This window comes from Electrona antarctica (assembly GCF_951216825.1).
Source record: "Electrona antarctica genome assembly, chromosome: 1".
Taxonomy (NCBI): domain Eukaryota; kingdom Metazoa; phylum Chordata; class Actinopteri; order Myctophiformes; family Myctophidae; genus Electrona; species Electrona antarctica.
This window is the reverse complement of record NC_136806.1, coordinates 5,682,057-5,754,145: the sequence shown is the minus strand read 5'-3', so window position 1 is coordinate 5,754,145 and position 72,089 is coordinate 5,682,057. Positions and strand designations below refer to the sequence as shown.

The 72,089-nt window shown below is 43.1% G+C and overlaps 3 protein-coding genes across 4 annotated transcripts; 1 reads left to right on the top strand and 2 right to left on the bottom strand.

Annotated features, from left to right (window-relative positions):
• Positions 1-28,596: 28,596 nt before the first annotated feature.
• On the bottom strand, positions 28,597-34,812 carry selenop2 (selenoprotein P2; the record flags this gene model as incomplete). Its single annotated transcript, XM_079507278.1, has 5 exons — positions 28,597-28,836; positions 28,880-29,071; positions 29,384-29,492; positions 30,758-30,970; positions 34,583-34,812. The coding sequence occupies 5 exons, from the start codon at positions 34,810-34,812 to the stop codon at positions 28,597-28,599; spliced, it is 984 nt and encodes a 327-aa protein (XP_079363404.1).
• A 12,446-nt stretch (positions 34,813-47,258) lies between these two features.
• LOC306927505 (uncharacterized protein) lies at positions 47,259-51,789 on the bottom strand (the record flags this gene model as incomplete). The annotated part of the gene is made up of 5 exons (XM_079507269.1): positions 51,257-51,789; positions 50,878-50,965; positions 49,979-50,159; positions 49,520-49,698; positions 47,259-47,693 (listed from the first exon to the last, which is right to left on the bottom strand). Exons 1-5 carry the CDS (start codon positions 51,316-51,318, stop codon positions 47,259-47,261), a joined length of 945 nt encoding a protein of 314 aa, XP_079363395.1. The 5' UTR covers positions 51,319-51,789.
• A 107-nt stretch (positions 51,790-51,896) lies between these two features.
• On the top strand, positions 51,897-61,720 carry toe1 (target of EGR1, exonuclease). Of its 2 annotated transcripts, none has more exons than XM_079506505.1 (11): positions 51,897-51,998; positions 52,197-52,368; positions 52,896-52,936; positions 54,750-54,846; positions 56,316-56,474; positions 56,565-56,678; positions 57,056-57,204; positions 58,184-58,349; positions 58,926-59,168; positions 60,117-60,309; positions 61,075-61,720. In XM_079506505.1, the coding sequence occupies exons 2-11, from the start codon at positions 52,246-52,248 to the stop codon at positions 61,464-61,466; spliced, it is 1,677 nt and encodes a 558-aa protein (XP_079362631.1). In that variant the 5' UTR covers positions 51,897-51,998; positions 52,197-52,245; the 3' UTR covers positions 61,467-61,720. The 2 variants fall into 2 exon arrangements, with proteins under 2 accessions (XP_079362631.1, XP_079362632.1); XM_079506506.1 differs by having other exon boundaries at positions 51,921-51,939.
• The last annotated feature ends 10,369 nt before the right edge of the window (positions 61,721-72,089 follow it).

Sequence of the window (72,089 nt, the reverse complement as noted above, 5' to 3'; positions counted from 1 at the left end):
CTTTGGCGGGGAGTAACAACTACAAATAAAGGTAAGAAAGCCTTCTAGCATGGAATTCTCCTTTAAAGATGATCCTATTCAACAAATGACATTACTGGAGAACTTTGTACTTTATTTTATAACTATGACATATTGTACACACATTCTTGTATGGATCTGTTTAACTCACTCTTCAGTAAAAGAATACTCAAATGACTAATGTTTTTGTGTCATGTGTTTGTGTGTGCATGCACTGCCCTCTGCTGGATCACACACAACATTTCTTCACAGACTTATAGCTTGTTGCGTAGACAGCACTAGAATTGCATTTTTATGTAGTCATAGCACTTTATAGTACACATGTATAATGTATAATATAGTATAGTATGTATATTTCTCCCCTTTCAGCCATTTCTTTGTGATTCGTTCAGCTTGCAGACATTATTTTGATCAGATGAAGGTGTTTGGGATATGCTTACCACTTGAGGAAACCATATTTCTTTGGATTTGTCTTGGATGAGAAGTTAGATGATCTTAAATTAAAATGCTGTGCAACACTTGCCTGATTTGTGTATATTCATCTTTAATTGATTCATCTCACCGCTGCTCATGACGGGAAATGCAGTGGAATTATTCCCAAACACAACCGCCTTCAGCCAGGTTTTGTCCCACCACCCATTTAATGCTCAGAAAATGAAACGACACAACCAGAAATAAGTTCAGTGGAAAAACACAGAAGCATGTGAAAGCAGTGTGAAGTTGAACCGTACAAGCTGCTCATCGCCCGCTCAGGGCCCTGTCAGCTCTGTGCCGCACGTTACAACGACTGGCGGCTCCGTTCTGTCTCTCTCCACACACATCCGTCCACAGGACTCCTGCGGTCAGGGTTAACCCTGCGGACTTCATCAACAGGAGAGGACAGGAGGACAGAACCGCTCGGTGTGTAAAACCAAACAGTCTGAACTGGCCTCTGTAAAAAGTAAAAGCATTACATTACATTACATTACAGTCATTTAGCAGACGCTTTTATCCAAAGCGACTTACAATAAGTGTATTCAACATAGGTAGGGAACAAAAACTACTAATCACCAGAAGTTTTTAGTGCATTTTCTGCAAAAACAAGCAACCAAGAGTATACCTAGCGCTAAGGTAAAAGTGCAATATATCAGCTACCTATTTCCTTAACCAGATGAGACAAAATAGCTAAATCAAATGAGCATGAGCTAAAACAATTAAGTGTATCGACTAAACAAGATCCAATAAACAATACAACAATAGAAAACAAGCGTTCGTACAACTAGTTAACAACAAGTAGGTCAGGCAGAGAGGAAGGGTAGTGTTTCCTGAAGAGGTGGGTTTTCAACCTGCGGCGAAATATGGGCAGTGACTCTGCTGTCCTAACATCAGTGGGGAGTTCATTCCACCACTGTGGGGCCAGAACAGAAAAGAGTCGTGACCGTGTGGATCGGCCAGAAGGACCCTTGAGTGACGAGGCAATCAGTCGCCCCGAGGTGGCAGACCGAAGTGGTCGGGCAGGGGTGTAGGCATCGACCATAGCCCGGAGATAGGAAGGAGCTGTTCCTTTCACTGCCCTATAGGCTAACACCAGGGTTTTGAACTGGATGCGGGCCGCTACGGGGAGCCAGTGTAGAGAACGGAGAAGGATGGTTGTGTGGGAGAACTTGGGGCGGTTGAACACCAGACGAGCCGCAGCTTTCTGAACAAGCTCCAGAGGTCTGATGGCAGATGCCGGAGCACCAGCAAGGAGGGAGTTGCAGTAGTCCAGGCGGGAGATGACGAGAGCCTGGATGAGCACCTGGGCTGCCTTCTCCGTGAGGAAGGGGCGAATCCTCCTGATGTTGTAGAGGAGGAATCTGCAGGACCTTGTCACTGATGCGATGTTTGCCGAGAACGTCAGTTGATCGTCCAGGGTCACACCCAGATTTTTCGCAGTCCGAGTTGAGGTCACCACAGCATTATCAATGGTGATGGCCATGTCTCGGTGCGGACAGCCCTTCCCCGGGAGGAACATCAGCTCGGTCTTGTCCAGGTTGAGCTTCAGGTGGTTTGTCGACATCCACGCCGAGATGTCAGCCAGACAAGCAGCAATGCGTGCCTCCACTTGGGTATCAGAGGGGGGGAATGAGAGGATCAGCTGGGTGTCATCGGCATAGCAGTGGTAGGAAAAGCCATGGGAGTGGATGACAGCACCCAGAGATGTAGTGTAGAGAGAGAAAAGAAGAGGACCCAGAACCGAGCCTTGGGGAACCCCAGTTGTGAGCCTGTGTGGTTCTGACACAGACCCTCTCAGCATCACCTGGTAGGAGCGACCCGTCAGGTAGGATGCAAACAGGGAGAGTGCAGAGCCTGAGACACCCATCCCCTCGAGGGTGGAGAGGAGGATCTGATGGTTCACCGTGTCGAACGCTGCAGACAGGTCCAGGAGTATCAGGACGGAGGAGAGAGAGTTCGCTCTAGCGGCATGGAGCGACTCCGTCACTGCCAGCAGGGCAGTCTCTGTCGAGTGACCCACTTTGAAACCAGACTGGTTGGAGTCCAGGAGGTTGTTCTGGTGGAGATAGGAGGACAGTTGTTTAAAGACAGCACGTTCGAGAGTTTTAGATAGGAAGGATAGAAGGGAAACCGGTCTGTAGTTCTTGATCTCAGAGGGGTCAAGTGTCGGTTTCTTCAGGAGGGGGGTGACTCTGGCAGTCTTGAAAGTAGAGGGAAAGTAGCCAGATGTCAGAGAGGTGTTAATAAGGTGGGTTAAGAAGGGAAGAAGTTCAGGTGCAATAGACTGCAACAGAGTGGATGGGACCGGGTCCAGAGAGCATGAGGTGGGGCGACTAGAGGTAACAAGGAGAAGGACCTCGTTAGGGGAGAGGGGAGAGAAGTGGGATAGAGAGGGGATGGGGGGGGGAAGAGGAGTAGATGAAGGTAGAGAGGGGGGGGTGGCAGGCAGACGGGTGTGGGCAGTGCGCAGGGCACCAGCCGGGGGAGGAGGGAAGGAGGATCGGATATCGTTCACCTTCTTGTCAAAGAAGTTGGCGAAATCGTCAGGGAGGAGGGACGAGGAGGGAGGAGGGGGTGGTGGTTGTAGGAGAGAGGAGAAAGTTTCAAAGAGTTTTTTAGGGTTGGAAGCAGAAGCCTGAATTTTAGTGCAGAAAAAAGCAGCTTTAGCAGCTGATAGAGAGGAGGAAAAAGTAGAAATGAGAGATTGGAAGGTGAGAAGGTCCTCCGGGAGGTTGCCCTTTCTCCATTTGCGCTCAGCCGCTCTCAGGCTCCGTCTCTCAGTCCGCACTGAGTCCGACAACCAGGGGGCAGGTGGAGTTTGGCGTGCAGGCCTGGTGGTGAGGGGACAGAGATGGTCGAGAGAAGAGGATAGAGTAGAGAAAAGAAGATCTGTGGCGGTATCAGGGGATAGAAGAGCAAAGGATTCAGGGGCAGGGAGAGCAGAGAGAACAGAAGAGGAAAGATCAGTGGAGGAAAGTGAGCGAAGATTGTGACGTGAGGAAATCATGTGGGTAGGGAGGGGCTGTGAGGGGGGAGAGGAGAGAGAGAGAGAGTAGGACATGAAGTAGTGATCAGAGAGTTTCTTACCCTTTTCACTGGAAAGAGGAGTGACAGACAGGTTAGCAATAGAGCAGCCTCTGGTGAAGATCAGGTCCAGTTGGTTGCCCGCCTCATGGGTAGGAGGAGATGGGGAAAGAACTAGGTCAAAGGCGGCGAGAAACGAAAGTAGTGGGTCAAGCTGCTTCTCAGTCGGGAGGTTGAAGTCACCCAGAAGGATGAATCCAGAGCCATCGACAGGGAAGTGGGAGACTAGATGGTCCAGCTCCTCCAGGAAGCCACCAGCAGGGCCCGGTGGGCGATAAACAGCTGCAATGGTGAGCTTGACTGGATGAGAAACAGTGACCACATGAAATTCAAATGAGGTAGGAGAGAATAGTGACAGTGAAACAGGAGAGTATTTCCATTTTCTGGAAATGAGCAGACCAACCCCACCACCTGTCCGCACGGCTCTGGGAGTGTGAGAGAAAGAGTACACATCTGACAGAGCCGCGGGCGTAGCTGTGTTTTCTGGTCTGATCCAGGTCTCAGTCAGAGCAAGGAAGTCAAGGGAGAGCAAGGACGCGTAGGCTGAGATGAAAGCAGATTTGCCTTCCACCACAGCTGAGTGGCAATTCCAAAGCCCTCCCGTTACCACTTGCTCGACGTGAGTAGAAAGAGTAGGATAGATGAGATTAGTTGTGTCGCGACATCTGGGTGGAACCCAGTGTTTGTGCGACCGCCAGGAAGAAGAGAGGACAGGAATAGGAAGAAAACACATTGTAGATCACTAAACATATACCACAGTACACTACTATATCTATCACACTACTATATATGTCACTAATCAATGCTACAGCTTATCGTTCAGTGACGAAGTCGGACTTTGACAAAGTCGCCTGTCGCCTTTGTTCGCCTGGCCTTCGTTTGCTGGCCGCCGCTTAACAGCTGACGCTTTCACCTGGTGGTATAAGGCCACTCCAACTGATTGCTAATCGTCTGCCAGGAGTGCTGGCTAAAGCACTCACTTCACACTTCACAAGGAAATCAAGTGGCCTATACTACTTATCAAGTGGCCTATCACAGGGTGAAACTAGTTACACTAGTCCAAAGTGTCCAAAGCCTACTGCTTGAACACAACAATACAACTATAAAATACTGACTACCACACAAGCTAATAATATAATACTAATACAAAAGTACTTAGAGTAACACTAACAGCAGTTTGCTAAAATACAAAAGAATGCTACTTACTCAACTAGACAGGGGCCAGGAGCTCCGTTCACTTCAAATGTTGGTTTACATGTTTGTCAAATGTCTGTCATTACATGTTTCCATGAAATGAGGAGGATACAAGCCTACAGTTCTTGTATTGAACTGTAGGCCTACTTCCCTGTGCTTGTCTTTGCAAACACTGTTAATAAAATATTCAATCAATCAAGCCTTGCGTACGTTTAGTCATAATAAGATTAATTTGATTGATTGAAATTTGTATTTCACAGTATGCAGAATGGGTACATTTCAAACAAAAGCACAAGTCAATACAAAAACTTTGAGGACGAAACCACGAAAAGCACCAAGACTTGTTTACATCAGGGTCCTCCATTTTCAATTCATCAGAACTAAGAAAGACCAATTCAGCCATGAACGTAGAGTGTAGTAAACTATGACACACTATGGTCATTATAATTCCTTATGGTTGTCATTTGTCATCATCACAGAGCAACCTCTGGGAATCCATGAAAGCTGACATTAAAGGACCACTTTTCAACTTATCTTTGTGTAATTGGTCCTCGCTAATGTTCATGATAAAATAGCACAATTTCCTTCTACTCAGTCCGTACGTGTCTCATAGGAGGGCTGTGGGCAGTTCTGAAACCCGTCCACCAGTGACATCATCATCGTTGGGCAGATTATTTAAATTTTTTTATTAACCACTTCAACCCTATACATTTCGGCCATTTGAAAATAGCCGATCTACCATTTGAAAATAGCCGAAAATAGCCGATCTACACAATGCGCCGCGTTGCGACGCATTGTGAGCTTGTAGATCAGCTAATTTCAATAGATTTTGTACACATTCTGAACTTGTGAAATGGGACATTCTGCAATATGAGTACTTTTACTTCTAGTACTATAAGTACATTTTGATGGCGATACCTTTGTACTTTTACTCAAGTACATTTTCAATTCCGTACTTTTACTTGTAACGAAGTAGTTCTAAATTGCAGTATTGGTACTTTTACTTAAGTGAAACAATTGAGTAGCCTACTTTTTCCACCACTGTGAATGAGGTGTGATGATCGTACCTGCATGGTGCTGACGGTGGTGTTGTGGTGGTGGGCTCTATGCTCTGCTCTGCATTCAGTGCTCTGGTGCTGACGGTGGTGTTGTGGTGGTGGGCTCTATGCTCTGTGTTCAAGTCATCTCAGTGTGACCTCTGCTCTGGTGCTGACGGTGCTGTTGTGGTGGTGGGCTCTATGCTCTGTGTTCAAGTCATCTCAGTGTGACCTCTGCTCTGGTGCTGACGGTGCTGTTGTGGTGGTGGGCTCTATGCTCTGTGTTCAAGTCATCTCAGTGTGACCTCTGCTCTGGTGCTGACGGTGCTGTTGTGGTGGTGGGCTCTATGCTCTGTGTTCAAGTCATCTCAGCGTGCCCTCTGCTCTGCTCAGCCTGACGACTTGCAGTCATTACATCACTGCTGATCCTACTGTCACGCACTGAGGTAATCCACCTGCATGGACCTGTGTGTGTGTGTGTGTCACGACATAATATGTCCATATTATGGTCTTATACAAAACTTACATTACCGTAAGTAATGACAATACAGTGTAGCTCAACAACACATCCCAATACCATTCCAGCTACTGTAATTAGAGAACATATTGCACCAATAAGATTAAACTAAAGATGTGTTGAATTGTTGTAAAGGCCATTTCCATATCCATACCCTGCTTATGTGCAAATGAGAGTCTGTCTCCTGCATATTGTTATTCAACGTTTTAGTTGTGAATTAAGCTACTTTACTATTTCTCACAAACGTCTCAAGTCAGATCATGGCGCATGGACTGAGAAATGCAATTGACCCTTTGTCAAGTCCCGCCCGTGGTTCTGCCCCTCTTCGCACCCATTGGTTGCCGTTTGGTGGTTGGACAAAAATCCTCTCTCTCCATCCACTACCATTGAAATAACAGTTTCTTCAGTTGCTTCGTATTGATATTCTGTGCATTCAGTTCTTATTTTAAACTTTGTGTCAGTAAAAAGGAACATCCCAGGTGCAGCATGGTGACTGCAGGGCATATCATATTTGTTTTTAGTTTTTTACAAAAATGACGTTTTAGCAAATTCCACGTAAACTAGGCAGAACCAAGGGGTCGAACAAGGCAGAAAGAGCCCGCTGGTTGGTCAGTCAGGGACCAATCAGAAGGCTGACAAAGGGTGAGTTGCGGCAATTACACCAAATGCCCTTAATTGTCTTCTCACCAACACACAATTGTTAAAGGGTCATGATACAGTGACCAAGCCGTCACTACTTATACATGTACAAGATTGTGTGTGTGTGTGTGTGTGTGTGTGTGTGTGTGTGTGTGTGTGTGTGTGTGTGTGTGTGTGTGTGTGTGTGTGTGTGTGTGTGTGTGTGTGTACTAAGCCGAATTATAAAACAGCAAAAGGAAAACTATCTGAAACACAAGAAGCAACACAAAAGCAGAGTAAACTAGAATGCTATCTGGCCATAAACAGAGAATACACTGTCTGTGGCAGGATACCTGAGCACCGTGACCGACCCAAGACACAAAGACATATCTTAACTAGGTACGGTACAGACCCAGTGACTCAGCGAGAACAGTCTTGTGATCGAGAGAGGCCGTCAGGCAGACCTGTCTCCCGAGAGAAGACAGATTATGCACCCACTGCACACAAGTGCAAGGAAACTATACTTCCACTGTACCAAGACATCAGAGACACATCGTTTTTTAAATTTTTGTTCAATGATCATGCAAACATCATCATTCAAAACACAGAATTACAGAATCATCATTTTCCTTTTTTTAACTAAAAAAAAGAACACAAAAAAAGAGACACATACTTCTCACAATGACGAGCCATTGAAACACTTTCAGGGCCATTCAAGTCACTAGAAATGTAATTTGTAGGCCTATAGGATTGCTCCAGAACAATAGCAGCATCTTATTATTCTTTTTGTTATAAATGTTATGTTCTCTAGTGGTTCTCTAGTGTTTATTAATTACCTTCCAGGTTGTCTACAACTAAAATGTACAACACATGAACAACCTCGGAGACAAAGCTCATCTAATATACAGCTAATCTACAGGTCAAATTACAGTGAAACAAATAATACGGTTAAAAATTAAATTGCATATTGAGACTTGTTTATTTCTATCTGCATCAAAATGTAGGTGGACATGTTCCACAAAGACAATACAACAATAGTATCATTTGGAGAAAAAAAAAGTAGGGTCAGATGTAATGAAGCAGAAATAAAGAATATACAGTAGAGGCAATGGGGGGAAAATGCTAAATGGCAGAAGTAAATCTACTATAATAATAATAATAATAATAATAATGCTCTAACACACTCCAATAAAAGTCGCCAGCATAATGGATCTGAAAACTCTTGATTCAGTGAATAAGAATTACAACTAAAAAGAAAAGGTCATTTAAACAGTATGTTAACTTGCAATGAATCAACAGAATAATTAAAAAAAAAAAATACCATAAACTGAATGAAGCTCTTACCATCCTGTTCACACTAAACAGATGCATTGTTCATGTGTGTACCCTCATGACATATTGGGTTTGTTGAAGTAGTAAAACTCTTTCCACACTGACCACAAGGGAACAGTTTAAACCAGTGTGTACAACCTTGTGAACTTCTAAATGATTTGATTGACAGAAGGCTTTTCTACACACATCACAGTGTGAATTCTCTGGTGTGTTTTAAGGCTGGACATGTGAGTGAAGTGTTGTCCACACTGATCACATCCATACGGTTTCTCTCCAGTGTGAATTATCTGGTGTGTTTTAAGGTGGGGCAATTGAGAGAAGTGTTGTCCACACTGATCACATCCATATGGTTTATCTCCTGTGTGAATTCTCTGGTGATTTTTAAGGCTGGACATTCTAGAGAAGTGTTGTCCACACTGATCACATCCATAGGGTTTCTCTCCTGTGTGAATTCTCTGGTGTGTTTTAAGGCTGGACATTTGAGAGAAGTGTTGTCCACACTGATCACATCCATAGGGTTTCTCTCCTGTGTGAATTCTCTGGTGTGAATTAAGATTGGCTAATTGAGCGAAGTGTTGTCCACACTGATCACACCCAAATGGTTTCTCTCCTGTGTGAATTCGCTGGTGATTTTTAAGGTTGGCCAATCGAGAGAAGTGTTGTCCACACTGATCACATCCATAGGGTTTCTCTCCAGTGTGAATTCTCAGGTGTGTTTTAAGTTTGGACATTTCAGAGAAGTGTTTTCCACACTGATCACACCCAAATGGTTTCTCACCAGTGTGAATTCTCTGGTGTATTTTAAGGGTGTACATTACCGAGAAATGTTCTCCACACTGATCACATCCATATGGTTTCTCTCCTGTGTGAATTATCTGGTGTGTTTTAAGGTGGGACATTTGAGAGAAGTGTTGTCCACACTGATAACATCCATAGGGTTTCTCTCCAGTGTGAATTCTCTGGTGTCCTTTAAGGTTGTTCATGTGAGAGAAATGTTGTCCACACTGATCACATCTATAGGGTTTCTCTCCAGTGTGAACTTTCTGGTGTGAATTAAGATGGGCCAATCGAGTGAAGTGTTGTCCACACTGATCACATCGATATGGTTTCTCTCCAGTGTGAATTCTCTGGTGTGTTTTAAGGCTGGACATTCTAGAGAAGTGTTGTCCACAATGATCACATCCATAGGGTTTCTCTCCAGTGTGAATTCTCTGGTGTGAATTAAGGCTGGACATTTGAGAGAAACGTTGGCCACACTGATCACACCCAAATGGTTTCTCTCCAGTGTGAATTCTCTGGTGTGTTTTAAGGTTGGATATGGTAGGGAAGTGTTTTCCACACTGATCACATCCATAGGGTTTCTCTCCAGTGTGAATTCTCTGGTGTGTTTTAAGGTTGGACATGTCAGAGAAGTGTTGTCCACACTGATCACATCCATAGGGTTTCTCTCCTGTGTGAATTCTCTGGTGTACTTTAAGGTTGTTCATGTGAGAGAAATGTTGTCCACACTGATCACATCCATAGGGTTTCTCTCCAGTGTGAATTGTCTGGTGTGAATTAAGATGGGTCAATCGAGTGAAGTGTTGTCCACAATTATCACATCCATAAGGTTTCTCTCCAGTGTGAATTCTCTGGTGTGAATTAAGGCTGGACATTTGAGAGAAATGTTGGCCACACCGATCACACCCAAATGGTTTCTCTCCAGTGTGAATTTGCTGGTGCTTTTTAAGGCTGGACATTTGAGAGAAGTGTTGTCCACACTGATCACATCCATAGGGTTTCTCTCCTGTGTGAATTCTCTGGTGTACTTTAAGGTTGTTCATGTGAGAGAAATGTTGTCCACACTGATCACATCCATAGGGTTTCTCTCCTGTGTGAATTCGCTGGTGTGTTTTAAGGCTGGCCAATCGAGAGAAGTGTTCTCCACACTGATCACATCCATAGGGTTTCTCTCCAGTGTGAATTCGCTGGTGTGTTTTAAGGCTGGACATTTCAGAGAAGTGTTGTCCACACTGATCACATCCATAGGGTTTCTCTCCTGTGTGAATTCTCTGGTGTACTTTAAGGTTGTTCATGTGAGAGAAATGTTGTCCACACTGATCACATCCATAGGGTTTCTCTCCTGTGTGAATTCTCTGGTGTACTTTAAGGTTGTTCATGTGAGAGAAATGTTGTCCACACTGATCACATCCATATGGTTTCTCTCCTGTGTGAATTCTCTGGTGTGCTTTAAGGTTGGATATGGTAGGGAAGTGTTTTCCACACTGATCACAGCAGTGGTGTTTTTTATTTGCCAAACTTCTGTGTTTATTCATCTCTGGTAGTAGAGGGAAGTCAGACTGATGACGTGACACTGGATTGGAAACATACAAAGGAAAGATTGTTTATAGGTAGAGACAGCACTTGATAAAATGACAAAAATCCCTGACAAATCCCTGTCATGTAGCGAACTACTGTAACAATAACCTTAAAAAACATAATACATTGCATGACTACAAATCTAGACTAGATATTAACACTTTGCGAGCTGTCATCTAGTGTTCATGTCTATGTACTTCACATCAACTGTATATGAGCCCCGCTTCCGTGTGTCACACGCAGAGACGAAACGAAAGCACATTGTAGTCTTAGCAGCTGGCGATGTTGTTTATCTTTAAAGCACATTGTAGTCTTAGCAGCTGGCCATGTTGTTTATCTTTAAAGCACATTGTAGTCTTAAGGCCTATTCATAGTCTGGATTTTCGGTGGTGAGGTGACCACCGCTCCGGTGGTGAGCTGACCACTGAAATAACGTTGGACACTTATAAGAAATGCAAAAATGCTTTCACTCAATCTGTAAGGAATGCAAAAAAGAAATATTTCTCAGACAAATTCATCCATGCATCTAATGACACTAAGTCCACGTGGAGTGTCATTAATCAATTGCTACAACGCAAAAAACAACAATTAATTGTTCCAGTTGAGGTACTAGGAAATGAAGGTTCTCCTCTCAATCAGGGAGAGATTGCAAATGGTTTAAATGATTTCTTTGTCAATATTGGCCTCTCGCTGGCAGCAAACATAAATGATTCTGATGAAATACCAGCTAGTCTGATTAAGGGTCAGTTTTCTCCACTCATTAACACATTGTCTTAAACTTAAAGAATTCTGCTGAAGGGCATGACGGGTTCAGAAGTAGTTTCATCAAAGAAATAATTGATTTTATTATTCAACCTTTAACTCATATTTTTGGTTTATCTTTACAATCTGGTGTCGTTCCGCATGAACTCAAAATAGCAAAAGTTGTGCCGCTACATAAATCAGGAGATTCAAATAATTTTAGCAATTATCGTCCTATATCAATTCTTCCCTGCTTTTCAAAGATTTTGGAAAAACTTATCTATTCCAGAATTTCAGCCCACTTACTTCAGAACAACATCCTCTATTGCCACCAATATGGATTTCGCAAGAAATACTCAACTGAACAAGCTCTGTTACAGCTTGCAAACAATATCTCTTCTGCTCTAGAAGATGAGAAATTTGTTCTTGGGGTTTTCTTGGATTTAACCAAAGCTTTCGATACTGTAAATCATAAAATTCTTGTTTCTAAACTTAATAGATATGGCCTTCAGGATGTTGCTCTCAAGTGGTTTTCTAATTATCTAGAAGACAGAGACCAATATGTATGTATCAATGGTTGCATATCTGCAAAGTTGAAAATCTCAGTTGGGGTGCCACAGGGCTCCATACTTGGTCCTTTATTATTTTTGATTTATATTAATGATTTAACCATGAACTGCAATAAGTTTCTTCCTATTTTATTTGCAGATGATACCAATCTCATTGCCTCACACAGGGATTTAAATACTCTCGTTAAATATGTTAATGATGAATTGTTGGATGTTTTCAAATGGTTTCAATTGAATAAGCTTACTCTCAATATAAAAAAATGCAACTTCATGATTTTTAGCAATATTAACAAAACATTTCCCAAAGAAAAACCTAAAATTGTAATCAATGGCTCTGAAATTTACCAGGTTCCACATACTAAATTCTTGGGTGTCATTATAGACGAACATTTAAATTGGAAACAACATATTGATTCTGTATGTATGAAGTCTATGAAGATGCTTGGTATATTGAGAAAAATCTGCCCTTTTGTTCTTCCTTCATGTCACTTAACACTCTATTATAGCTTAATTTTCCCTCATATTAATTACTGTAATATTGTCTGGGCTGCTACATATTCAACACATCTCTCTAAATTACTGATCATTCAAAAAAGGTTTCTGAGAATGATTTCACATTCAAATCGGTATGAGCCGTCTGCCCCGCTCTTTATCAAATATTCACTATTACCCATTGACAAAGTAAACGTTTTTCAGACCTGTTTATTTATGTTTAAATTCAAAAAATGCATACAAGACATTCCCTCTTCTTTTCACAATTTTTTCCGTGTTACTTCTGACATTCACTCCTACCCCACAAGGCAAAGAGATGATTTTGAATTACCTTTTTGTCGTACTTCAAAACATCAATCTTTCATCAAATTTAGAGGCCCTCATCTTTGGAATTCCCTAGATGCTTCACTTAAATTCTCATTATCCCTGTCAATATTCAAAAAACATCTAAAGAAATATCTTATGTCTTCCTCTCTGTAGATTACATGATTTACTTTTATGTGTTATATTTTCTTTTGTATGTTTGTTGTTTGTTTTGTTTATTTCCCTTTTTTGTGCAGTCTGTTGTTTTTTATTTCTTTATTGCACATCTGCCCCCCTTTGCCAAACCTCTTAGACTTTTGTATTGTTCTTAATTGAACTTTTAATCTGTTTTAAATCAATTGACCTCATACAGGAAAGGATTCCAAATAAGCCAGCTGGCTTCTTCCTTTCCTTGCATTGTATTTTTGTTTTTTGATATGTATTGTCTATCTTTTGTACTACATGCTAAATAAATAAACCTAAAACCTAAAAAACCTAAACGTTGAGCGGTGGTGAGTAAAAACAGAGAGAGGGGCTGGAGCGGTGGCGGTGGTTTGCTCGTCACCGCGGCTCGTGACGTCATGTTGTAGTTCGGTGGTCACCTAACCACCGAAAAAATGTATGAGCCTTTAGCAGCTGGCCATGTTGTTTATCTTTTGCCAGAAACAATATGTCGGCCGCCATGCGATCAAAAATCACTATTCACATCTGAACGCCGGACGGATTTGACAAAAAGACGGACCTTGTCCGTCTTTTTGAGTATTTTTCAGAGAAAACAGGCAGAGAATTAATCACAGTAAGTGGATTCCATTTACTAGAATCATTTGCATTCCATAGTTGATATTAGTTGTTGCTCTGATGCAAAACAAAAATTACCTACAGCAAAGCTACAGGTCAAATTGCAATGAAACACAATGTAAGATTCAGAATAAAATGTAGAATAAAATGACAACTGAGAATATTGAGGGGGAAAAAATCACACCCGTGTGAAGTGAGGGGCACTAATATATTAAAGTCTAACTCATGTTGATTAGGTGATGTAATGGTGATGTAAAACAATTATTAAATTCTCTTTATTGTTAATGGCATTTAATGTGTTAGGGACAAGATGACATGCATTTTACCTTCATTGTCAATGGCGTTTTTTTAAACAAATATTGAACTAAAAACAAACATTAAACCAGTGTATAGGAACGGCCCCTCAAAAACAGAACAGGGGTAGTGAAAACATACTAAGGTCTTTGGGATCCTCCTGTTCAGCAGACATTATCCCTGGTGGGGCAGAACGAGTTAATCTTCAACTGAAGTCTGGAGTCCACAGTCCGATCTGATCAGAAATGATTGACATCCTGGAGTTGTGGAGAAATTACACAAACCAAGTCTTCTTATACTAAACAGTCTGGGGTGAAGACAATGATTGCTTTGAAGTCTTTACTCTCTTCAACCAATAACAATCTAACATAGTTTGCTCCACCCCTCCCTCTTCCCCAGACATTCTCCATGCAACCTTCTAGAAATAAAGTGGTGACAAAAGAATCAATCTTTGAAATACATGTTTTGTTCTCTGTACCCAATAAATAAATGTTTGTATGGGTATACACTTTGGAACATAGCCTATAATAGCATTAACGTGTTGTTGTTACTCATTGTTAGATCCTGTGTCATAAATGGCATGGTAGGCAATTGAACATGAATCTAAAATAAAACAGCAAACTATGCATCATTACTTATATTCTTAAAGATGAAATATGTAGTATTAACTCACAGACAAAGCTTCTCCAAGGCTCAAAACAGGTGGATGGCAAGCGATTAAATATTCTGGAGCATACTGTGTGTTTTCTCAAAACAAAAGCTGACCAGGAACCTTAAGGAAGGTCTGTCTTGTAACATGTGATCACAACTACCAATAAGAACACAGGGAACCTAGTAGAACACATCTCAAAGCAACCACTAGATGATGCTAAATACTCCTTTTCCTTCAAGTGGCATGACAGTGGAGCTGACTATCATCACCTGGATATGAAGATCACGACACTGGCCTCATCAAACCCTGGATAGCCATACCGTCCATCAAGCATGGGCAACTGGAGGCCCGGGGGCCACATGCGGCCCCCACCATGACGTAATGCGGCCCGCAGGTTAATATCTGAACATTGATATATTATAGATTTCAGCTAATTACTAGTATTAAAGTGTTATTGTCTTTTTCATGTCCAATGTATTTGTATTTCGTTCATAAAGTTAACATAACTATAACTACATTCATTTGAAATTAAATTAAAAAAAACTATTCAGGATTTCAATTCAAATATAGCAAAAAATTGCCGATCTACAAGCTCAAAACGCGTCGCACAGCGATGCATTTTGAGCTTGTAGATCGGCTATTTGTGCTACGACAGTAATATGCAATGTGGCCCTCTGGAGTGAGTGTGGAAATATAGTGGCCCTCTCCATCGTCAAAGTTGCCCACCCCTGCCGTACATGGAAAAGACTAGCCTCGGAAACCCAGGAAAAGACTGGATCATCACCTACTGCATATATGGAGCCAGCCGGCGGCCAGCAACTCTACATCTGACCTCACTGACACCAGATTCATAGTTTAACTCCTGCTTCTCAACTGTGCCATAGGGCGACCGAGGTCGCTTCTCGCCCTCAGCACGTCTACTGGTATTAATAAGCTAAACCTCCAAAGTACTGTCAAATTATTGTAGTAGAGTAAAAAGAAAAAATCGGACAGACGGGTAGTAAGTGAAGTATAATTCATTATAAAAATAATAATACTTTCCTCAACTGGGGACATATGGCTTATAGTTTGTGCTTCATCATCTGTATGATCAATACAGTACTGTAAAAAATCAAGTCCACACCCCCTAAAAACAAAACAAAAACAAAAAAATCAGGTGTTACTTACAGCCCCGGCCTAGGGGAACTGAGGCCCCAGCCTAGGGGAACTGAGGCCCCATCCTAGGGGAGCTGAGGCCCCAGCCTAGGGGGAACTGAGGCCCCAGCCTAGGGGAACTGAGGCCCCATCCTAGGGGAACTGAGGCCCCATCCTAGGGGAACTGAGGCCCCAGCCTAGGGGAACTGAGGCCCCAGCCTAGGGGAACTGAGGCCCCAGCCTAGGGGGAACTGAGACCCCAGCCTAGGGGAACTGAGGCCCCAGCCTAGGGGAACTGAGGCCCCAGCCTGGGGGAACTGAGGCCCCATCCTAGGGGAGCTGAGGCCCCAGCCTAGGGGGAACTGAGGCCCCAGCCTAGGGGAGCTGAGGCCCCAGCCTAGGGGAACTGAGGCCCCATCCTAGGGGAACTGAGGCCCCATCCTAGGGGACCTGAGGCCCCATCCTAGGGGAACTGAGGCCCCAGCCTAGGGGGAACTGAGGCCCCATCCTAGGGGAACTGAGGCCCCAGCCTAGGGGGAACTGAGGCCCCAGCCTAGGGGAACTGAGACCCCAGCCTAGGGGAACTGAGGCCCCAGCCTAGGGGAACTGAGGCCCCAGCCTAGGGGAACTGAGGCCCCAGCCTAGGGGAACTGAGACCCCAGCCTAGGGGAACTGAGGCCCCAGCCTAGGGGAACTGAGGCCCCAGCCTAGGGGGAACTGAGGCCCCAGCCTAGGGGAACTGAGGCCCCATCCTAGGGGAACTGAGACCCCATCCTAGGGGAACTGAGGCCCCAGCCTAGGGGAACTGAGGCCCCATCCTAGGGGAACTGAGGCCCCATCCTAGGGGAGCTGAGGCCCCATCCTAGGGGAACTGAGGCCCCAGCCTAGGGGAACTGAGGCCCCATCCTAGGGGAACTGAGGCCCCAGCCTAGGGGAACTGAGGCCCCATCCTAGGGGAACTGAGGCCCCAGCCTAGGGGAGCTGAGACCCCATCCTAGGAGAACTGGATCATCAAAACATATGCAAAAGGAAGTCCAAGTGAATAAACACCCACCCTTAACAAATCCCGGCTTTTAAAATCACCTCAGTTTTTACAATGCTGGCAGTTCGGGAGTGAAGAGAGGATCGAGCCTGTGATGCTGATAAGAACTGGCCTTTTTATCCTCCTCCACACGACACCAGCCTGAGACCACTCACACACCTGCCACACATAGCCTCTCAAACCAGGGTAAAGGTGGTTACACAGAATCCTGCTCTCAATATGCCATAGAGTCAGAGTCTAGACCAGGGGTGGGCAACTTTGACGATGGAGAGGGCCACTATATTTCCACACTCACTCCAGAGGGCCACATTGCATATTACTGTCGTAGCAAAAATATTTTTTGCTATATTTGAATTGAAATCCTGAATAGTTTTTTTGTATTTAATTTCAAATGAATTTAGTTATAGTTATGTTAACTTTATGGACGAAATACATTGGACATAAAAAAAAAGACAATAACACTTTAATACTAGTAATTAGCTGAAATCTATAATATATCACGCACTGAGGTAATCCACCTGCATGGACCTGTGTGTGTGTGTGTGTGTGTGTGTGTGTGTGTGTGTATGTGTGTGTGTGTGTGTCACGACATAATATGGTCTTATACAAAACTTACATTACCGTAAGTAATGACTATACAGTACAGCTCAACAACACATCCCAATACCATTCTAGCTACTGTAATTAGAACATATCGCACCAATAAGATGACTTAACCCATTTAGGCCTGACGTCGAAATTTAAAAAATGTCTTCAAAATCCTGTAATATATATTCAAAGATTTGAGGCACATTTTCACAATTTTTCAACAAAAAAAAAAGCATTGTCCTGTGTGTGTGTGTGTGTGTGGACTAAGCCGAATTATAAAACAGCAAAAGGAAAACTATCTGAAACATTGGAAAGAAGTAACACAAAAGCAGAGTAAACTAGAATGCTATCTGGCCCTAAACAGAGAATACCTGAGCACCGTGACTGACCCAAAACAAAGACATATCTAGGTACGGTACAGACTCAGTGACTCAGTGAGTCTTGTGATCGAGAGAGGCCGTCATAGGCAGACCTGTCTCCAGAGAGAAGACAGACTATGCACACACTGCACACAAAATGAAGTGGAAACTACACTTCCTAACCACCTGTCCACTGTACCAAGACATCAGAGACACATACTTATTTTTTAAAGATTTATTTAATGATCATGCAAACATCATCATTCAAAACACAGAATTACAGAATCATCATTTTCCTTTTTTTAAACAAGACAAGACAAACAAAAAAAAAACAGACACACATACTTCTCACAATGACGAGCCATTGAAACACTTCCAGGGCCATTCAAGTCACTAGAAATGTAATTTGTAGGCCTATAGGATTGCTCCAAACTCCTTCAGAACAATAGCAGCATCTTATTATTATTTGTGTTATAAATGTTATGTTCTCTAGTGGTCCTATGTTTATTAATTACCTTCCAGGTTGTCTACAACTAAAATGTACAACACATGAACAACCTCGGAGACAAAGCTCATCTAATATACAGCTAATCTACAGGTCAAATTACAGTGAAACAAATAATAAGGTTGAGAATTAAATTGCATATTGAGACTTGTTTATTTCTATCTGCAATTTTGATGCAGATAGAAATAAACAAGTCTCAATATGCAATTTAATTCTCAACCTTATTATTTGTGTAGGTGGACATGTTCCACAAAGACAATACAACAATAGAGGGTATGCGCGTGACATCATCATCAAACCAGGAAGTTATGCAGGAACACCTACTGAGTGGCAAAAAACTACTTTCTGGCCTTGACAGCCCATACATCCACACAGAAAAGTCATATCTGATTGCATTAAACAACATTAAACAATGTTAAACTCACTTTGCCTGTTGCTTTGCCACTCGATGTGCCATTCACTTTAAGCATGCGCATACCCTCTATAGTATAATTTGAAAAGTAGGGTCAGATATAATGAAGCAGAAATAAAGAATGTAGATACAGTAGATGCAATGGGGGGAAAAAATACAAAAAGTAAAACTACTACTACTAATAATGCTCTAACACACTCCAATAAAAGTCGACAGCATAATGTTCTAATAATGTATCTGAAAACTCTTGACTCAGTGAATGAGAATTACAAGTAAAAATAATAGGTCATTTAAACAGTATGTTAACTTGCAATGAATCAACAAAATAATTAAAAAAAATACCATAATGGATCACCATAAATGAATGAAGCTCTTGTCATCCTGTTCACACTGAACAGATGCATTGTGTGTACCCTCATGACATATTGGGTTTGTTGAAGTAGTAAAACTCTTTCCAAACTGACCACAAGGGAACAGTTTAAACCAGTGTGTACAACCTTGTGAACTTCTAAATGATTTGATTGACAGAAAGCTGTTCTACACATATCACAGTGTGAATTCTCTGGTGTTTTTTAAGGCTGTACATTCTAGAGAAGTGTTGTCCACACTGATCACATCCATAGGGTTTCACTCCAGTGTGAATTCTCTGGTGTGAATTAAGATGGGCCAATTGAGCGAAGTGTTGTCCACACTGATCACACCCATATGGTTTCTCTCCAGTGTGAATTCTCTGGTGTTTTTTAAGGCTGGACATTCTAGAGAAGTGTTGTCCACACTGATCACATCCATAGGGTTTCTCTCCAGTGTGAACTCTCTGGTGTATTTTAAGGCGGGCCAATTGAGCAAAGTGTTGTCCACACTGATCACATCCATAGGGTTTCTCTCCAGTGTGAATTCTCTGGTGTGAATTAAGATTGGCCAATTGAGCGAAGTGTTGTCCACACTGATCACACCCATATGGTTTCTCTCCAGTGTGAATTCGCTGGTGTTTTTTAAGGCTGGACATTATAGAGAAGTGTTGTCCACACTGATCACATCCATAGGGTTTCTCTCCAGTGTGAATTCGCTGGTGTGTTTTAAGGCTGGGCATTTGAGAGAAGTGTTTTCCACACTGATAACATCCATATGGTTTCTCTCCAGTGTGAATTCTCTGGTGTGTTTTAAGTTTGGACATTTCAGAGAAGTGTTGTCCACACTGATCACACCCAAATGGTTTCTCTCCAGTGTGAATTCGCAGGTGTGTTTTAAGGCTGGACATGCAATTAAAGTGTTGTCCACACTGATCACACCCAAATGGTTTCTCTCCAGTGTGATTTCGCTGGTGTTTTTTAAGGCTGTACATGTGAGTGAAGTGTTGTCCACACTGATCACAACCATAAGGTTTCTCTCCAGTGTGTATCCTCTGGTGACTTTTAAGGCTGGACATGTGAGTGAAGTGTTGTCCACACTGATCACATCCATAGGGTTTCTCTCCAGTGTGAATTCTCTGGTGTGAATTAAGGTTGGACATGTGAGAGAAGTGTTGTCCACACTGATCACATCCATAGGGTTTCTCTCCAGTGTGAATTCTCTGGTGTGAATGAAGGCTGGACATTTGAGAGAAGTGTTGTCCACACTGATCACACCCATATGGTTTCTCTCCAGTGTGAATTCTCTGGTGTGTTTTAAGTTTGGATATGGTAGGGAAGTGTTTTCCACACTGATCACAGCAGTGGGTTGTTTTTATTTGCCAAGCTTCTTTGTTTATTCATCTCTGGTAGTACAGGGAAGTCAGACTGATGACGTGACACTGGATTGGAAACATACAAAGGAAAGATTGTTTATAGGTAGTGACAGCACTTGATAAAATGACAAAAATCCCTGACAAATCCCTGTCATGTAGCGAACTACTGTAACAATAACCTTAAAAAACATAATACATTGCATGACTACAAATCTAGCCTAGATATTAACATTTTGAGAGCTGTCATTTAGTGTTCATGTCTATGTACTTCAGTACCATGATTCACATCAACTGTATATGAGCCCCGCTTCCGTGTGTCACACGCCTCACACAGACGAAACCGAAAGCACATTGTAGTCTTAGCAGCTGGCGATGTTGTTTATCTTTCACCAGAAATGGTAATATGTGGGCTGCGATGCGATCAAAAATCACTATTCACATCTGAACGCCGGACGGATTTGACAAAAAGACGAAATTTGGAGTATTTTTGAGTGGTGCAACCACTCCAACAAACAGCAATGTCCGTGTCCGCCTATGTGACTATGTGCACCAGTAGTACCAATGAGTACCAAAAGTGGCGCTGTTGTGCCAGAAACACAGAAACAGAGAGAGAGAGATAGTGCTGCACTGTTGCCTGCTAATGAGAGACAGAGAGAGAGAGGTGGGGGGGGGGGGGGGGGAGTTGCACCACTCAGTTCACACGGGTGTGATTTTTCAGAGATTTTGAAATCACAGTAAGTGGATTCCATTTATTAGAATCAAATTTGCATTCCATAGTTGATATTAGTTGTTGCTCTGATGCAAAACAAAAATGACCTACAGCAAAGCTACAGGTCAAATTGCAATGAAACACAATGTAACATTCAGAATAAAATGTAGAATAAAATGACAACTGAGAATATTGAGGGGGGGAAAAAAATCACACCCGTGTGAAGTGAGGGGCGCTAATATATTAAAGTCTAACTCATGTTGATTAGGTGATGTAATGGTGATGTAAAACAAACGGTGACAAAACAAACATTACATTTTCTTTATTGTTAATGGCATTTAAATGTTTGTGTTAGGGACAAGATGACATACATTTTCCCTTCATTGTCAATGGCGTTTTTTAAAACAAATATTGAACTAAAAACAAACATTAAACCTGTATATAGGAGGGGCCCCTCAAAAACAGAACAGGGGTAGTGAAAACATACTAAGGTCTTTGGGATCCTCTTGTTCAGCAGACATTATCCCTGGTGGGGCAGACCGAGTTAATCTTCACCTGAAGTCTGGAGTCCACAGTCCGATCTGATCAGAAATGATTGACATCCTGGAGTTGTGGAGAAATGACACAAACCAAGTCTTCTTATACTAAACAGTCTGGGGTGAATACAATGATTGCTTTGAAGTCTTTACTCTCTTCAACCAATAACAATCTAACATACTTTGCTCCACCCCTCCCTCTTCCCCAGACATGCTCCATGCTACCTTCTAGAAATAAAGTGGTGACAAAAGAATCAATCTTTGACATACATTGTTTTGTTCTCTGTACCCAATAAATAAATGTTTGTATGGGTATACACTTTGGAACATAGCCTATAATAGCATTAACGTGTTGTTACTCATTGTTAGATTCTGTGTCATAGTAAATGGCATGGTGGGGCGGAGGTGGCTCAGGGGTAGAGTTTCCGGATGGTAACCGCGAGGTCGCCAGTTCGAACCCGGGCTCCCCCAGAGTTAAAGTCAAAGTGTCCTTGAGCAAGACATTGAACCCCTAATTGCTCCTGATGTGCTGGTTGGTGCCTTGCATGGTTTCCGCTGCCATCAGTGTATGAATGGGTGAATGTAATGCACAATCTATGTAATGCGCCTTGGATAAAGGTGCTATATAAATGCACCATTTACCATTTTTATGGTAGGCAATTGACCATGAATCTAAAATAAAACAGCAAACTATGCATCATTACTTATATTCTTAAAGATGAAATATGTAGTATTAACTCACAGACAAAGTTTCTCCAAGGCTCAAAACAGGTGGATGGCAAGCGATTAAATATTCTGGAGCATACTGTGTGTTTTCTCAAAACAAAAGCTGACCAGGAAGGAAGGAAGGTCTGTCTTGTACATGTGATCACAACTACCAATAAGAACACAGGGAACCAGTAGAACACATCTCAAAGCAACCACTAGATGATGCTAAATACTCCTTTTCCTTCAAGTGGTATGACAGTGGATCATCACCTGGATATGAAGATCGCGACACTGGCCTCATCAAACCCTGGATAGCCATACATGGAAAAGACTGGATCATCACCTACTGCAAGCATGGGCAACTGGAGGCCCGGGGGCCACATGCGGCCCCCACCATCAGGTAATGCGGCCCGCAGGTTAATATCTGAACATTGATATATTATAGATTTCAGCTAATTACTAGTATGAAAGTGTTACTGTCTTTTTTTTATGTCCAATGTATTTGTATTTCGTTCATAAAGTTAACATAACTATAAACTAAATTAATTTGAAATTAAAAATTGAAAAAAATAGCCGATCTACAAGCTGCGTTTTGAGCTTGTAGATCGGCTATTTTTTGCTACGACAGTAATATGCAATGTGGCCCTCTGGAGTGAGTGTGGAAATATAGTGGCCCTCTCCATCGTCAAAGTTGCCCACAACTGACCTACTGCATATATGGAGCCGGCCGGCGGCCAGCAACTCTACATCTGACCTCACTGACACCAGATTAATAGTTTAACTCCTGCTTCTCAACTGTGCCATAGGGCGACCGAAGTCGCTTCTCGCCCTCAGGCCGTCTGCGGTTAAGCTAAACCTCCAAAGTACGGTCAAATTATTGTAGTAGAGTAAAAATAAAAATTCGGACAGACGGGTAGTGAAGTATAATTCATAAAAATAAAAATAAATACTTCAACTGGGGACATATGGCTTATAGTTTGTGCTTCATCATCTGTATGATCAATACAGTACTGTAAAAAATCAAGTCCACACCCCCTTAAAAAAAAGAAAAAGGTGTTACTTACAGCCCCATCCTATAGGGAGCTGAGGACCCAGCCTAGGGGAACTGAAGCCCCATCCTAGGGGAGCTGAGGCCCCATCCTAGGAGAACTGAGGCCCCATCCTATAGGGAACTGAGGCCCCATCCTAGGGGAGCTGAGGCCCCATCCTAGGAGAACTGAGGCCCCATCCTAGGAGAACTGAGGCCCCATCCTAGGGGAGCTGAGGCCCCAGCCTAGGGGAACTGACGCCCCAGCCTAGGAGAACTGAGGCCCCATCCTAGGAGAACTGAGGCCCCATCCTAGGAGAACTGAGGCCCCATCCTAGGAGAACTGAGGCCCCATCCTAGGAGAACTGAGGCCCCAGCCAACTGGAGACAACTGGAGGCGTGTCTCTTAGAACCTCCCAATGAACCACCAGCAAGCAGGGCTTCAGCCATAGGATGGGTTTTTATTATTCTGTTCTTCGAGGTGTAATGAAAATAATAAACCAATTTAACTAAACAGTAGAACCCTAACTTAACTACCAAATTAATAAACCAAATTGCAAGTCTTACCCAAACCCCTAATCATCAAAACATATGCAAAAGGAAGTCCAAATGAATAAACACCCACCCTTAACAAATCCCGGCTTTTAAAATCACCTCAAAATGTCAGTTTTTACAATGCGGGGAACATGAAGGTGAAATGCATGTTTGCTGGCAGTTCGGGAGTGAAGAGAGGATCGAGCCTGTGACGCTGATAAGAACTGGCCTTTTTATCCTCCTCCACACGACACCAGCCTGAGACCACTCACACACCTGCCACACATAGCCTCTCAAACCAGGGTAAAGAAGGTTACACAGAATCCTGCTCTCAATATGCCATAGAGTCTAGAGTCTAGACTATGGCATATTGAGAGCAGGATTCTGTGTGCCCACCCCTGGTCTAGACTAGACCCAGGGTTGTAACACAGGACTTATGGAAACATAGTTATCAGTTAAACACATACTGTACATACAGTAGCCTACTATAGATTCAACTCAAGTCTCTTAAAGGAGAAGTCCATACTAGAGGGCATTCTTACCTTTATTTGTAGTCATTTGATTGATTGATTGAAATATTTATTAACAGTTTGCAGAATTACAGTACATTTCAAGCACAAACTCAATACAAAGACTGTTAACTGTGAGTGTACGACCCAATTAAGCATTACACTTGTTTACAAGAGGGTCCACCTTGTTCAATTCATCAAAACATTTAGAGACGTACAAATAGACACTTCTATATAGTCAAAGAACAGAACAGGAATTCATCATAAGGGAGGTAAAAAGGGAAAAGGGGTGGGCGGTGGGGGGGGATTCAGATTTTACGGAGGCCAGTTTCGAATTGCAGCCGTCCGTAGGTGCCCTTTGAGAGCGGTTTTGAAGGAGTAAAGGGATTTGCATGTCTTAATGACTCTTGGTAGGGCGTTCCACATTTTGGTGGCATAGGCAGCCTGTCAAAGTGGGCAGGGGTGAGGTGGGTTCGGGGGGTGAGGCCAAGTAGGAGCCTGACCAGTTTGTTTTGGGAAGTCTGGAGCCTAGTTTTAAGGGCCTTTGAGGTGCTGTGGTACCAGGAGGTGCATGCATAGTCAAAGAAACCTTGTACGAGGGCTCCTGTTAAGGTCTTCAAGGTGTTTTTGTTGACCAGTGAGGAGATCCTGTAAAGGAATCTTGTTACGTCCCCACCAAAGAGGTCCAGGTGTTATTTTGTGCAAAAGTGCATTATTGGCTATTTCCCCTAATATAAACCCTAAATGGAGGTTGGGTTTTTGTGCTAATTTGCTTATTTCCATCGAAATAAGTAGTAAAGTGTGCCGCTTGGAATACTATTTACATTATGAAGAGATGATATATACAAAAATAAAAAACTGGACCTCTTTGGTGGGGAGTAACAACTACAAATAAAGGTAAGAAAGCCTTCTAGCATGGAATTCTCCTTTAAAGATGATCCTATTCAACAAATGACAGTACTGGAGAACTTTTACTTTATTTTATAAGTATAACTATGACATTCTTGTATGGATCTGTTTAACTCACTCTTCAGTAAAGAATACTCAAATGACTAATGTTTTTGTGTCATGTGTTTGTGTGTGCATGCACTGCCCTCTGCTGGATCAAACACAACATTTCTTTGAGACTACTGTAAAATCTAGATTTATTCTAAATAATCCTGCATTTCTCCCCTTTCAGCCATTTCTTTGTGATTCGTTCAGCTTTGCAGACATTATTTTGATCAGATGAAGGTGTTTGGGATATGCTTACTTTTTCCACTTGAGGAAACCATATTTCTTTGGATTTGTCTTGGATGAGAAGTTAGACGATCTTAAATTAAAATGCTGTGCAACACTTGCCTGATTTGTGTATATTCATCTTTAATTGATTCATCTCACCGGTGCTCATGACGGGAAATGCAGTGGAATAATTCCCAAACACAACCGCCTACAGCCAGGTTTTGTCCCACCACCCATTTAATGCTCAGAAAATGAAACGACACAAGCAGAAATAAGTTCAGTGGAAAAACACAGAAGCATCTGAAAGCAGTGTGAAGTTGAACCGTACAAGCTGCTCATCGCCCGCTCAGGGCCCTGTCAGCTCTGTGCCGCGCGTTACAACGACTGGCGGCTCCGTTCTGTCTCTCCACACACATCCGTCCACAGGACTCCTGCGGTCAGGGTTAACCCTGCGGACTTCATCAACAGGAGAGGACAGGAGGACAGAACCGCTCGGCGTGTAAAACCATCACACAGAGAAGAGCTCCGTTAGGCCCGGTGTTCACATGGGGGACGATGATCAGATTCAGAACACGCTTCAGTCTGGATTCAGCTGGACTCACAGACCCCTTTTTACACCGGTTGGTTCCCAATGGGAACTGGTTCAGTTCTTTTTGTTTCTTAATTAGTCCATGAGCCAGAGCTCCAAAATTGGAACGTTAGTTATGAATTGAGTGGGCAAAACCATACCTATATTAGATTGTTATCACCACGAAACGTCCCCGGTTGATTACTTACACTAAGACAATGATTTATTGTATTACAAATTTAAACATTTTAAATATGCAAATGAGGCATTATATAGGAAAAGATGCAAAAAATAGAAAATATGAAAAAAGCTACTACTGTGGAAGGCCTAACATATATTAATTTACTTATATTGATCCTATAAACAATTTAATATAGGTATAGTTTTGCATAATTTTCATAATTAACGTTCCAATTTTGGAGCTCTGGCTCATGGACTAAGAACCACAAAGAACTGAACCGGTTCCCATTGGGAACCAACCGGTGGAAAAGGGGTCACAGATTCCACAAAGGAAAGGTCAGGGTGGCATGGGTGGCATGGCATCACGATATGGTCTCCATCAGTGTTGATTTTGTTAACTAAAACTATGACGAAAAAATGCTTGTCGACTAAGCATGATGACTAAAACTGAGACTAAATATATTGACAATTTCGTCAACAAATAAAGACTAAAATGTTAGGAAGGGACTAGTCGTGGACAAGAGATCCAGTGTAAGTAAAAGACAAGTCATTTTACACTTGGTTGCATGCTGAAAATAGCCGATCTACAAGCTCACAACGTGTCGCAGCGCAGCGCGTTGTGAGCTTGTAGATCGGCTATTTTCTGCAAACGTAAAATCAGCCATCAAGACGACTAAATCGACTGTACATTTAGTCGACTAAACTAAATTAAAACTATTCAAGAGACACTGGTCTCCATCACATACAGTTTAGTGGGCTAGACGCTACTAGTGAGGTTGAGTACACTACATACATACATACATACATACAGCAAAACAATAACGCTTTCATTTCATTTGTTCTCATACTCTGTTGCATAACGGACACAATGACTGCTATAAAACAATAACTGTAGCATAATAAGATAACTGTACAGCCATAACAAAGACACTATGAAAGACATACCGGTAACTATAACTCACACTGTACAACGCAACGAGTTGCCAACTTACTAAATAAGAGAATAACGGTCGAGCGGGCCAAGCGATTCCCACGGCAATTTGTCCACTCAGTGTCCAGCTTATGATGAGCACGTTTTTTTCCAACGACAAACACAGGAATTTAAATCACCTGAAAAACAAGGCCTGCGTGAACCTATGCCTCAAGATGAGGAACAGGTTGAGCACATGAACCAATTAAAGCAAGCGGCCGCCTTCGCCCTCCCTCCCTCCCTCCCTCCTCGCAACAACGCCCAATCACATCAGCAATTCATTGTGGACGGGGGTTCTGAAGACACGTGGCTTGGGAATCGCTTAAAAGGTAGGTGGTAAGTGATATTTTTTTGGTTAAAACAAACAAGAGTTAAAAGGTTAAATCACTACATTCTGATAGTAATCATTGCTATATAGTGTTTGTTCAGTAACGGGCGTCTCCCTGTCTCTCCAGCTCTTTAACACTCAAAACATTTTCAGGTAGGCGAGGGGGATTTTTATAGTGTTCCAGTTCCAATTTTGTCTGCTCATTTCGTTGTCATCACTTAATTAAAATTGGTATTAATCCCCGGCCTGCAAATGCATTTTCTGTTTAATAAAAAGCAGGAGAGACATGGAGACTCCCGTTACTGAACACTCTATAGAGCACCGAAGTCTGACGTCAATATCGGTAGAGGGCGCTAAGTCCACAGGTTCATGTACTTTGCTTTGTAATCCCCATAGGGGGGATTTTAGATCGCCTCATATAAGGACTGTGTTTGAAAAAACGCTATTGTTACTGCTGCTGAATTAGTTAGAATTTCGCTAGAAAAAGAATGTATCATATATGAGTGACTGACTGTCGCAAACGATACAGAGACACCTCCCTGACAATAACGCAGAGACAGCTTGTTTATTTTTGGACCACAATTTTAAGATGAGCCCATGTTATTCTCCATATAGAGAAATTACTTCCGTGAACCAGGGGAACTGAGGGGATGAGCGAGTGACGTCAGGACTTCGGCGCTCTATAGCAGTGCCAGTGGTTTTCAACCAGTGGTCCTTGAGGGACTTCCAAGTAGTCCCCAGCTAAATGATGGAGAGTTGGTAACCAAATGGACCCTTATAGATCTTTAACTCATGAGAGCGTGGAATGAAACCAAACGAACCCGTACGGGTTAAAAACATCCCTATTATTTCATTTACAAGAAGTCTACACAATTAGAGGCTAAATGTCATCAAATGGTGGTCCGTGGCCCCAATGCCGAAGAAATAATGGACCTTTATATGAAAAGGGTTGAAAAATAAAAGTACTATGACAATATAGTGCTTTTTTTAACACTTATTTTAACCAAAGAAAATCAAATCACCCTACCTTTAACACACACAGAGAGTATAAGAGCAACATAGTTATTTTATCTGTCCCGTCTCATGATGGGGGAGGCTAAGCATGATGATGGAGATGCTGATGTTGATGATCATGAGGATGCTGATGATCATGAGGATGCTGATGATCATGAGGATGCTGATGCTGATGATCATGAGGATGCTGATGTTGATGATCATGAGGATGCTGATGATCATGAGGATGCTGATGTTGATGATCATGAGCATGATGATGCTGATGATGATGATGATGGTGGACATCCGCTCCAGAAGAAGCAGCGGTTGGCTGTGCTGGTGTTGTGTGTACTACGGCGGTAGTGTGGTTGGAACTGCGGGTGATGTTGTGATCACGGCGGTGATCGGTGGACAGTGTCAACGTTGCGTGTGCTGTGGTGTTGTCGTAAGTGTCCGCGGTGTGGTTCACGTTGTCGCGCCGCGTTAATTCTTCCAGGGTTTCTTTCCTCCCAGAAGCAACCACGGACGAATTGGCCTGGTGGTCCTGTTGGAGGAGAGAGGGAAATACAGGCCATGGTTTGATCCAAATCATTGATTTAATCGATATATGGAAAACATACTCCATTTTCAAAGCCGGCGACCATAAATCAGTTGTGTGGGAGTAGGCCTGCCAAGCGCTAAGGCATTGGGCAATATTCTGTTCGGTGACTGTGATATTCGGCAGTCACCATATATGGAAGAGGCGATGCTTCCTGTGCCCGTGATTGTTTTGTGTTCGATCATTTCCTGCAACTGAACGCAAATACTGTAAAGATGTTAAATGTGTGCGTGTGTGCGCGCGCGCGTGTGTACTCACGGAGCAGTTGCAGATATCTTTAAGGTAGGTGGCTCTGATTGCAGCCTCTATGTAGGGGTAATGTAGGAAGCTGTACGGTAGAACGATGTGGAAGGTCAACAGACCACACCTAGAGAGAGAGAGAGAGAGAGAGAGAGAGAGAGAGAGAGAGAGAGAGAGAGAGAGAGAGAGGAGAGAGAGAGAAAGAGAGAATTTGAATCCACCATTAATAAGTTAACTCATCACTGGGAGAACAGTCCAAATGCACATTTTTGGCAGCAAAATACGTGTGGAGTTGTCATCAACTGAGGGACAGCCAGTGGACAGAAGAGCCAGGTATATATCTGGCTGAACAGGGTCATTAAGTTGCTGTTATGTTCCTGTTTGTTAATTTATTTTCATTGTTACTGTATAGCTTGTTGTTCATTATTGTTGGGATGTTTGTTGTCTCTGTGTGCGCAATGTTGACATTTGTTTTGTTGTATGTATGCTTTGGCAATGTAGAACATATTTATCATGCCAATAAAGCCTTTTGAAATTGAAATTGAATTGAGAGAGATAGAGAGAGAGAGATTGACGCCATGACACTTTCATGGACGCTTTCATGGGAGCCAAACTCACACCGGAAGTTCAATGAATACATGACAGTGAATGGAGCCGGCTGGACCAGCTCATAACAAACATTATGTATGAACAATTGAGACCTTTGTCATATAATCAGTTCAGGAATATAAAAGAAGACATATCACAGGTTGTTTTCTAATCACTTGCTTTTCGATGTGTACAGAGTGCACAGTATATAACTTTATCTGAGGATCTAAACAGCAGCAGGTATTGTTTCTGGCTCCGAAGTATCGCGAGATTTGGCTGCCAGACAGGAAACGGTGGGAAGTCTCGCGATACTTGGTGCCTTCAGAAAGGTACTTTTTGCTCTTTAGATACCATACCTCTATAAAAATTACAGTGTACACATCGAAAAGCAACACAGCAGACAATAATGTGTTACATGTCTTCTGTTATTTGCCAGAAGTGATTACTTTACAAAAGGTCTCAGTCATTCATAAATAATGTTCATGAGCTGGTCACTGAGCTCTCATTGACTCGAGTGCATTCTGCCAAACTTCCGGGTAGTTTGGCTCCCATGAAAGTGTCCATGAAAGTGTCATGGCGCAGCCCAGTCACGTGACCACTTCTCTTCCTTCTCAAAGCTTCCTTCGTCGTACACCAGGAAGCATGGCGACATGACCCCTGACCCCTTTGTACCTGTAGTACACCAGGAAGCATGGCGACATGACCCCTGACCCCTTTGTACCTGTCGTACACCAGGAAGCATGGTGGCATGACCCCTGACCCCTCTGTACCTGTCGTACACCATGACCCCTGACCCCTCTGTACCTGTCGTACACCAGGAAGTCGTCCTTATCGCCGTCCAGGAGCTCCCACACGTCGTCCTGCAGCGGAGCCTGCTGGTAGACGGGGACACCAGGGGGCGCTCTTCTCTTCAGCTCCCAGTACATGGCCCTGGACATGGCCTCGCGCTCGTTCACCACCAGGAAGGACACGTCCGTCAGGTTGCTGCGCCGCAGCTTGTCACGCAGGTCCCCAATTCTACACCGCAGAGGAGAGAGAGAGAATCAATCCATTGCATTATATGGCAGTGAGGTATGGGGTCCCTTATTACAAAGTGATTGGGCAAAATGGGACAAAAATCCAGTTGAGATCTATTTTCCGGGTACAAAGAAAATGCTCAAACTCTGCAAGCAGGGCTGAATTAGGCCAATATCCTTTACTTCTAAATATACAGAAAATATCTATTACATTCTGGAGCCATATTAAAAAGAGTGACCCTGCCTGTTACCATTATAAAGCCCTTGCCTGCCAATAGTTGAACATCCAAAGGAGCCCCCTCAGTCAGCTGGTTCTGAAACTAGCTGACCTCTCACCTTCTGACATCACAAACCCAAGCCAGCCTCAGTGCAGCTACACTATCACTCAGAAGATTAGACCTAACCAAATTATAACTAAAGAAAAAGATAAATACATCACATATTGGAACGAACTCACACAATCACAACACAAACTAGAAACATATTTGGGTCTAAACAGACAGTATACTGTGGCAGACTACCTAACCACAGTAACTGAGAAAAACCTGAGAAAGACTTTGACAATGTACAGACTGAGTGATCATAGTTTGGCAATAGAGAAGGGCAGACACAGACAGACCTGGCTGCCCAGAGAGGAGAGACAGACAGACACAGACAGACCTGGCTGCCCAGAGAGGAGAGACAGGCAGACACAGACAGACCTGGCTGCCCAGAGAGGAGAGACAGGCAGACACAGACAGACCTGGCTGCCCAGAGAGGAGAGAAAGACAGACACAGACAGACCTGGCTGCCCAGAGAGGAGAGACAGACAGACACAGACAGACCTGGCTGCCCAGAGAGGAGAGACAGACAGACACAGACAGACCTGGCTGCCCAGAGAGGAGAGAAAGACAGACACAAGGTGCGGTTCCATTAAGCCTTTGCGAAAAAAGGAAGCGTATGTTCATTAAGTCGAAAAAAGAAAAGCGAATTGTCTGTGTTTCCATTAAACTGATAAAATGCGCATATGAAATAAGTTCATTCAATATGCAGTAGTTGGCACTGTTTTGCCAGTAAAGTGAGGCTCATGTAAAGTAGTCCTAATCCATGTTCACACCATTGATTTAGGGATTTGATGCGTTTTGTGCGTGCTCTCAGTTTAACGGACCCCATATACTGCGCTGTAATCTGATCCCTGGTCAGCGGCTGACCGACCGTCAGCAAGTCGACAGCAAGCCAGCGGGCATCTGCTGCTTTTACAGTATTGACGACACCTACAGTCAAGTACAAATAACTATTTGTTGTGTAATGCTTGTCTTAATATATTCGGGGCACATGTAGCCTATATGTCGCGGGACTCGATTGGAGCATACTGGTCGTTTATACTGCAAATTGATTGATTGCAGCTGCAAACAGTTGTGAATAACTTGTTTCATCGGCTATATAGCCTATAGCCTACACGTTTAGGTTGCTTATCTTATGATATATAAGAATAGATGAAGCATATGCATGGATCGAAATCGAAAATAGCCTGCAGGGACCCAGGCAGCTATAGGTTATATAAAAGTTTAGTCTACTACACCACGTGTGTGTGCTGTGTGTGTGTGTGTGTGTGTGTGTGTGTGTGTGTGTGTGTGTGTGTGTGTGTGTGTGTGTGTGTGTGTCTTGCATCCATACAGTAGCGATCCAGATATCAAAATGATCGGAGCGCCCCGATCAACTCGGGAGGATTCAGACTTAATATGGGATCTTTGAACACACTACACAATTATTAATCTCCACTGCCCCCCCATCGTTTTTTATTTTATTTTCCAACTGTTCAAAAGCGATATAATGCGAGTTCAATGCTTTCTAATTAAAAACCTTTTCCGCAAGTGTTTCCATACACTATTTGCGCATTTCCCTTTTTTCGAAAAAGCCTAAATCCGCAACCTCCAAGCGAAAAAGTGGTTTTGCGACTTATTCGCATTTTGATGTGTTTCCATCCAGGAGATTTTGCGCAAGAGCCTTAATGCGCAAAAAATGGCTTTATGGAAACGCACCTACAGACAGACCTGGCTGCCCAGAGAGGAGAGACAGACAGACACAGACAGACCTGGCTGCCCAGAGAGGAGAGACAGACAGACACAGACAGACCTGGCTGCCCAGAGAGGAGAGACAGGCAGACACAGACAGACCTGGCTGCCCAGAGAGGAGAGACAGACAGACACAGACAGACCTGGCTGCCCAGAGAGGAGAGACAGACAGACACAGACAGACCTGGCTGCCCAGAGAGGAGAGACAGACAGACACAGACAGACAGACAGACCTGGCTGCTCAGAGAGGAGAGACAGACAGACACAGACAGACCTGGCTGCTCAGAGAGGAGAGACAGACAGACACAGACAGACCTGGCTGCCCAGAGAGGAGAGACTGTGCTCTCACTGTGATGACAGAGTTATAGAGACAGAGTTACACTTCTTAACACAATGTAAAAACTACACAAATGTAAGAGAGGATTTCTTCCCAAAATATGAAACAAATTGCCCAGATTTGACCACTCCTTCTGGGGGAACAGAACATATGTGCAGTTTTGGCTGCAAAATATGTCACTTCCTGTCACAAGAAAAGGGACAACCAGTAGGACACAAATACAGTATGCCATGTTTTATTTTCTGCACCACCTACTTTATTTTATTTTATTATTATTATTGTTTTCATGTCATTGATATTATGTTATGTTTGTCATATTTGTGATTGTGCTTTGGCAAGCACTAAAATGTCATGCCAATAAAGCCTATAGAGCGTCGCAGTCCCGCCTCCTACCCTGGACCAAGGACTGTCTAAGAAGGATGAGACGCAAAGACAACATGGCGTCGTACGGGCGACGCCATGTTGCTCCATGGAAGGAAAGAAACATGCGCAATGGGCTATATGCAGCCAACACTTCCGCGTTCAGCTTCCTTGGTCTCAACTGCGCATGTTTCTTTCCTTCCATGGAGCACCATGGAGCAACATGGCGTCTTCGCGTCCCGTCCTCTTTAGACAGTCCTTGCCCTGGACCAGGAAATGAAACCCAATGCAGATATAGAAGCCTCTCAGAACCACAATTAAACATATTTTGTCGATTTTGTCTACAATTCCATGCTGAATTGATACCATAGGCATAGGAGAGATAAAGTTGTGGGCCATTGATCTTGACCGTTTTTCTTTGCAGAGGTTTGCGTGATCTGCACATTTCACAATGTAGATATTATGTCCACTAGGGGGAGTAGAGAGCTATATAAAAATCTGTGACCAGTCAAATCAACAGAGAGAGAGAGACTAAAAATGACTGTGGTTTGGGTTTTTATTAATTTGTTGTATAAATCAAACATCATGCACGTGATTTTCTGTTATGTTGACACTAATATTACGTCACGTCATTAACAACTAATAATGTTATCTTCTACAAGTTGTAGAAGACAATGACGTGACGTGAAAAATACTAATTCTGTTGAGTTCTTGTGAATTAAGTAATGCAGATGTCTAACAATAATGTAACTCTTGAGAGCGTGAAATGAAACCAAATGGACCCGTAAGGGTCCAGTTAAAGATCTATTAAGGGTCCATTTGGTTAACAACCCACTGCTGTAGTTCATGTCATTGATCTTACTTGGAGGCCTGGGTGAGACAGAAGTGTCAGCTGGCCTTCAGCAGGGCCACCACCACTACGTTTCCCAGCAGCTCTTGCATGGGCGCCTTGCCCTGCACCTGCCAGTAGGGGGCGGGCTTACAGATCCTGGACGGGTCGTTGTCCCCTTCCACCAGCAGAGGCGCTGCTGAGGCCCACAGCAGAGCCGGCAGGCTGCCACTGAGCCACACGGCCAGAGAGAGAGACCACATCGTCGTCCTCTGTCTAGCCTCTCCTAGACACACACACACACCTATAGAGAAACACAGGATATATTATAATGTTAATAAAGTCTTTAACCATTTTGACCTGAGGACGATTCTACAAAATGTCTTCTAAATCCTGACAGTTTTCTAAAAAAAACCTATATTTCTGTCAGTGGTTCTCAACCTTTTTCATGTCAAGGACCCCCACAAATATATGTAATTGCCCGCCGACGCCCATCTGAAAATATGTTGTTCCAGGACCCCCCCCCCCAGAAGCAAAGATTTGAGTTACAAATGTTCGCTCTGAAAGAATATATATTCAAAGGTTTGCGCCACATTTTCACGATTTTTCAAAAATAGCAGATCTACAAGCTCATAGCGCACGCTACGAGCTTGTAGATCTGCTATTTTCCAATAGCCAAAGCATAACATGATGCTTAAAAACACCAAAAGGGGTTGCCGCCCAAAATGGTAAAGTAAATACAAATGGGTCGATATTTAAGATATTGCATTTTTATAGAGCTTTTCTATGCACTGCGTGCCTACTCAAAGCTCTTTAATACAATGTTGTCCATTCATTCATACGTTGGGAGGTGAAGCGGCGAACAGAACAGGCGATGCCAGCGTCTTCACTTCCCACATTCACACACCGACGGTGGCGAGCTCACACCGACCGACTCATTGGAGGCAATGCAGATAGCTATGAATGTGAAATGAAATGAAATGAAATGAAATCTATATTTACCCAGGGTATCTGGGCTAAGCTCAAGAACTTGTTTCCAGCCAGGCCCTGCTCATAGAACACATTTCATCGTAGTGGTTGATGCCTTGTTCAAGGGCATTTCAGCGGTGGTAATTTTAACGTGTCGGACGGCTGGTTCGAACTGGGAACCTTCCGGTATCTAGACCGCGCCGCTATCCGTTCGGCCACCGCTGCCACTGTCAACTGACGTTGAGTCAACACACTGATTCTCCACCTTTATAGTTTGACATTAGGCCACTTGAGTAATCTCTGGGACCCCAATTTACACTGTATAATTCCTCAGTGTTTATTTAACTCTGAGAGTATACACACATGTCCATTTAGTCCGGCAGCCCAAAGGGCTTCTTTTGTTTAAAGTGGGACATTTGGTATGTAGTCTTTTTTTATTGGCCACTTGCTGACCGGCTGTTCAGTATTGAGCAATTGTTTTTATAGGGGTTTCTTGTGACCCTACCATTAACATCCTATGGCAGGCAAAAATGTCAAACTTTCCTCATGCTTTAAGTAGCATGTGACATGTGAAACTAGGGGGTTTGTTTTCATGATTCTGAATCCATTCCAAGCATTAGTTTTGCACAAAAAACACTCCTTGGGCTAAAAACGGCCATAGGCATCATGACAAAATTTGTCACATTTAATGTGATGAGGTCATCACAAATGTGATGAGGTCAGCACATTTTGGGCACATTTGGGCAAGTGGCTATGGCTGTTTTTAGCCCAAGGAGTGTATTCAGTGCAAAACTAATACTTGGAATGGATTCAGAATCATGTTTGACATGTCACATGCTACTTAAAGTTTGACAATTTTGCCAGCCATAGGATGTTAATGGTAGGGTCACAAGAAACCCCTATAAAAAATGCTCAATACTGACGTACTGATGTATGTATATAGACAATATTTTAGGCCAATGAAAAAAATACCAAATGTCCCACGCGTCCACCTCGGCTGCCGGACTAATTTGGTTCCATTTGTACACTCAGAGAGTTACAGGCCCATTACAGGAGCCCTGCATGGTCACTAGTAATGACAGAGTTACAGGCCCATTACAGGAGCCCTGCATGGTCACTAGTAATGACAGAGTTACAGGCCCATTACAGGAGCCCTGCATGGTCACTAGTAATGACAGAGTTACAGGCCCATTACAGGAGCCCTGCTTGGCCACTAGTAATGACAGAGAGTTACAGGCCCATTACAGGAGCCCTGCTTGGCCACTAGTAATGACAGAGAGTTACAGGCCCATTACAGGAGCCCTGCTTGGTCACTAGTAATGACAGAGAGTTACAGGCCCATTACAGGAGCCCTGCATGGTCACTAGTAATGACAGAGAGTTACAGGCCCATTACAGGAGCCCTGCTTGGCCACTAGTAATGACAGAGAGTTACAGGCCCATTACAGGAGCCCTGCTTGGCCACTAGTAATGACAGAGAGTTACAGGCCCATTACAGGAGCCCTGCATGGTCACTAGTAATGACAGAGAGTTACAGGCCCATTACAGGAGCCCTGCAGAGTTACAGGCCCATTACAGGAGCCCTGCATGGTCACTAGTAATCAGAGAGTTACAGGCCCATTACAGGAGCCCTGGAGAGTTACAGGCCCATTACAGGAGCCCTGCTTGGTCACTAGTAATCAGAGAGTTACAGGCCCATTACAGGAGCCCTGCATGGTCACTAGTAATGACAGAGAGTTACAGGCCCATTACAGGAGCCCTGCTTGGCCACTAGTAATGACAGAGAGTTACAGGCCCATTACAGGAGCCCTGCTTGGTCACTAGTAATCAGAGAGTTACAGGCCCATTAAAGGAGCCCTGCATGGTCACTAGTAATGACAGAGTTACAGGCCCATTACAGGAGCCCTGCTTGGTCACTAGTAATCAGAGAGTTACAGGCCCATTACAGGAGCCCTGCATGGTCACTAGTAATCAGAGAGTTACAGGCCCATTACAGGAGCCCTTCATGGTCACTAGTAATGACAGAGTTACAGGCCCATTACAGGAGCCCTGCATGGTCACTAGTAATCAGAGAGTTACAGGTCCATTACAGGAGCCCTGCTTGGTCACTAGTAATCAGAGAGTTACAGGCCCATTACAGGAGCCCTGCATGGTCACTAGTAATGACAGAGAGTTACAGGCCCATTACAGGAGCCCTGCATGGTCACTAGTAATCACAGAGAGTTACAGGCCCATTACAGGAGCCCTGCATGGTCACTAGTAATGACAGAGAGTTACAGGCCCATTACAGGAGCCCTGCATGGTCACTAGTAATCACAGAGAGTTACAGGCCCATTACAGGAGCCCTGCATGGTCACTAGTAATCACAGAGAGTTACAGGCCCATTACAGGAGCCCTACATGGTCACTAGTAATCAGAGAGAGTTACAGGCCCATTACAGGAGCCCTGCATGGTCACTAGTAATCAGAGAGAGTTACAGGCCCATTACAGGAGCCCTACATGGTCACTAGTAATGACAGAGAGTTACAGGCCCATTACAGGAGCCCTGCATGGTCACTAGTAATCAGAGAGTCACAGGCCCATTACAGGAGCCCTGCATGGTCACTAGTAATCACAGAGAGTTACAGGCCCATTACAGGAGCCCTGCAGAGTTACAGGCCCATTACAGGAGCCCTGCATGGTCACTAGTAATGACAGAGAGTTACAGGCCCATTACAGGAGCCCTGCATGGTCACTAGTAATGACAGAGAGTTACAGGCCCATTACAGGAGCCCTGCATGGTCACTAGTAATGACAGAGAGTTACAGGCCCATTACAGGAGCCCTGCATGGTCACTAGTAATGACAGAGAGTTACAGGCCCATTACAGGAGCCCTGCATGGTCACTAGTAATGACAGAGAGTTACAGGCCCATTACAGGAGCCCTGCATGGTCACTAGTAATCACAGAGTTACAGGCCCATTACAGGAGCCCTGCATGGTCACTAGTAATCACAGAGAGTTACAGGCCCATTACAGGAGCCCTACATGGTCACTAGTAATCAGAGAGTTACAGGCCCATTACAGGAGCCATGCATGGTCACTAGTAATCAGAGAGTTACAGGCCCATTACAGGAGCCCTACATGGTCACTAGTAATGACAGAGAGTTACAGGCCCATTACAGGAGCCCTGCATGGTCACTAGTAATCACAGAGTTACAGGCCCATTACAGGAGCCCTGCATGGTCACTAGTAATCACAGAGAGTTACAGGCCCATTACAGGAGCCCTACATGGACACTAGTAATCAGAGAGTTACAGGCCCATTACAGGAGCCCTGCATGGTCACTAGTAATCAGAGAGAGTTACAGGCCCATTACAGGAGCCCTGCATGGTCACTAGTAATGACAGAGTTACAGGCCCATTACAGGAGCCCTGCATGGTCACTAGTAATCAGAGAGAGTTACAGGCCCATTACAGGAGCCCTGCATGGTCACTAGTAATGACAGAGAGTTACAGGCCCATTACAGGAGCCCTGCATGGTCACTAGTAATCAGAGAGAGTTACAGGCCCATTACAGGAGCCCTGCATGGTCACTAGTAATCAGAGAGAGTTACAGGCCCATTACAGGAGCCCTGCATGGTCACTAGTAATCAGAGAGTTACAGGCCCATTACAGGAGCCCTGCATGGTCACTAGTAATGACAGAGTTACAGGCCCATTACAGGAGCCCTGCATGGTCACTAGTAATGACAGAGAGTTACAGGCCCATTACAGGAGCCCTGCATGGTCACTAGTAATGACAGAGTTACAGGCCCATTACAGGAGCCCTGCATGGCCACTAGTAATCAGAGAGTTACAGGCCCATTACAGGAGCCCTGCATGGTCACTAGTAATGACAGAGAGTTACAGGCCCATTACAGGAGCCCTGCATGGTCACTAGTAATCAGAGAGAGTTACAGGCCCATTACAGGAGCCCTGCATGGTCACTAGTAATGACAGAGAGTTACAGGCCCATTACAGGAGCCCTGCATGGTCACTAGTAATGACAGAGTTACAGGCCCATTACAGGAGCCCTGCATGGTCACTAGTAATCAGAGAGTTACAGGCCCATTACAGGAGCCCTGCATGGTCACTAGTAATCAGAGAGTTACAGGCCCATTACAGGAGCCCTGTATAGTCACTAGTAATCACAGAGAGTTACAGGCCCATTACAGGAGCCCTGCATGGTCACTAGTAATCACAGAGAGTTACAGGCCCATTACAGGAGCCCTGCATGGTCACTAGTAATCACAGAGAGTTACAGGCCCATTACAGGAGCCCTGCATGGTCACTAGTAATGACAGAGAGTTACAGGCCCATTACAGGAGCCCTGCATGGTCACTAGTAATCAGAGAGTTACAGGCCCATTACAGGAGCCCTGTATAGTCACTAGTAATCACAGAGAGTTACAGGCCCATTACAGGAGCCCTGCATGGTCACTAGTAATCACAGAGAGTTACAGGCCCATTACAGGAGCCCTGCATGGTCACTAGTAATCACAGAGAGTTACAGGCCCATTACAGGAGCCCTGCATGGTCACTAGTAATGACAGAGAGTTACAGGCCCATTACAGGAGCCCTGCAGAGTTACAGGCCCATTACAGGAGCCCTGAATGGCCACTAGTAATGACAGATGAAGAGCCTTCCACTGGCTCCTCGGTGCCAAATAGCCAGTCAATTATCCCAAATTAATTACATATTGTCTCTGTCGCCTCAGGCGGAACTCAGAGAGAGAGAGAGAGTCAGTAATGTGGAAGATATCTATGTAAACAGATGAGCGAAGAGAGGATTAATGGACACAAATAGAAGAAAGAAAGAAAGAAAGAAAGAATAATTTTAACCTGAACCACATGTCCCAAGTCTGGGCATGTCTTAATAATAGATGGACAAACTGGCATAAACTATAGCAGATCTACAAGCTCACAACATACCGCAACACCAACACCCTGTACATTCATGCATTGCCATGCGTAAGCTTGTAGCCTATATAGTATATAGATTTAGTAAGCTTGTAGCCTATATAGTATATAGATTTAGTAAGCTTGTAGCCTATATAGTATATAGATTTAGTAAGCTTGTAGCCTATATAGTATATAGATTTAGTAAGCTTGTAGCCTATATAGTATATAGATTTAGTAAGCTTGTAGCCTATATAGTATATAGATTTAGTAAGCTTGTAGCCTATATAGTATATAGATTTAGTAAGCTTGTAGCCTATATAGTATATAGATTTAGTAAGCTTGTATATAGTATATAGATTTTCAGTTATTTAAAAGAAACGAAACATTCCAAAACTATTTCAGAGTCGATAAACTATATAGGGCATTTTGTTAAACTGATTGAAATCTTTATTTGAATAAGCAATTTAAAACAATATAAACAGAAACGACAGAATAAGTACAAAATAATAAAAAAGCAAATTCAAAAGGAGTGAGAAGAAGCATAGCTTATTGCTCCCACCCCCTTTCCATCATTACTAAATATCATTAATCATATACATAATCATACATAAACACACAACCCCCCCCCCCCCCCTCTTCATCCCTGTAGCTCATTAAAATCGTGTCTTTGAGATTAAGTTTAAACATTTTCATGTTTGCACATATTTTTAACTCCACCGTAAAACCATTCCATAACCTCACGCCAGAATTTGAAATGCAAAAACTTTTTCTGGTTGTACGCCTAAATTGAACTTTAAAGTTGTGATTTGATTTTCCCCTTAAATTATAATCCCCCTCCTGGTCTCTAAACAGTTTTTGAATGTTACCTGGCAGTAACATATTGTTAGCTTTGTACATTATTTGTGCTGTTTGATAGTCTACAATGTTAATAAATTTGAGAAATTTTGACTCTAAAAAAAGCTTGTTAGTATGCTCCTGATAACCCACAATGATGACATCAAATAATTGCATTATTGCGCGCACACACACACACACACACACACACACACACACACACACACACACACACACACACACACACACACACACACACACACACACACACACACACACACACACACACCTCCTTAATGTTAACGAAGTCCACACCCACAACACCAGAGGGAGTGCAACGAACCATGTACAACCCAGATTCGGCACAAACAAGGGACTAAATTCTTTTCGCTCCTATGCCACCAAAATGTGGAACGCCCTACCAACAGTCATTAAGACATGTGAATCCCTTGACTCCTTCAAAACCGCTCTCAAAGGGCACCTACGGATGGCTGCAATTCGAAACTGGCCCCCGTGAAATCTGACCCCCCCACCACCCCCCCCCCCCCCCCCTTTTTCCCCTCACTGTATATGTTTATTTTCCCTTTTTACCTCCATTATGATGAATTCCTGTTCTGTTCTTTGTCTATATAGAAGTGTCTATTTGTACGTCTCTAAATGTTTTGATGAATTGAACATGGTGGACCTTGTTGTACACAAGTGTAATGCTTAATTGGGTCGTCCACTCACAGTTAACAGCCTTTGTATTGAGTTTGTGCTTGAAATGTACTGTAATTCTGCAAACTGTTAATAAACATTTCAAACACACACACACACACACACACACACACACACACACACACACACACACACACACACACACACACACACACACACACACACACACACACACACACACACCAATACAACATGCATGTCCAGACTCCAGAAAGACAAACAAAACAAAGCAGAACATACACCACCAATGGCAAGGAATTATAGTCGTATAAATAAAAATAATAAATCACTGACCTCTCAGTCTGCTGTCTCTGTTCCTGCGAACCAAATGAGCAACACATGAATGTCCCGTTGTTTTTAAGTGCCTTGGTTAGCTAAGCCCTGCCTACAAGACAAACAGAGAGAGAGAGAGAGAGAGAGAGAGAGAGTGTGTAGGCGTTTTGGAATGGCAAAACATCAGTTAGTTCAATACTGCTGATAAAAAACAAACATTTGGGTTCAAAAACAACGAGGCATCAAAAGGCAAAATACATTCACAGGCTATACTCCGTTGGTCTTTAGCTCTTTCTATGTAGACACCCTTATTTGGCCATAACAATAGGCCTACCGTTATACACCGAGAGAAACCGACAAGAACTCATGCATGATATAGAATAAGATAGTAGGGACTAGGGGTGCACAGTTAGGAAATTATAACCGATCTCCGATCATTTGCAGCGTCATATCTGTTGATAGCTACTAGATAGAGCAGCACTGGAATGTAGACAGATCTGTGAAAGCTGGGGACGGGGTGCATACTTAGTTTAGACTATAGTCATTGGTCAGACATGGGTTAAGGTTAGGTTTAGGTGTGCTGCCCTGTGGGAGGTTAGGGTTAAGGTGAGGGTTTGAGATGGGTTGTAGTTGTAGGACTAATGACTGGTCTAACCAAATGACTAGTCTAAACTAAGTACTGTCTAAACTAAGTACTGTCTAAACTAAGTACTGCACCGTGAAAGCTTTAGATCATTCAATGTTTAACATACCGGTTATAAAACAAGTGCAGACTTACATCTTCAATCACTGAACAAAACACAATAGTTGGCAGACATTGTTCCAACAAGGACTGCAATCCCTTAATCACATTTACCCTGGCATGTCATTCTAGGCCCCCCCCCCCCCCCCCCCCCAAACATCTTAAAAGTGGAAAATTAATTTAATCTTTAAAAAGTTTGCTAAAATAGCAGATCCGCAAACTAAACCACACTGTGACCGTGGGGATCGCTGTTCATCTCAAGGGGTCAAATGTTCTAGTTTTTGTTATTTTCCTCCCCCCACGTCCCCGTCCCCCCTCCCTCTCCACTGGATATATTGACCCCATTATTGAGCAATATTTACTTTACTATGCGTTGCTGAGGCTTTGAACTGTGGTAGCCGACAAACTGATGCTCTACGACATACATGGGCAACTGGCGGCCCGGGGGCCACATGCGGCCCCCACCTTGACTTAATGTGGCCCTCATGTTAATATCGGAATACTGATATGTTATTGATTTCAGCCGTTACAATTCCAAACATGCAAACATGACCCGCTTTTGTATGTCCAATGTGTTTGGATTTAGTTCATAAAGTTAACATAACTATAACTAAATTCATTTGAAATTAAATTAGAAAGGTTATTGTTCCGGATTCCAAAAAAAAAGTTTATTTTTTTCAGGATTTCAATTCAAATATAGCAAAAATAGCTTATCTATAAGCTCAAAACGCGTCGCAGTGCGACGCGTTTTGAGCTTATAGATCGGCTATTTTTGCTACGACAGTAATATGCAACATGGCCCCTCTGTTGTGAGTGTGGACTGTGGAAATATAGTGGCCCTCTCCATCGTCAAAGTTGCCCACCTGCTCTACGAAATGGACAGAAGGCTGAAGATCTGCCACGGTTAGCAGAGGCTGACAACATGCTAGCCTTTGATGTATGCAATATATTTTAATGTTAAGCCTCACTCCGATTAATCCATGTTCAAATGGCATGAATATGCACGTGCATGCAGGGTGGAATGAATGTTAACTTCAGTTTGTGTTGTTTGCAACCATCCACGCACACACGCACACACACAACCCACAAGCTTTCTCTCTCAGTGGCTGCAGGTCAAAGTACACAACAATCCTATAAGCAAACAGTTCTACAAGAAACATTCCCTAGACTAGTGCATTCATACAGTGCAATAGGGCAACAATGATAACCCATATTGTTCTACTGTTGCTTTGGCCTTTAGGTTTGACCTCCATCTACTGATTCACTCTCATCGAACCACTAATTAAATACAGATTCATTCTCATCTGAGCTGTATCAGTTTGATAGATCCTGATTTAATCATATCTTATCTCTGCATAAACACACCAGTGACATCATGGTCACTGCTTTATCACGACTAGGTAATGATGCAACTGCTGAAACACAACTCATTTTCATTGTAGAACGCAACATATTGATTGTTGTGGAATTGTGGTGAGTTAACGTGACCTGTGCTATTATATATTCTCAGTTTAATAAAGTTCAGAACGTGTGTGATAGTGACAATGCTGCCATCTTGTTCTCTGAAAAAACTTTTTGAAGAATCGTGAAAAGTGTTTGAGAACGACTGACATAGAAAAACATAGCTTTTTCAAGAAAAGTCAGGATTTAGAAGACATTTGCAGAATCGTTCCCAGCCTGGTCAAAATGGGTTAATGACTAGGAAAAAAAAGGGTAAAAAAACAATGCATTGCCTATTCGAACATTGATATAAATAAAACAATTAAACAGGGGGAACAAATTAAATAATGGTACTATAATGGACTACATTATGCTTTTTCATGTTCAGCTCCCTGTCAATATGCATGATTTGTAAACATTGTCCTTAGTAATATTCACGACTTGTAGTCAAAGGGCTGAACACTGGTGTGGTCCTTCAGTTTAAATATCAACGTATGTCGACAGAATCCAATGTAGTCACTAGTCATGCTGTAAACAGCAAACAGAATTGAAGGTTGACTTAAAAACTTCTATTCAGGGGGTACGGTGTGCGGTGACAGTTGGTAGTGCTGTCGCCTCACAGCTAGAAGGCCCTGGGTTCGATTCCCGCTCGGGACACTGTGGGCACTGGCGGCGTGTCCTCTCCTCCGCGTCATCAGTGCCCATACCCGAGAAGGGGTTGGCGAAAGGGCCTTTCTGTGTGGAGTTTGCATGTTCTCCCCGTGTCCCCTAGGGTAGGTAGGTACCCTCACAAAAGACATGCAGTAATCCTGGTCTCTAAACTGCCTCCCCCTGGCCAGCTGGGGCACCTGATGGAGGGGAAAGGAACTGGTTGGAATAACGTGTTCCTTCCACGCGCTACGTCCAACCAGGGAAACTCCCCCCTGTCAGGTGTAAAGGAGCATGAGTTCAAGTCCGTTGCTCTCCCCTGGTTGGCGGAGGGTGTGTAGAGCCCAGGATCACATTAGATCATTGGCACAGGGGTGAAAAATGGGTTGCAAAATCATGGGATAAAAATGAAAAAAATAAAAATAAAGAAAAACTGCTATTCGGTTCCTGGTAGAGTTCAACGAGTAAAAGGAGATCAAGCAGTGTCCTGCTTGTTGAGCCACCAGAATGGATGTTTGGATGTAGATGGGTTAGGCCGTTAGGGTGCTGCTGCTGCCGCCGCCTCAGAGGGGGTCAATCCACGTTTGAACCTGGACTGAATGCGAATATGAGGCGGGGCTGAGGGTAGCTGTTGGATGGAGAGGTTTGACGAGTAGTCTGAGTTCTAGACGGTCCCGTAAGCCCTTGCCCTACTTCCTCTCATCCCAGGCCTTCCCAGGTGGTCCGTGCACCAGTGAACAGTGCTTCAGTTAGAAGATTGAAACTTTTATTTCTTTGGACGAAACTGCAAGGAAAGATAGGATTGGTATGGATGCTGGGGATTGTTCCTAGGAGGCCTTCCTCTTGGTGACTTGGAGTGTTGTTCATGCTTCCTTCCAGACCTTGGTCAATCCCTTTTCTTCTCCATCATATGAAGCTGTGTGAGAAGAGCCTTAACTTGCCGATCAGGTACTGCTAGAGGGCCGAATAACAAAGAAGAGCACTAGGGGCGCACGCTCTTTCGCGGCTGCAGCTCCTAGGCTCGGGAAGAGCTTGCCTCTTTATATTCGATCTGCCCCATCCATTAATGTTTTTAAATCTCACCTTAAGACTCATCTTTTCTCCCTGGCTTTCACTCCCTCTTGAGTCCATTTTAGGTTTTGTTTTATCTTAGCTCTTTTTTGTTTTGCTTATTTTTACCTTTCATGCTTATATTTTGTCAACATTTCTGATTGTGTTTTCTCGTTTACATTCTGTGGGGAATGTAAACGAGAGGGGATACAGTAAAGGATTTTTTTTGGTCACTGATAAAAGTAAACATGTACTTTGCCTCACAACGTCTTTGTATCATGCCCTGGCTCTACATGGAGGTACCAGTCTGATGAAAGGGGCTCATATGAAAGAGAGGAGCCTGCTGCTTCTTTTCTCAGCTGATCTTTAAGCCCAAACCGCATGAATGCAACTAGTCAACTCCTTGCAACCAGCGGCGTCGAGTCCGGGGGGTGCTTGAGGGCTGAAGCACCCACTGCTGACACAATGGCCGCGTTCGGAAATAGCACACGGAGCGCACTACTGTGCAATGCAAACTAATAGGCGAGTGCGCTCCCGCACTGGGGGGTGGGGCGGGGGGGCACCCACTGCCGTTATAAGAACTTTATGGTCAACCGCACCAATGCAACTTCCTTGCAACTGCCATTGGTGGATAACGGTTGCAAGTAGGGGTGGAAAATAAAATTGATTCATAGATTAATCGCGATGCGGACATGGACGATTATGAATCCATTCACAAATGTCAAAAATACAGAATTCTTTTTTTTTTTAACAGAAAGCTGCGTAACGTTTTTTGTTTGTTTGTAGTGTAATAAAAGATAATGGAAGTAAATTAATCCGTTTTCATTACGGATCATTATTAAAGCACTTTGTTAGTTAGTTATTAGTCACACAGTGAGGGGGAAACGCTTCGAGATGTAGGTAATTGATCATTTATAATCGAATCGCAGCCCTCTGAATCAGAATTGAATCCTCGGGTTACCCAGAGATTCCCGACCCCTGACCCCTAGTTGCAAGCCGTTGCACGGCCAATCATTGTTGCGGTTCGGGCGTTCACAACACGCGTCTCTTTCCCCTGCTGTTGTGGAACAACATAATCCAAACACTTCATGTGCAAAGAGGCCTGGGGGGGTGGTCCGCTTCAGGACAAGACCCCGGCTATGAGTTCCTCCTCCTCCTCCTCCTCCTCCTCGTCCCCCCCGACCACGACGTCAGCCGAGGGACTGGTGCCCCCGCCGCCGCCGCCGCCGCCGCCGCAGGTGGCCATGAGGCCCAGGCCCAGCTCGGCCAGCTCCTCCGGGCTCATGTCCGTGGTGACCATGATCTTGGTCTCCAGGCGGTTGCACAGCGTGCGGTAGGAGGGCAGCGGGTAGCCCAGCTCCCGCATGTACTCGTAGCCCTTGGTGCCCACCGCCGTGCGGATCTTGCGCGCCCTGAGCACGGTCTCCGGCGACCAGACGGCGCGCCGCGAGTGCTTGGTGAGGGAGAGCGCGCGGACCTGGTCCTCGTACAGGAAGCTCTGGAGGCTCTTCTCCACGCGGTCCAGACGGAACAGACGCTTCTTCATCTCCTCCGCCTGGTGGAACGAGAGAGAGAGAGAGAGAGAGAGAGAGAGAGAGAGAGAGAGAGAGAGAGAGAGAGAGAGAGAGAGAGGGTTGTAATTAGAGATAAAAGAAAAAATCTTCCCGAAGCCCACAAATTGCGATATGCAAGTTGTGTACTCTATTATCGATTGTATACCATCTGATACCAGTGTGTAATTTCACCCATTTAGGCCTGACGTCGAAATAAAAAATAAAGTCTTCTGAAAGAATATATATTTAAAGATTCGTGCCGCATTTTCACGATTTTTCAAAAATAGCAGATCTACAAGCTCGCTATGAGCTTGTAGATCTGCTATTTTTCAATAGCTAAAGTATAACATAATGCTTAGTTAAAACACCAAAAGGGGTTCCCGTCCAGAATGGATTGAACAGATTGTGATGCATTGTGAACTTGTAGGTTGTCGATTGTTGGTGAAAGTTCCCCCCAGAATAGGGATGCTGGGGTTCAAGCATAGAGTATATAAAAGGATAGAGACTGAACTGGCGCGAAGCTCCGCCCCCCCAGCTATACATGTCAGTGGAAGTTGCTCAGTGGCGTTTTGAAGCACCCGGAAGGACCGTCTACTTCCGCCTTTTTTCGATTTGGGCACCAAAATTTGGTGCCCAAAATGCGGAAGTGCAAACGCGCTCAACGTTAAAGCCCAGCTGCACGGGGTTTCCTCGTCATACTTCCACAGGTCCGCCTGCAGTCCCTCCTCTTACCGCTAGGGCCGAGCACCTCAAGGTTGGAAAGCATCACTGGCCCCTTGGGTTCAAGTGGTTAAATGTCTATGAAGTTATTTTCAATCCATCGTAATGGAAACCGCCATCCTCTCCAGTTGTCCTCGTTGCACATTCAACACTGTATCTTAGCAGGGAAGATTTACATATTATGCGTACCGTAATATGACATGAATGCAAGGTTCAATGTAAGTAACAGTGTAATAGAGGGGTGGGTGCCTTGGATGAAAAGGTTATGTACAGTACAGGGGTGACGAAAACCTTTGAGAAGCACTGCGTTAGAAAGACCTGCAGCTGTGTCTTTTCTTTTCTTTTTTTTTATCCCACAATTTTGCTCGCCATTTTTTTCACCAAGTGTCTAATCTGTAATCCTGGGCGCTACACTTCCTCTGCCAACATCCAACCTGGATGGGGAGAGCAACGGACTGACCTCCTGCTTCCTTCTATGCATGAGGAGTCCAACTAGGGTTCCCCAGTTGGATGTACCGTAGCGCGTGGAAGGAACACGTTATTCCAACCAGTTCCATCAGGCGCCCCGGCTGGCCAGGGGGAGGTACCATAATTAGAGACCAGGATTACTGCATGTCTTGTGAGGGTATACCTACCCTAGGGGGACACGATGAGAACATGCAAACTCCACACAGAAAGGCCCTTTCGCCCACCCCACCCAGGGTATGGGCACAGTGAGCGGGAGTCGAACCCAGGACCTTCTAGCTGAGAGGCGACAGGGCTGCCCTCACCTCTTTCTGCAGCCGCGCTGCGTCTCCGGCTCACCTCTTTCTGCAGACGCGCAGTGTGCCGCTCCTGCTCACCTCTCTCTGCAGATGCGCAGCGTGCGTCTCCTGCTCACCTCTTTCTGCAGACGCGCAGCATGCGTCTCCTGCTCACCTCTCTCTGCAGACATGCAGCGTGCATCTCCTGCTCACCTCTCTCTGCAGACACGCAGCGTGCGTCTCCTGCTCACCTCTTTCTGCAGACACGCAGCGTGCGTCTCCTGCTCACCTCTCTCTGCAGACGCGCAGCGTGCGTCTCCTGCTCACCTCTTTCTGCAGACGCGCAGCGTGCATCTCCTGCTCACCTCTTTCTGCAGACGCGCAGTGTGCCGCTCCTGCTCCTGCAGCTGTTTCTTGAGGAGCTGACAGTGCGTGCATGGCGGCTGCTGCTCCTCCGCCGGTCCGTCCGCCTCGTCCTCCTCCAGGCCCGGCAGAGGGGTGCGTCTGGCGTAGCCGTGTTCCCCAAAGCCCAGCTCTCTGTCCACTGAGGAGGACACAACACGCTATATTATTATCCCGTACATGAGCAATAAGCCCCGACAGAATAATATTGCCCCGGTTCCTCGTCGTACAGGATAGTAGAAACAGTGCCATTATAAGTGTGAAAATACATGTGCTTCAAAATAAAAGCAATGCGGTTTTAGTCCACCCATATGATAATGAAAGTATGTTTTATTTTCTAATTATCAAGTAATCTTTCGCGGGCCGGTCAGAGTATTTGGCCCGCGGGCCGTACAATGCCCAGGTCTGTTACAGGGTATTACCTGGTTCCGTTTTGAGGGGCATCAGGAGGTATGGGGAGGAGGTGGTGTTGGTGACTACTGGGTACGGAGGGTCCTTCAGCGGTCCTTCCTTGAAGAGGGTGGGGATGGCATTGGGCTTCAGCTTCTTGCCTCCGGCGGGCGTCCGGGCGATCTCCTCAAACTGACTCTGTTCAAAGTGGTCCTGTGTGCGTGCGTGACACACACGGTTACAAAAATATAGTGCTATGACTAGATCCAAGAAAGCCTATTGGCTTGTTTCCATTGGGAAACAACCAATAAAGCGCCTTCGAATTGAACTTTTTACCTGGCACAGTTTGCAGTCGTGGAAAGTAACTAAGTATATTTACTTAAGTACCTTACCTAAGTACAATTTTGAAGTGTTAGTACTTTTGCTTCTACTCCACTACATCTCAGAGGGAAATATTGCACTTATTTGAAAACTTTAGTTTCTACTTTTCAGATTTTGATTATTACTACAAAACATGCATTAACCACTTCAGCCATTTGAAAATAGATCTGCCATTTTCAAAATATATTTTTCTGCAAAATGAGTACTTTTAAATGGTGCAACCGTGCATTTATATAGTGCCATTATTATTATTAGATTGTGCATTACATTCACACACACACACACACACACACACACACACACACACACACACACACACACACACACACACACACACACACACACACACACACACACACACACACACATTAGGGGTTCAGAGTTTTGCTCAAGGACACTTCGACACTGACTCTGGGGGAGCCCGGGTTCGAACTGGCAACCTTGCAGTTCCCATCCGGCCACTCTACCCCTGAGCTGCCCACTTGCTTTTGGTGCTTGATATAACAAACAGTATTTCTATATTGCAGTATTGATACTTCATTTGTTTTACCTGGCACAGTCTGGAGTGATCAGTTGGCATAAAATCCCTCCTGCAGTTGACGACCCATTTCTTGTTCCTGATGGGGTCCTTGGGGAACCTGATTGATTGATCCATTGAACATATTGTATTTCACAGTATGCAGAATTGGACCATGGGTACATTTCAAACGAAAGGTCAATTCAAACAAGTCAATGCAAATAAAACACTTGTTTACAACAGGGTCCACAACTTTCAATTCATCAGAACATTTAGAGACGTTCAAATACACAATATATATAAAATAAAAAAACAGGAAATCATCATATAAAAAAAGTAAAAAAAAGGTCAAAAAAATAAAAATAAAAGTACTACAGTACTATGGACGGGGGGAGAGAGGGGGGGGACTCACCTGAACAGCTGTTTCCCTATGGTGGTGGAGTTGGAGCAGTTTGGAGCCGAACAGCCTCCCATTATAATTATTATAATAATAATAATAATAAATAATAATAATACTATAAAAGATCTAAACGCTAAATGATGATGACGTTAGCTGCACGTCTGAGTGAGTCTGATCTGACTATGCATCACTTACTTTTACCTAGCGAGGGAGGGAAGGTAAAAAAACAAAAACAAATAAATAATGTCGCATAACTCGCATTTCAACGAGGACTCGTCAACAATCACACGGCCGTGAGATAATGTTTAAAAACGTACACAAAATGATGCTATTTATCAGTGAACACAGCGGTTGTTTGACTTTGTTTGAGCCAAAATGGCGCACTTGTCCTCGACGACTGAGCTTAGTGGCGTACTCTGCTGTACACACGAGCTATCCTCGGCAGACTCCTGATTAAAATAAATAATTAGTTTGAAATCTTAACTACTAGCAACATCGTGTTTTATGCACAAATAGGATGTCATACATGAACTTGAACGCAAAAAAAAGAAGTAATTTTTGTGTTTGTTGTATTAGTTTTATTTATTTTTTAGTTTATTTTCACTCAGGCAAATATCAATGTAAACAGGGCTATGATGTCTGAGGTGGTCCTTCAAGCCAGGGACCCCTTCCTCCTCCAGCAGCAGCAGCACGCTGTTAGTGTTTACATCTTAGCATGCTGAGTGAATGTACCTTTGGAAAACATTAAACCCAAGTAATAATAGTAAAACAATAGCAGATATTCATTATATTAGTGTCTTAGCTATAGTCAACATGTCAGAACATTGCTCTGTTGCTATTACTGTGGCTTTTACACTGCTAGGATAGTTAGCTAGTGTGAGCTTCAGTCAGTGTGCAGACATTCTTGGTATTATTTTTTTTATTTGATCCCTGAACTACACTTATTTCGCAGAAACAAATCATTATTAAGCCCATATTATTAAATCCAACAAGACGTGGTCATGGATACGACCTCCTCGTCGATGATAGTACCAGTGATTGATGTTCAGAATGACAACTTCAAAGAGCTGTGGCCTGCGATGCTGTTGGCCATCAGAACGTCCTCCTTCATAGCAGTGGATACAGTGAGTATAGTACACACATACTACTATTGATTGAAATGTTTATTAACAGTTTGCAGAATTACAGTACATTTCAAGCACAAACTCAATACAAAGACTGTTAACTGTGAGTGGACGACCCAATTAGGCATTACACTTGTTTACAAGAGGGTCCACCATGTTCAATTCATCAAAACATTTAGAGACGTACAAATAGACACTTCTATATAGTCAAAGAACAGAACAGGAATTCATCATAATGGAGGTAAAAAGGGAAAAGAAACATACAGTGAGGGGAAAAAGGGAGGTGGGGGGGGGGGGACTACTACTGTCTACTACAGATGGAAAAACATACTAGTCTGTGTGTACTGTGTAGGCATGTGTGCCCCTTTCGGGACCTTCGGTTACCTTTTCTGTATTTCGGACCCCTGGTTTTTAACACTAAATTATTTAAATTCACTGTATGTCAATGGGAGTGGTTTTCAGAGAATGTGAATGTGGTGTGGCCAGCTATAGTGTGATAATAACCAGTGTCTGTCTGCTCTTTTCAGGAGCTCAGTGGTCTTGGGAACAGGAAAGCCTTGCTGGCTGAGTGAGTTTTGCTCTTCTGTTCTTCTTATCATCTCTGCATTCATCTTCAGTAAACGGAGTCAAATTGGCTTTAGACTAGAGTATGATGTAATGTTGATGGCAGCTTTTGATTCTTGGCTGTGCGGTGCACTTCTGAGTCTAGTAAGGAGATGCTGCATCTAGCCGCAATTTGCAACGCTAGATTTTTTTTATAATGGGATGAATCTAGAGTTGCAATAGAGCTCCGAAGTCTGACGTCACTTTCAGTAGAGGTCGTCAATCTCCAGGTTCATGTATTTGTTTATTTGCATTGAGATCCCCAAACGGCGATTTTAGGTCGCTTCATATAAGAACTGTGTTTGAAAAATAAACCGACCACCTCGGCGTTTCTGTCAGGGGAGTGGCTGTGCGTCGTTAATGATGTCCATTCATATTTGATACAGCCAGTTTCTAGAGAAAATGGAATTAATGTGACCACAAAAGCCTTGAAACTACATATGAATGCAATGTCGCTGAGCATATACGTCACGCCCAGCTGTCAACATATTGCGTTCCTGAGATTCCTCGTTGACGTAAGCTCAGCTGGTGGTGACTCGACTCGTACTAACCACGATACATTATATATCAATAAAATAAAAATAAACGTAATTAACGTTCAGTTTCTGTTGTGCGACGGGCTGCGGGCAGAAGCAGCCTACCCGGAAATGTAGTCTCTGGGTTGTTTGGCTCGTTTCTAACGCTTATTTTGTTACTCTTTGGGTATATTTGTACATTTCCACCTTCAGTCGATGCTTCATATCCATATGAGTGAAAAGGCCCGGGTGATCGGTTTATTTTTCAAACACAGTTCTTATATGAGGCGATCTAAAATCCCCCTATGGAGAGTACAATGCTTATAAAAAGTTACATGAACCATGGCGCTCACTGCCCTCTACTGGTAGTAGAGGGCAGTGACGTCAGGACTTCGGTGCTCTATACCCTCCATTGACTCCCCACTCATCCAATTTGGTTTGCGATCTGCTTGTCTTAAACGACGTTAAACTCACCAACATTGTAGCTGTAGTCCAAGCTTGAATTATCCTCTTTCAATCTGCCAAGCTTGTTTTTCATAAAAATCCACCATAGAGATGTTATGAGCTACTTTCTGTCAAGAAATTCTGTGCAGGTGATTCTTTTCCTAAGTGCTGGAGTTTGGAAGCACTTGTCGTAAGTCACTGAACGACCCTGCGTACCACCTGTTTCGAATTTGCACATAATGCAGGAGGCAGCAGCGCGACCCGTTAAAGAAAACGAGTGCTTCCAAACTGCAACACTTGGATGTCTTGACAGAAAGTAGCTCATAACATGTCTACGGTGGGTTTTTATGAAAAACAAGCTCGGCAGATTGAAAGAGGATAATTCATGCTTGGACTGCAGCTGCAATGTTGGTGAGTTTAACGTTGTTTAAGACAAGCAGATCGCAAACCAAATTGGATGAGTGGGGAGTCAATGGAGGGTATTGCAACTCTAGATTCATCCCATTATTAAAAAAAATCTAGAGTTGCAAATTGCGGCTATGCTGCATCATTCATACTCTGTCCTCGCTTGTCCTCTCACCACACGTGCACACGTATGTGGCTATGCAGCGAGCTAAACACAGCTTCGGTTATTTAAAAAAAAAAGCAGGCAAGACAGGAGCTGAACTTGACACATCTCCGTGAAATTGTCATGTTTTTATTTAATTGTTGTGGGCTCACAGTTTTAGTTTTGTTTTAGTTTAGAGGACTATGTTAATTTTACCAGCTGCTGTTGGTAGTCACATGGCTTTTTGACTTTGAATTCCATGTCTCTTTCAGATGCATAGAAGAGCGATATAAAGCCATATGCCACGCAGCCCGCTCTCGTTCCATCCTCTCTCTGGGAATCGCCTGCTACAAATCACTGGACAATAAAGTAACATAAGTTGTTCCTCTTTGCTTTACTCATGTCTAGAAATAAAACACTGGACGGACAATACAGTAACATAAGTTGTTCCTCTTTGCTTTACTCATGTCTAGAACCAACGAGTGTTACACATTCCCTAAAGGGGAGGCATACTTTGGTTAGACATAGCATTGGTTATGGTTAGACATAGCATTGGTTATGGTTAGACATAGCATTGGTTATGGTTAGACATAGCATTGGTCCGACTGGATTAAGGTTGGTGAGGGGTGCGTTAAAACGACCGGATTAAGGTTGGTGAGGGGTGCGTTAAAACGACCGGATTAAGGTTGGTGAGGGGTGCGTTAAGGGTTGGGAGAGGGTTAGGTTTAGGTGTGCTGCCCCGTGGGAGGTTAGGGTTAGGGGGAGGGTTTGAGATATCGGACCAATGGTATGTCTAGGATTAACCACTTATCATATCGTTGTCGCACAGAAACCTCTTCTCTCCATATTCTAACTTTTAGCATTTCAATTTTTTCCCCCGCAAATGAATGCCATACTTGATCATACTACAGCGTCACTCAAAAGCAGCAGCTTGTCGCTCTGCTACTTTTTTGAATTCGAATCCTGAAAAATGAAACCGTTTTGGACATATGGGGTTTCCACACCGACAGAGACGACATCATGAATAGCGAGATTAGCAGATCTACAAGCTCTGTGTGTTGCGATGTGAGGCTTTGTGAACTAAAGAACGTCAGCTATTTTAATGTTTTGAATTGATAACTTAGTAAGTAGTAGTAGTAGTAGTAGTAGTAGTAGATAACTTAGTAAGTAGTAGTAGTAGTAGATAACTTAGTAAGTAGTAGTAGTAGATAACTTAGTAAGTAGTAGTAGTAGTAGTAGTAGTAGATAACTTAGTAAGTAGTAGTAGTAGTAGATAACTTAGTAAGTAGTAGTAGATAACTTAGTAAGTAGTAGTAGTAGTAGTAGTAGTAGATAACTTAGTACCGGTAACTATCTGTTTTCTCAGATGTTTTTGTTCTTCTAAACCAGCTGTTTTTTAACCAGTGGTCCGGAGACCACCAGTGATCCTTGAGGGGATTCCAGGTGGTCCCCAGCTAAATGATGGAAAGTTGGTAACCAAATGGACCCTTCTAGATCTTTAACTCTTGAGAGTGTAAAATGAAACGGTAACCAATTTACGATCTAAAGAGTTAAATTATTGTTAAACATCTGCCTTACTTAATTTACAAGAAGTCTACACAATTATAGAGAATGTAAAATAATTGTTATTTTGATCAACGTTTGCCTGTTATCTCATATGGTACACTACCAACATCAATACAACGTGGAATTGTGGACAAAATCAAATCTAAATCTTGTCAAATGGTGGTCCATGACTCAAATGTTGAATAAATAATGGGCCTTCTTTGGTATGAAAAAGGCTAAAAACCACTGTTCTAGTAAATGTATGTGTTCATGGTCCCTCGTTGTGTCCTCAGGCTGCAGACACCTACCTGGTCCAGGTGTACAACCTGACCGTGCTTTGCTCCGAGGAGTACATCATCGAGCCGCAGTCGGTGCAGTTCCTGGTGCAGCACGGCTTCGACTTCAACAAGCAGTACGCCCAGGGTGTCCCTTACTGCAAAGGCAACAACAAGGTATGGGTGTAGAATGATGCTCACTGTGTGTCCCAGTGTTGATTTCGTCGACTACCTCTACCTCTTTCTCTCTCTCTCTCGGTCTTCCAGGGAGGATCAGACAACCAGGGTGTGAATGTCCGTGCGCTGTTCACCGAACTCCTCCGTGCCAGGAAACCTCTAGTGCTCCACAACGGCCTCATTGACATGGCCTTCCTCTACCAGGTAGCTGTCATCTTCACCCTTCAATTCACTTCGTATTGAAAGACATTTTTTGCATGCAACCCCGTACAGCAGGTCACAGTTCACCATTTCACAGTACCAAACAGGGGATTTATGGATGTAGTGATAGAAGACATGCAGTTAGTTGGTGTGAGAGAAGAGGAGGCAGAGCAGAGGACAGAGTGAGATGGAGGCAGACGATTCGCTGTGGTGACCTCTGGCGACCTCTGAAGGGAACACCCGGAAGGAAAAAGAAAAAAAAAAGTCCATGCGTTGTTACACTTATAGTGTGCTCAAGTTAAAAGGGTCAAATCATGATTAATCGGCACTGTCATCAGTCCTAAGCGACGCTGTGTTGTTGTGTCCTTCTCTCCTCCCAGTGTTTCTATGCCCACCTGCCTGAGCGTCTGACCACCTTCACAGCCGACCTGTCTGAGATGTTCCCAGCCGGCGTCTACGACACCAAATATGCCACGGAGTTCGAGCTCCGCCTCACGGCCTCCTATCTGGAGTATGCCTACAAGAAATGGTCAGCACTGCTAACTTGTATATCGGCGTAAGGCTCGATTTAACCCCTGGATCATGGCTTCTCAAACTGTTCAGGCTGCAGCCGACCCCCCCCCCCCCCACACACACACACACACACTCTGACAAGCACTGACTCGGTTCAACAGATAAATGTTGTGAAAGTAGCCATAACTACAAGCTCACAATGCCTCGCAGAATTAGGCGTTGTGAGCTTGCAGATCGGCTTTGATTGATTGAAATATGTATTAACAGTTTGCAGAATTACAGTACATTTCAAGCACAAACTCAATACATTAACTGTTAACTGTGAGTGGACGACCCAATTAAGCATTACACTTTTTTATTTTTTTATCTTCACACTTTTTGCCTTTTACTTACATAATATTTGACAACTTGGCCAATTTGGTATTAAACAGTCCTTACATTGTAACTTTAGATTAGAATGCAGAGACCCAGCAGTATACTAAACACCTATACTGTCCAGGCCCAGTGTCTGTACATCTATACCACCTCAGAGCAGTATACTAAACACCTATACTGTCCAGGCCCAGTGTCTGTACATCTATACCACCTCAGAGCAGTATACTAAACACCTATACTGTCCAGGCCCAGTGTCTGTACATCTATACCACCTCAGAGCAGTATACTAAACACCTATACTGTCCAGGCCCAGTGTCTGTACATCTATACCACCTCAGAGCAGTATACTAAACACCTATACTGTCCAGGCCCAGTGTCTGTACATCTATACCACCTCAGAGCAGTATACTAAACACCTATACTGTCCAGGCCCAGTGTCTGTACATCTATACCACCTCAGAGCAGTATACTAAACACCTATACTGTCCAGGCCCAGTGTCTGTACATCTATACCACCTCAGAGCAGTATACTAAACACCTATACTGTCCAGGCCCAGTGTCTGTACATCTATACCACCTCAGAGTGAAATCAGCCGTTTCTCATTCCTCTCTCGTTGCAGTAAGCTGGACAACAGTCGCAGTGCGGCAGCAGGAAGGCCCGGACCTCACGTCCACGTGGACTTCTGTCACTATGGCGGTCAGATGGCCGACTATGTGGATTACAGAGCATGTCCGGCCATGGCGTCCCCCGAGGGCCAGCCCGGCAACGTTTGCGAGCGCTTCTCGGTAAGTACAATTTAAAAAAAAAAATGTCCCAGAAGCAATAAAGTCATGTAAGTAAGTAATTAAAGAGCTTCAGGGAATCTTCTATGAGGTGGTCACACACACTCACTTCAATTACTACAACTAATACCAAAACACTACACTACTACTAATAGTAAGGGATAAGTTGTTGCAATTTCTGTTCTACTTCAAATGTGTATTCGTTAAGGATTATTAGTAGCATTATTATAGCAGTACTAGTATTGGAATATTGAATAACATGTCGATAACTACAACAGTGGCATTGTCTGTCAGACTGTCACTAATAGCTTTATGACTAGTTAGTCATGATAATGATATTAATAACAGTAAAGGAGGTTGCAGACTAAAGTCCACGATTGACACAACTTGAGGTTGAATTTAAAATTTAAAATGAAATGTCAAGCATTTTATTCAATATATGGGGTCACGGCAATACCGTGTGTGTGTGTGTGGGTGTGTGTGTGTGCGTGCGCCCGTGCGTGCGTGCATGTGTGTATGTGTGTGTGTGTGTGTGTGTGTGTGTGTGTGTGTGTGTGTGCGTGCGCCCATGCGTGCCAGGCATTCGGCTGGTGTCCCCACGGTTCCCAGTGCACCTCGTCCCACGACATCGACCTCATCATCCACCAGGACGAGAAGGGACTGGACGACAGGAGAAGCAGGAGGAAGAGGAAGAGAGACAAGAAGAGAGGGCAGAAGGCGGAGGAGCAGGGCTCCGCCATCTTTGACGGCGCGCCCGAGAACAAAATGGCCTGCATGGAAGTGGATCCCCAAGAAGGAGCCGACACTGTCGCCGTCATACAGGTAGGCCACACTGGACCACATGGAAATTACATGTCAAGATTATTGTGGCGATGTTATCGCGATAATAAAAAGAATATGCCTAAAACTTAAAATGGTGCTCTTTACAGGTCAGTTTTATCAAGTACAGAGGGGTTTAAGTGGTGCTGAATTTGCAGCTCAAAAAAAGCAAATTCATTTTTTCGTTTGTTTATTGTGTGATTTGGAAGAAATCGAAAATAAATTGATTGATTCATATTTTTTTTGTTTTACTGTCCACTATACTATTATTTTGTAAAATGTCAACTATTTGTGGTAACCTTTTACATGCTGTATTGATGTTGGTACCATAGGAGAGAGAACAGGCAAACGTTGATCAAATTGACAATTATTTGTCAATTTGATTTAATAATAATAATAATAATAATAAAACTTTATTTGTATAGCACCTTTCATGACATGAAATGCAGCTCAAAGTGATTTACAGAGCAATGAAGAGAGAGAAAAAGAAAAGAAAAGCAAGGCATAAACATTAAAAAACAAGAGCAGTAATGCAATACAGTGAGGACATGAATAACAAAAGAAATTAAAAAAAACAAATCAATTAAAAGCAAGAGTGTAGAAGTGGGTCTTGAGCTGTGCTTTAAAAATGTCTACAGAGGCTGCCTGCCGACGGTACAGTGGGAGTTTGTTCCACGCCGTCGGCCCCTAGAAGCAGAAAGCTGCTTCACCGTGTTTTTTGACAAATTTGACAAATTTGTCTAATTGTGTAGACTTCTTGTAAAGTAGCCTAATGCAGGTGTTAACAATAATGTAACTCTTGAGAGCGTAAAAGTAAACCTAATGGACCCGTCAGGGTCCATTAGGTTTACTTTTACACTCTCAAGAGTTAAATATTTAATGAGGGACCAGGGTCCATTTTTTTTACCACTGATTTATAATGATGATTATGGTCCCATCCCTAATGTCCAGGACCGGCCAGCGACCAGCGACGCATGCCAGGGACCGGACGCCGGCACGGAGGAGGACAACGAAGAACGGAGTGACGAGCGCGGCGTCTCCAGCACCACCGCTGTCGTCACCACCAACACCACCACCACCGCACCAGACCATGACGCAGGCAACGGTGTGGAAATGGAACCCGTGGGACCTGAGGGAGGAAACGGTAGGCCTGTCACAATTATTACACAATTGCAATATTCGCAATTATTTGAGATAATCACAGTTATTTTTGCATAGTCGTAAATGGTAAATGGTGCATTTATATAACGCCTTTTATCCAAGGTGCTTTACGTAGATTGTGCATTACATTCACCCATTCTCACACACACACACACACACACACACACACACACACACACACACACACACACACACACACTCATTCATTCATACACCGATGGCGGCTGAAACCATGCAAGGCACCAACCAGCACATCGAGAGCAATTAGGGGTTCAGTGTCTTGCTCAAGGACACTTCGACACTAACTCAGGGGGAGCCCGGGTTCGAACTGGCAACCTTGCGGTTACCATCCGGCCACTCCACCCCTGAGCCACCGCCGCACCCAAGAGTCGTATGTTGACAAATGTCCATACGCCTTTTTCAAAGAAGTAGCGTGAGAAGCCGATCTACATTGCGGCACGTTGTAAGCTTGTAGATCGGCTATTTTAAAAAAAAACTTTTAAATCCTCCAGTTTTCTGAAATAAATATTTTCACGGTTTTTCAAAAATAGCAGACCTACAAGCTCGTAGCGCGCCACCCGCTGCTATTTTTCTATAGCTAAATTATAACAATGTTTAAAACACCAAAAGGGGTTCCCGCCCAAAATGGGTTAATCAATTATGTGTTCTAGTATGCAATGCCAAAAACACAATTAAATCGTTAATCGCAATTATGTACGTGGCAATTCATGATGGTATCGATCCCTAGGAAATGGCAGCTGCAACTCCCCTACGACGGCGGACGCCAAGAGAAAGAAGCCGGAGGGAGGAGGCACGCATCGGGCCGGGTTCGACGCCTTCATGACGGGATACATCTTCGCTCATGCCGCCACGCTCTGTAAGAGAGGCACGGGGAAAAAAGAGGAGGAGGAGGGGGGGGAGAAGAAGAAGACGACGATGACGGCGACGCAGAAGGGAGATCACGTATGGCTCCCGGAATGCATCAATAAGGTGTACCTGAGCGGGAAGGCGGCTCCCCTGCACGTCGTCAAGAGCACCTTCTCCAAGTCGTCCAAGGCCCACCTTCAGAAGATGGAGATGGTTTGGGAGAAGAGTGCAGCCAGCGTAGTGGCAGAGAGGGCACAGCAAGGGTCTGTGTAGATCGGTTGTTCTCAAACCTTTTTAATTTCAAAGACCACCACCCAGAAAGGGATGTGTATGTGAGGAGGACTTTTGTTTTATAGTACAGATTTTATGTTTGTTATGATTTACTTTGTTGGACCTCATCGGGCCGGTAGACGACTTACAATACAAACCCGGACACGCTCTTTTCAGAATGTATGCTGATTTCTTTTTTTTTCAGGGCTTATTGTATTTGTATAAAAGAAATTAAAGTACTGTATTGAATACTTTTTTACATCCTGGCTGTCATTATAATTATAACTCACAAGAAAACGTTTAAACTGTGTCTTCTTAGGTTTACATACTTCATTTTAGTGTCCAGTAAAGGGCCAGAAGTGGGTGAAACCAAACGCACATCAATGTTCATACGGTGTAAATCGTACTAGAATGACACTGAGTACCGAAAATAAACCCGAACAACGGGTATGAAGTCGAAATCATGCTTCTATTAACCCATTTTGGGCGGGAACCCCTTTTGGTGTTAGCATTATGTTATGCTTTAGCTATTGAAAAATAGCAGATCTACAAGATCATAGTGCGCCACCGAGTGGCGCGCTACGAGCTTGTAGGTCTGCTATTTTTGAAAAATCGAAGAACCACTGACATAGAAACATAGCTTTTTCAGAAAACTGTCAGGATGTAGAAGACATTTTTTAGAATCTGATCTCAGGTCAAAATGAGAGTAGACTAGTCGAGGTGTTGAGATGGATTTAAAAATATGAATAAAATAATTGGCAAGTTGGCAATAGTCTTCTACTAGTTTCAATTGGTTCCATGGTCATGGTTCTAGACAGACTCTGAGCCTTCGGAATAGGCCTATTCAACTCAAGTATTTTGTTTTAAAGCAAGTACTACTAGCCTGGCTCCAGCAGCCACCCACGCCGATTAAATAAACCAGACAAAAGTCAGGCTAAAGTAGGCCTACTCCAGATTAAAATCAGGCTAAAGTAGGCCTACTCCAGATTAAAGTCAGGCTAAAGTAGGCCTACTCCAGATTAAAGTCAGGCTAAAGTAGGCCTACTCCAGATTAAAGTCAGGCTAAAGTAGGCCTACTCCAGATTAAAATCAGGCTAAAGTAGGCCTACTCCAGATTAAAGTAGGCCTACTCCAGATTGAAGTCAGGCTAAAGTAGGCCTACTCCAGATTGAAGTCAGGCTAAAGTAGGCCTACTCCAGATTAAAGTACACATTTGACAGAGAAACTTTCACTTGTAGTGTAGTCACATTTAACCAGAAGCATCTTGATATTGTTTTACTAGAGTACTAAGTACTAGGGTTGTTGAGTACGTTAATGACCAGACATAAACTATCCATTCCATCCCATGCCAAACACAGCATTTCTAACCTGAACCAGCTGAGATTGTGTAGAATAGATCTACCCATTCTACCCTATACCTACACACACCCACCCAAGTCCAGAAGATGGCGCTAAAGCACCATAAAGTGGTTTGCCAACAAGAACGGAGAAACACGCAGAGTCGCTGAGGTAAAGTTCTTTATCTTTGACTGATTGAATACTTGGCAGTTTGATTGACAGGTAGTAGTTCATGCAATTTTTGCCACTCCCCATTTTTCCCCATTGAATGAATCAGCCTGCAACAGCACAGCAGAGACCAAAACACAAAACAGACGTTTTATTTTTCTCCAGAGCTCCAACTGAAGTAATCTGGCTGTTCCCCTCATTGATTGATGGTTGAAATATTTATTAACAGTTTGCAGAATTACAGTACATTTCAAGCACAAACTCAATACAAAGACTGTTAACTGTGAGTGGACGACCCAATTAAGCATTACACTTGTTTCCAATAGGGTCCACCATGTTCAATTCATCAAAAACCTTTAGAGACGTACAAATACGTACAAGTACGTCCTCAGGGTACCAGGTAGGAACGAAGATTGCTCGGTAGACAGAGAGCTTTGCCTTCTGGCTCAACTCTCTTTTCGTCACAACAGTGCAGTACAGCAACGGCAATACCGTCCCTGCCGCTCCGATTCTCCGGCTGATCTCCTTCTCCGTCCCCTCACTCATGAACAAGACCCTGAGATACTTGAACTCCTTCACATTCCCTACCCGGACTGCACAATCCACCGGTTTCCTGCTGAGAACCATGGCCTCAGATTTGGAGACGCTGATCTCCGCCGTACACTCGACTGCGAACCGGTCCAGTGAGAGCTGAAGGTCTTGGACCGATGGTGCCATCAGGACCACATCATCTGCAAAAAGCAGTGATGCAACCCTTAGGTCACCGAGCCGAATACCCTCTCCGCCACGACTTCGCCTCGAGATCCTGTCCATGAAAATCACAAACAGGATAGGTGACAATGCGCAGCCCTGGCGAAGGCCAACCTCCACCGGTTTTGTGTCTGTAAAAATTACAGCCCCCAAAAAGATTGCTTTCCTATTCAAAAGTAATGTTTTCACTCTACTGGATGGTGGCCATCTTGAATTTCGGGGCCAAAACGAGGTCTTAAAATTGTGTCAGATTTGGAATCCTCATGGTTGACTTGTATGGAAAAGTGTCTTCATACATGATTCTAGGTCATCTAGATCAAAAGTTCATTTTTGGCTATGGCGCCGGACGCCATTTTGAATTTGGCCCTCTAGCAAAAAATGCTGGGATTTTTGCGAGGGACCTGGGGGCTAAATCTTTTATAAAGGGTCCATAGAGGTCAAATCAATCATCAAAACATCCTTGCCAGAGGATGGTCACAGAACCTTACAATTTACAATTTACAATTTAGGCATTTAGCAGACGCTCTTAATCTTATGCGTAAGCTAAGAACGTAGCTAGAACATATCTATATAATGACACTGTACATATAAACTATACATATATACTATACTATGCTGTACATATATACTATGAAGTGCTATGACTACATACAATGCAATTATTGTGCTGTCTACATAACATGCTATAAGTCTGTATCAAATGCTATCTAAGTCTAAAAAAGTGCTGTCTAGTGTGACTCAGTGTGACTCAACTAACAATAAGGTGTAAAGTGAACAGAAACGTGACTGAGACATAAAATACACCCAGACATTTATTCCATGTAAGGAGATTTATTACCACATAGGATCCATTTATTACCTCATAGGATCAATGATTATTTGTATTAATGATCACAGGTTATAATCGTCCAGGGACGTGCTGTGCTGACTAATGAAATGGAACGGTGGTTTTTAGGCCTGTGTAATTCGTCCGCCCACGACTTTCTCAGACTGAATTAGAGGCCAAATCTCTGTCACTGTTCATTGTTTTAGCCACAACTTGTCCCAACAACTTTCACAGATTTTCCCTCATAATCGGGGTCGCCGTTTTTATCCTCTGCAGTAAGTGTTGTGTGGATCCATTCTCTGACGGTCACGGAACACACATCTGTGGCCCAAGCTGGTGCTGCACACACCTCAGGATCGGCCCCCTTATGAACTCCATAGATCTTGAGGGTATTCTCGACACAGTTTACCACTCCTCCACCAGAGTCTCCCTGTGGTTAGTGACACAGAGGTGTGTATGTGTGTGTGTGTGTGGGGGGTGGAAAGAAAAGGGTGGGGAGGATCAGACAACTCAAGCAACATTGTTTTATTCCTTCATACGTTGAAGTCTATTAACTAAAAATCACACTTGTGTGAAGTGAGGGGCGCATTTTACATTTTTCTGAATCCGGCAATGGATTCAGAATAATGTAAAAAAGAAAATAAAAACATTAGTTTTGAATGAAAAACACTCACATACCGACTCGGATATGCGAGGACCCATGATATGCAGAGAGAGAAGTCGAGACCCAGGAGTTGTGGGTTGTGGCACAGAAACTTATGCCCTCATTTATCAACTCGGCGTACGCCAAAATATGGGTGCACGCCGAAATTACCGCAATTTTCCAACGCTCGAATTTGGGGCAGATTTGACACTCAATTGATAAAGGGCCTTAGACTTTACTTAAAGCTTCAGTTCAAACTTAGAAAACACACCTCGCAGGGCAGAAAGGTAACGTAAAGATATCAGAACCTTCACAGGGAACTCCAAGGAACAGCAACCCGACACGCAACATGAGATGACACAGCAACGTCAATTAGTCAGTTAATTAAATCAGCGCACCTGCACCCACGGGTGACACTGTTCAATCATATTCAATATTAATATATTAAAGGCTAACACATGTTGATTAGGTGATGTAATGGTGATGTAAAACAAACGGTGCAAACACAAACATTAAACGCGATTAACAATAAAGAGACAATATGACGTAAATGACACAATATGACGTAAATTGTCCCTTTATTGTCAATGCGTTTACTAAACAAACAATGAACTAAAGACAAACATTAAATCTGTATATAGGAGGGGCTAGCACCCCTCAAAAATCCCACTGAGGAACACCTGTTGGGTTGAAACATGTGACAGCTAAATAAAGCATGTTAAAAGGACATTCATTGTGCTGCTTACTTCCTAACTTATTGTTATCAATCTGTGCATCTTAAAGACTTATAAGCCTAACTTATTTCATGTGGAGTGTTCATGTTCATGTGTCTGCTTTGCATTCATTTCTCTCAGTATCCACTAAAACAGGGCTACTGCGGACAATTATATGAATTGCTTAATATTCAAATTCAATCTCAAATTAAAATTCAAACAGAATATTCAAACTCACGGGACAGGTATCCACCTCAGGTTCACCAGCAACACGTTTATAGAAGAAATAATGAGTGTTTAAGAGGTAGGGGCTGTTGATGACTGGGAGGTTTTTGGGGAATGGTGCCATTTCCATGATGGCACACTGCAGGTCCGTTGCAAATGGTAAAGCTTGGTATTTGGGAAGGAAAACAAAATACATTAATTACATTCTGTATTATTTGCCTCCTTTTTGGGTCTAAGTAAATCTCAGACAACATTACCTGAAGTGAACTCTGAATACAGCTCACCTTTCATCTTATTTGCATCCACTCCAATCCATCCAAGCCCTGCAACTTCAACCTTTGTACCCTCCTTAAGCGTTGTACATCCTTTTGGTGGCAGGTTGATGTGGCCGAGACTAACCGGTGCATCTTTAGTTAGCCTCAGAAGCATGATGTCAATCGTAGCGTGCCTATGCTGATGAAGCTCACCAATCACTTGGTCTTCTGAATTGGTGAGTGTCACAGTGAGCTCCCTGCAGTGAGAGGAAATGAATGTCAGTGAGAGAATGTTATATTCTGGATTACAAATGACTTTACTGTGAATTTAAGGTGGAGAGAAAGACATCTTAGACTTTCAACCTAAAGGGACTTTTCATTTACTGTCAATTAATTTGAGGCTCTTAATTCTCACTTTGTGGTTTCATTTTTAAATGAATTAAGTTCTGTCAGAGTCTGTCTATGGATTACACCATGTTACCCTCAGAGTCTATGGATTACAACACTATGTTACCCTCAGAGTCTATGGATTACAACACTATGTTACCCTCAGAGTCTATGGATTACAACACTATGTTACCCTCAGAGTCTATGGATTACAACACTATGTTACCCTCAGAGTCTATGGATTACACTATGTTACCCTCAGTGCTAAAATGGTTAGCACTGTGATCGCACACACACACACACACACACACACACACACACACACACACACACACACACACACACACACACACACACACACACACACACACACACACACACAGTCCTACGTTATTCCGTCAGCACAGTGAGCAGCCGTCAACACCCAGCGGCTGTTGATCAGTGAACCTCCACATGAATCTACCCAGGTTCCTTCCGTGTTTGTGAAGATCCTCTCGATTTTCACATGGTACAGCCTTTCATCTGGACCACAGTCATGACCGTTATAGATTCTCTTCTCCAAGTTCCTCTCTTCTGCTGCTGCTGAAATATAAACATTACAAGGTCAATCTGACTTTTCTGTTTTTCCACAACAGCTTTCATGGCGAGACATGGCAGGTGAATTTTTTTTTTGAGATTTTGTGCTATTTTGCTTCCTAAACTTCAAACAAACAAACAAACAAACAACAAACAACATTACTGCTGAAGTATAAACATTATATTACATTACTGCTGCTGAAATATAAACATTATATTACATTACTGCTGCTGAAATATAAACATTATATTACATTACTGCTGAAATATAAACATTATATTACATTACTGCTGCTGAAATATAAACATTACATTACATTACTGCTGAAATATAAACATTATATTACATTACTGCTGCTGAAATATAAACATTATATTACATTACTGCTGAAATATAAACATTATATTACAGGTGAAATAATCATTTTTTCAATTTTGAGATTTTGTGCTATTTTGCTTCCTAAACTTGTCTTTTACGCCTATCGCCCAACCTTGGGCATAGGCCACGAACTTGTCTACTTTAAAAAAAATGCAAAATAAACATTCAAACTACACATTTAGATGTCTATTTTAGTAGTTTATTTTAGCCAATGACAGCTCGTTTTGCCGGGTGAAAATCCACCCTCTCTATTGTCATGGTTGGTTGATACTTTCATAAGGAGTAATTCAGTATAAATTATATTTTAGGGTTCTCACCATGCGGTCAGATTTGCAATCAGCTTTTTTAAGATGGAATTTCATGGATTTCTTTATCTCTTTTAAAAATACCTTTTTTTGTCTACTTGCCTATAGGCAAGCACACTATTGTATGACATACAATACAATACAATTATTATTGTATGCAATAACTCTATTCTCTCCTCTGATTGGCCTTCCCTAGGCATTTGTGTGCATTTTGCCCTCATCTGATTGGACAGTACATGATGACATCATACCCAACTCAACTCTTCTAATAGAACTATTTTCCTATAGATACAGTAGACAACCACTCTATTCTAATAGAACTATATTCCTATAGAGATAGACTCTCTTTTATAATAGAACTATATTCCTATAGAGATAGACTCTCTATTCTAATAGAACTATATTCCTATAGAGATAGACACTCTATTCTAATATAACTATATTCCTATAGAGATAGACTCTCTATTCTAATAGAACTATATTCCTATAGAGATAGACTCTCTTTTATAATCTAACTATATTCCTATAGAGATAGACTCTCTATTCTAATAGAACTATATTCCTATAGAGATAGACACTATATTCTAATAGAACTATATTCCTATAGAGATAGACTCTCTATTCTAATAGAACTATATTCCTATAGAGATATACACTCTATTCTAATAGAACTGTATTCCTATAGATACAGTAGACAACCACTCTATTCTAATAGAACTATATTCCTATAGAGATAAACACTCTATTCTAATAGAACTATATTCCTATAGAGATAGACACTATTCTAATAGAACTATATTCCTATAGAGATAGACTCTCTATTCTAATAGAACTATATTCCTATAGATAGACACTATTCTAATAGAACTATATTCCTATAGAGATAGACACTATTCTAATAGAACTATATTCCTATAGAGATAGACTCTCTATTCTAATAGAACTATATTCCTATAGAGATAGACACTATTCTAATAGAACTATATTCCTATAGATAGACACTATTATAATAGAACTATATTCCTATAGAGATAGACTCACTATTCTAATAGAACTATATTCCTATAGAGATAGACTCTCTATTCTAATAGAACTATATGCAGGATTGCATCTTTCTAGTTTCTCCTTGAGTTTCTCTTGAAATTGTCACTTAAAATTCAGATATAAGACCATTCTTTGATTATTATTTTTTGAACGGTTTAGTTCCTTTTTTCTTGGACTTAAAGCTGTAGGAAATACTTTTGTTTTAATAAGTAGGTACTGTCATCTGGTGGGGGTCTGGGTGCCTTACTCATTAAAAATAAATTAATCCACAAATCTAGTGTATGCAACTTTCGTTCAACTTTGACCCCTCTGTCACATGTCCAATATCACTACGCCAGCAGCAGCACAGAAACGTAGACCCTCACCAAATGACCGGAACTACTCAATATTCACCAAAACCAGGGCAGAACTCCCACCACGGGACTCAGGGAATCAATTAATACCTTTGCAACCACTATATTAATGTCAAGTATTTCTTACAGCTTTAAGTCCAAATGTCTGAACCCTTTAAGAAAGCAAACTTTGTACAAAACAAGCATGCAAGATACACATTAGATACACATTAGAACCACATTAGAACCACATTACAACCACATTACAACCACATTAGATCCACATTAGAACCACATTAGAACCACATTAGATCCACATTAGAACCACATTAGAACCACATTAGAACCACATTAGTAAACGTACCGGTCAGCATAAAGAGTAGTAGAAGAGTGTGAGTCTTCATCGTGGCTTCACTGAGTGACTGACGACTGCAGCTCTAATATTTAAACCCTGTACTATCTCCTTCCCTGAGTGACTGACGACTGCAGCTCTAATATTTAAACCCTGTACTATCTCCACATTTAACTCTGATGCAAATACTAGCAGTAGTCCACCAATCACATAGAAGAGCATCATCAGTAGTCGACCAATCACATAGAAGAGAATCATCAAAATATTGCACATGACTAAGGAGGGATCAAGACAGTGACGTTATGTGTGCTAATCTAACTTCATTCATTCAAATGCGTTTCCAGGTAGAACAGGCACAGGAAGATAGTAAAATATTCAGTTACTGTTTCTTTATTTCTGTTAAGTGTCTATGTTACCTGTTCAGTAGATAGAATCTTTATTTTATGTTATTTGAGCCTGTTAACAAGAAACAATAAATGGCTACTAAACACTGCATTTATATAGCGATTTCATCATCATCATCATCACCTTTATTTATACTCGGAAATACAGTTGAGGGCAAGCCCTTATTTTCAATGTAGCCGATCATACATTCACGGTGGAGGAAACCATGCAAGGCACCAACCTGCACATAGGGAGCATTTAGGGGTTCAGAGTCTTACTCAAGGACACTTGGACACTACCTCTGGGGGAGCCCACAGGGATCGAACCAGGAACCTTGCGGCCAGGGAGTACTAGAGAGATACAACTGAGGTCGACTAAAGGCCTGTTCATAGTCCAGTTTTCGGTGAATAGGTGGTTCAAAACAGTGGTTAGTAAAAACAGAGAGATGTGTTGTGTGAGCGCTGACCACCGCGGCTCAGTGACATCATGTTGTAGTTTTAGTAAAAACAGAGAGATGTGTTGTGTGAGCGCTGACCACCGCGGCTCAGTGACATCATGTTGTAGTTTTAGTAAAACAGAGAGATGTGTTGTGTGAGCGCTGACCACCGCGGCTCAGTGACATCATGTTGTAGTTTTAGTAAAAACAGAGAGATGTGTTGTGTGAGCGCTGACCACCGCGGCTCAGTGACATCATGTTGTAGTTTTAGTAAAACAGAGAGATGTGTTGTGTGAGTGCTGACCACCGTGGCTCAGTGACATCATGTTGTAGTTTGAGTAAAAACAGAGAGATGTGTTGTGTGAGCGCTGACCACCGTGGCTCAGTGACATCATGTTGTAGTTTTAGTAAAAACAGAGAGATGTGTTGTGTGAGCGCTGACCACCGTGGCTCAGTGACATCATGTTGTAGTTTTAGTAAAACAGAGAGATGTGTTGTGTGAGCGCTGACCACCGCGGCTCAGTGACATCATGTTGTAGTTTTCGGTGGTCACCTCTTCAAAGGAAACTGGACTATAAATATACCTTTAAGGTCTGATATATAGCCTTCTAGCATCACTAGCACTGAGCCTTCTAGCATCACTAGCACTGAGCCTTCTAGCATCACTAGCACTGAGCCTTCTAGCATCACTAGCACTGAGCCTTCTAGCATCACTAGCACTGAGCCCAGTCTACAATTTACAATTTACAATTTAGGCATTTAGCAGACGCTCTTAATCCAGAGCGATTTACATTAAGCAAGAACAAAAACATGGTACATCACATTATGTAAAATGCATTTGTCAAGAAACATGCGTAAGCTAAGAACATACAGTAACTAGAACATATCTATATAATGACACTATAGGCTACATATAAACTATACATATATACTTTGCTGTACATATATACTATGAAGTGCTATGGCTACATACAATGCAATTATTGTGCTGTCTACATGACATGCTATAAGTCTGTTTCAAATGCTATCTAAGTCTAAAAAGTGCTGTCTAAGGGGGTAGGGTAAGTGCTATGGGCCATGATGGAGTCTGAAAAGGTGGGTTTTCAGACTACGGCGGAAGATCGGGAGTGATGCTGCAGTTCTGATTGCAACGGGAAGTGCATTCCACAGTTTTGGGGCCAGAAGGGAGAAGAGTTTGGAACGTGTGGAGCGTTGTCCCGGCGTTTTTAGTGAGGGTACTTCCAGCTTCCCTGCGTTGGCTGATCTGAGTGCGCGGGAGGGTTTGTAGGGTTCAATCATGCTGGCAAGATATGGGGGAGCCATACCTTTGGTTGCTTTAAATGCCAGCATCAGAGTTTTGTATTCTGTGCGGGCAGCGAGAATACAAAACTCTGATGCTGGCATTTAGTATGGCTATGGCTCCCCCAGGTTTAGTCTCTTGCTCTGTTGTTTACTTAATAAACCTCTTATGTTGGACCTGCTACAAAAGACACTGCTATTTTGTGTCTTGTTTT

Excerpts from the sequence above, each read along its gene's own strand:
- toe1 (XM_079506505.1), top strand. The coding sequence starts at position 52,246 with ATGGATACGACCTCCTCGTCGATGATAGTACCAGTGATTGATGTTCAG. Across the intron at positions 52,937-54,749 it reads AGGAAAGCCTTGCTGGCTGA|ATGCATAGAAGAGCGATATA; the intron begins GTGAGTTTTGCT and ends TGTCTCTTTCAG. Across the intron at positions 56,679-57,055 it reads ACATGGCCTTCCTCTACCAG|TGTTTCTATGCCCACCTGCC; the intron begins GTAGCTGTCATC and ends CTCTCCTCCCAG.